This window comes from Salvelinus alpinus, chromosome 26 (genome assembly GCF_045679555.1).
Source record: "Salvelinus alpinus chromosome 26, SLU_Salpinus.1, whole genome shotgun sequence".
Lineage (NCBI taxonomy): Eukaryota > Metazoa > Chordata > Actinopteri > Salmoniformes > Salmonidae > Salvelinus > Salvelinus alpinus.
In genome coordinates, this window is record NC_092111.1 from 25042126 (window position 1) to 25114214 (window position 72089).

At 44.9% G+C, this 72089-nt stretch overlaps 4 protein-coding genes across 5 annotated transcripts in view; all 4 read left to right on the plus strand.

Annotated features, from left to right (window-relative positions):
• Window positions 1-5897: 5897 nt before the first annotated feature.
• On the plus strand, window positions 5898-44465 carry LOC139555026 (protein FAM83H-like). Its single transcript, XM_071368410.1, has 13 exons — window positions 5898-6032; window positions 28652-28822; window positions 28909-29043; window positions 33419-33616; window positions 38766-38930; window positions 39399-39523; window positions 39651-40052; window positions 40441-40578; window positions 40809-41057; window positions 41224-41848; window positions 41951-42920; window positions 43098-43606; window positions 44289-44465. Exons 2-13 carry the CDS (start codon window positions 28700-28702, stop codon window positions 44307-44309), a joined length of 3660 nt encoding a protein of 1219 aa, XP_071224511.1. The 5' UTR covers window positions 5898-6032; window positions 28652-28699; the 3' UTR covers window positions 44310-44465.
• A 9661-nt stretch (window positions 44466-54126) lies between these two features.
• LOC139554334 (streptococcal hemagglutinin-like) lies at window positions 54127-60242 on the plus strand. The gene is made up of 15 exons (XM_071367089.1): window positions 54127-54554; window positions 54674-54878; window positions 54970-55448; window positions 55568-55871; window positions 55924-56070; window positions 56162-56368; window positions 56460-56825; window positions 56878-57423; window positions 57476-57774; window positions 57894-58137; window positions 58250-58396; window positions 58488-58853; window positions 58906-59331; window positions 59384-59869; window positions 59922-60242. The coding sequence occupies exons 1-15, from the start codon at window positions 54127-54129 to the stop codon at window positions 60240-60242; spliced, it is 4971 nt and encodes a 1656-aa protein (XP_071223190.1).
• A 4376-nt stretch (window positions 60243-64618) lies between these two features.
• Window positions 64619-66813, plus strand: LOC139555028 (receptor-transporting protein 3-like). Of its 2 annotated transcripts, XM_071368414.1 has the most exons (3): window positions 64619-64797; window positions 65222-65384; window positions 66450-66813. In XM_071368414.1, the coding sequence occupies exons 1-3, from the start codon at window positions 64788-64790 to the stop codon at window positions 66802-66804; spliced, it is 528 nt and encodes a 175-aa protein (XP_071224515.1). In that variant the 5' UTR covers window positions 64619-64787; the 3' UTR covers window positions 66805-66813. The 2 variants fall into 2 exon arrangements, with proteins under 2 accessions (XP_071224515.1, XP_071224514.1); XM_071368413.1 differs by lacking the exon at window positions 64619-64797 and having other exon boundaries at window positions 64986-65384.
• Window positions 66814-67149: 336 nt separating this feature from the next.
• The window catches only part of LOC139555027 (ankyrin repeat and IBR domain-containing protein 1-like), a 28707-nt gene continuing 23767 nt past the window's right edge, over window positions 67150-72089 (plus strand). Inside the window, exons 1-3 of the mRNA XM_071368411.1 lie at window positions 67150-67284; window positions 68531-68624; window positions 71071-71282. Of these exons, the coding sequence (XP_071224512.1) occupies window positions 71095-71282 (188 nt within the window). The 5' untranslated portion in view covers window positions 67150-67284; window positions 68531-68624; window positions 71071-71094. The remainder of the gene's footprint in view (window positions 67285-68530; window positions 68625-71070; window positions 71283-72089) is intronic.

Sequence of the window (72089 nt, forward strand, 5' to 3'; positions counted from 1 at the left end):
CTGCCGAAATAGAGAGGATAGAAAACACCAAGTCTCAGGTGTTGAAGGCTGGTTTGAACCTCTACACATGATGACTGTAGTGTACTGTAGACTTTAACATGGGGCTAGTGCACCATCAGGTGTGCAACTATGATGTATCTGTGCTTGATATGAGTGTGTGCATGCGTGTGTTTATAGAACAGCTAAAGTTGTGTCAGCTCTGCTATCTAGAGGAGGTGCTGGATGAGGGCAAGAGACAGACTCAGACAGACAACAGACACACACAAAGACTAAATCCTGGAACTACACACTGTAATAGTGGCCACTGTGTATATCAAAGTTACAGATAGTCCCATGCTCAGCAAATTGGTGAACGTTTTGGGATCGTTCTTATTTTAACTTTATTTAAATTAAATTATTTAACTAGGCAATTGTTATTCTGCCCTTGATATTGTGTATTGTATTCCTCTGTTTGGAATTGTGGTTCTGGGTGATTTGTACATATTATTAGATTTTTTATTCAGGCTTTATTTAAAGGAAGCAAATATTCGACTGGCAGAAGAAAAATACAAGATTAGGCATAGGGGTCAAAATGAATGAAGGTTAGGTGTAGTTTCAGTGAGGTTAGGTGTAGTTTCAGTGAGGTTAGGTGTAGTTTCAGTGAGGTTAGGTGTAGTTTCAGTGAGGTTAGGTGTAGTTTCAGTGAGGTTAGGTGTAAATTCAGGGAGGTTAGGTGTAGTTTCAGTGAGGTTAGGTGTAGTTTCAGTGAGGTTAGGTGTAGTTTCAGTGAGGTTAGGTGTAGTTTCAGTGAGGTTAGGTGTAGTTTCAGTGAGGTTAGGTGTAGTTTCAGTGAGGTTAGGTGTAGTTTCAGTGAGGTTAGGTGTAGTTTCAGTGAGGTTAGTTGCAGTTTCAGTGAGGTTAGTTGCAGTTTTAGTGAGGTTAGGTGTAGTTTCAGTGAGGTTAGGTGTAGTTTCAGTGAGGTTAGGTGTAGTTTTAGTGAGGTTAGGTGTAGTTTTAGTGAGGTTAGGTGTAGTTTCAGTGAGGTTAGGTGTAGTTTCAGTGAGGTTAGGTGTAGTTTTAGTGAGGTTAGGTGTAGTTTCAGTGAGGTTAGGTGTAGTTTTAGTGAGGTTAGGGTTAGGGAAAGGCATAATAGCCTTTAAAATGGAGTTAGCATAGGCTTCTGTCGGTCAAATATACTGTATATACACTGCCAATGGCTGGGATGAGAACAACTACGTCCCTCATAAAGAGCTCAAGGATCTTTCCTGGTTAAAGATTAAATAAATACCACTGTGTGTGTATGTCCTCTGGCTTGTGAGCAACCTTTTCATGCATTACACTGTAACAATCTGTAATTATGTTAATGATAGCATCAGCACCATTCCACCTGACAAGTTGTATGTACTAATGCTGTAGAACCTGTTGACGGGTGGGAGGGAGCTGAGAGACACACACAGACAGAGCTGAGGCCATGGCTGCATGCTCCTCTCTGAGGTCTGTTGAACCTGAGAACTTGTTGTCAGTCTCTTTCTCAAGGTTCAGTTTTCATCCCTCTAGTATTCTGTCACATATTGGTGGAGTCATACCTACAGTAACTGATTTTTCTGGTTCCTTCATTCTGGTGTGTGTCACAATATATTATCATGAAGGTACACACCACAACTCTACAGGGACGGTAATCTAAGGCCAACACAGAGGTACCTAACACAGTGTGTCATGTGTTAGTTGTTTAACTAACACATATGTAATTTATGATTACAGGTACTCAAACAACCACAGACACACAGGGAAAACCACACACACACTGCTGACATGACATGTTACTGCGTACCTTTACTCACCACAGAGGGATGACCTTCCAGCATTTCAGCTCCACTGTGTGTGTGTGTTTGTGTAACCTCAGTGCGTTTTGGCTGCAGTGAGTCACCTGAAACGCAGGTGTGACATTATTTGAGGGTAGGTAGCAACACATCTGCCACGCTGATCCTCAACACTGGAGCCCCCCAGAGGTGCGTGCTCAGTCCCCTCCTGTACTCCCTGTTCACCCACAACTGCATGGCCAGGCATGACTCCAACACCATCATTAAGTTTGCAGACGACACAACAGTGGTAGGCCTGATCACCGACAACGACGAGACAGCCTATAGGGAGGAGGTCAGAGACCTGGCCGGGTGGTGCCAGAATAACAACCTATCCCTCAACGTAACCAAGACTAAGGAGATGATCGTGGACTACAGGAAAAGGAGGACCGAGTACGCCCCCATTCTCATCGACGGGGCTGTAGTGGAGCAGGTTGAGAGCTTCAAGTTCCTTGGTGTCCACATCACCAACAAACTAGAATGGTCCAAAGACACCAAGACAGTCGTGAAGAGGGCATGACAATGCCTATTCCCCCTCAGGAAACTAAAAAGATTTGTCATGGGTCCTGAGATCCTCAAAAGGTTCTACAGCTGCAACATCGAGAGCATCCTGACTGGTTGCATCACTGCCTGGTACGACAATTGCTCGGCCTCTGACCGCAAGGCATTACAGAGGGTAGTGCGTACGGCCCAGTACATCACTGGGGCTAAGCTGCCTGCCATCCAGGACCTCTACACCAGGCGATGTCAGAGGGAGGCCCAAAAAATTGTCAAAGACCCCAGCCACCCACCGTTCTCTCTACTACCGCATGGCAAGCGGTACCGGAGTGCCAAGTCTTGGACAAAAAGGCTTCTCAACAGTTTTTACCCCCAAGCCATGAGACTCCTGAACAGGTAATCAAATGGCTACCCAGACTATTTGCATTGTGTGCCCCCCCCAACCCCTCTTTTATGCTGCTGCTACTCTCTGTTTATCATATATGCACAGTCACTTTAACTATACATTCATGTACATATGTACATACTACCTCAATAGGCCCGACCAACCAGTGCTCCCGCACATTGGCTAACCGGGCTATCTGCATTGTGTCCCGACACCCACCACCCGCCAACCCCTCTTTACGCTACTGCTACTCTCTGTTCATCATATATGCATAGTCACTTTAACCATATCTACATGTACATACTACCTCAATAAGCCTGACTAACTGGTGTCTGTATGTAGCCTTTCTACTGGTTTTCAGTCTTTTTACTGTTGTTTTTTATTTCTTTACTTACCTATTGTTCACCTAATACCTTTTTTGCACTATTGGTTAGAGCCTGTAAGTAAGCATTTCACTGTAAGGTCTACTACACCTGTTGTATTCGGCGCACGTGACAAATAAACTTTGATTTGATTTACAGCATGGAAAAAGCATTCTGGAAAAGCTTTCTAGACATTTTCACGTGTGTCATTTTCTCAGTGTGTGTAGGTGGATGTGAGTGTACTCTGTGTCTGTGTTCATTGGAGGAGGATCTAAACCAACACCTAACCTCCCCTTCCAAACCCCAGTGTCTCTAGAGTTGAGTCTTGAGGTTGAGAGAGAAAGCAATAGGCTAATGCTGCTGCCGACAGGATTTCTCTCAGACTCCTGATCCATTCTCTCTGCTTCCCAGCTTACTGTCCAGTTCCAAGTGTTGGTCCATGCCAGGTTTTATCTGCTGTCCAGAGTCAGGCCCAGACCTGTGGTTCTGCTCTATGGCTAGGAGGTGAGTCAGAGAGAGGGGTGAAGATGGGGGAGAGAGAGCGAGAGAGAGGAGCTGGGTGTTGTCCTGAAGCCCGTGGCACATTCCTAGAAGAGACCACACCCTCAATCGCACCTCACACACACACTCACATTTCCAGCTGCTAACTTAGCTAAAAAATACTCAGGTGAACAGCATAGACACACTAAGTCTAAGACATTTTCACTCATACACACGTATGGTTATACACTTACACTGTATGCAAATTAACTTTCATGGAGTGTTGTTATCACAGCCAGGTCACCTGTGATACAAGTCAGTATTTGACTTCCACCTATGTCTGAGGACGTCGGGAGAATACGTGGAAACCGGCCACTAGGGGCAACAGTGAGCGCTGTTACCTTCAAGAAGGTTTTGGCATTGTGGATGTGGATGGCGGAGGGCATCTGCCTCTGATTCCAAAGGTTACCAGAATCCAGCGATAGAAAGTTGTTTTTGAGATTTTTGTTTTAAGCCTATCCCAAACCTTAACACTTACCTTAACCAATAGGAGTTAATGCCTAAACTTAACCTTAAACACACAAATTTGATGTTTGGAACAACTTTGAAATTTGACGTTTCAGAAACATAGATGAACGTGAGACTAGTTGTGTTATCATACGCACCAGGGAGAAGTAGATTTGCTTATCTCGGCCTAGATCAGGTGTGTGCATGTAGTGTGTGTGTAACACAGGGCAGGGTGCACCAAGGTACGTGGGCAGAGATCCACAACCGTGAGACACACCCTGCGCTGAACAAGCATGTGTGTGTGTGTGTGTGTGTGTGTGTGTGCTGCAGCATATCAGGAGAGCAGGGTGGAGCTGATCTGACAGAACAAAAGACAGCCCACGTCAAACACACACACACACACACACACACACACACACACACACACACACACACACACACACACACACACACACACACACACACACACACACACTCAGAGACACAGTAAGAAAACTCAGTGCCCCTTAGTGTAGATATGGGAAACATGAATTAACATTTGGTTGAGTTGTCAACTAACCTGAATTAAACCTGAAATCAACAAAACATGTCACCATGTCATTGGATTTAGGTAAAAAGTTGGGTGAAAAAAATACGAAATTCCCTTATGTTGATGACTTTAAAAAAAATCCAATCAGTTTTCCACTTTGATTAAACATCATCAGATTGCATTTTTGTTGTTGAAATGACGTGGAAACAACGTTGATTCAACCAGTTTTGCCCAGTGGGATTGTACTGTGCAGGACAAACAGAACAAGTGCAACTCAAAAATGTTTGATGGATTAGAGTGACCTACTGGTAGACATGGACAACTTTGCTATGTTATTAACACTATGCAGCTGAATCAGCATGAAGGATGGTAGTCATGAAGAAACAAGAGCTCTATCTCTCAGACTTCCCTGTCCGCAGTTAGAGAGAGAGAGAGGAGGGGGACATAAAGGAGAGAACGAGGGAGAGCGGAAAGAAGAAAGACAAAAAATAAGGCGAGAAGGAGAGGGGTGCACACTGGGTAGTAGCATACTCAACTGTCTGAAGCACAAACCATGCTACAGCTCACTGGTGAATGGAGAGAGAGAGAGAGACAGAACAAGAGCGAGCGAGCGAGCCGGGAGGTGGTAATAGCAAAGACAGTACAGTATTAAGATAGGCAGAAACTGCTTCTCCAATGGAAATTCCCGAAAACGCTTGTAGGCGATGTCATTGCGACGTTGGCTAGCTATGCTCATGCGCAGAAACACGTCATTGTGTGTCGCCTCACGCCGAACTGCGCACGTGCAGGACGTCAAATCAATATAAAGTTGTTTTTCACGAAAATGAAAACGTGTCAGTGTCACTTTAAGATCATGTTCAACGACATTGGCTCGAATATAGGTTGTGCCTTTAGATTTCGAGAAAATTAAGAACAAAGGAAGACATTTTCACTTCTCTCATTGACTTCTAAAAACCCAAACCCCTGCCTGGTCTGCTTGGTCTGTTCAGCACGCGTTCCCGGAAGTCTCGCGATGTTGTGGCTCTGGGTTTAGAAACTCTGTGGTAACAGTTTTTGAAATATGCCACTAGTCAACTTCCAATAGTTTTCAACTATGCCACTAGTCAACTTCCAATAGTTTTCAACTGTCAGCTTTAACAACAGTGAGAATAGGAGGAGTTAGGAGGGAGCAAAGAGAGTGAGTTACTCAACTTCTTCCCTGTTTTATCTCCCGGCGGTGTGGAAGAGCGCAGACGCAGACAGGTCAGGCCTGAGTAGTGTGGAGCTCCTGGGCGTTTTGATCAGATAGGGTGGAGTCCCAACGGGAGAAAGGAATGTAATACACAGACGAGCCGAGGAACACTAGTGGCAGTACCGCGGAAGGGATATACGGCCATACACAGCGGTTCAAGCAAAAAAGACAAGGTAGTCTACAGGTTGATGCCCACTTGAGGGTAAGAGACTGAATCATTATGTCCATAACAACTCTCTCTGAAACAGGTAAATCTATCCAGGTGATCTCTCCGTGCCTTCTATAAATTAGCCTATTGCAATAATCTCTATGTAACTCAGTGTATGTAGCCTTTACTATAACAAGAGAATGAAATAGCACTTTGAACCTTGAAGCAGTCAAATGTTACCAGTAGTTCTGTAGCCGACAGTATCTATCGCGATCACTGTTGGATTAGGCTTCTCTAGTAATAACTCTGCAATAACGTCTGGTTTCATTGAAAGCTGCCAACCAATAGAAACTCTGCAAGACTTGCTTGGCAGTTTCCAATTAATTTATATAAATTCACATACACACAAAGAAACTTCTACAGTAGCCCTCTATTATAGCCTATATATTACAGTAGCCCTCTATTATAGCCTATATATTGTTGTGCATAAACAGGACAATATGTTGTATGTCGTGTTATCTAATAATGTAGACTACATAGTTGGACTGTAAATTCTGTAAATTACCATACAGAAGGTGTTTGTGTGTGTATGCTGAGTACAGATGTTCTGCTTTGTATCTGACTGAGATTTTGGTCCATGTCAGATAATAGGCCTACTTTAGCCTTCCTGTATGTCAGCCTATTACTTTCTCTGTGTGTGTGTTTGTGTGCGTGTTTACTACTGCTTCGGCTTTTGCCCAGGGGGCCGACCTTTTAGGGTCCAGGTGGTAGTGTACAAGTTAACAAACAGATCACCGACCATTTCGAATCACATCGTACCTTCTCCGCTATGCAATCTGGGTTCCAAGCTGGCCATTGGTGCACCTTAGCCACGCTCAATGTCCTAAACGATATCATAACCGCCATCGATAAGAGACAATACTGTGCAGCTGTATTCATCGACCTGGCCAAGGCTTTCGACTCTGTCAATCACCACATTCTTATCGGCAGACTCAACAGCCTTGGTTTCTCAAATGACTGCCTCACCTGGTTCACCAACTACTTCTCAGACAGAGTTCGGTGTGTCAAATCGGAGGGCCTGTTGTCCGGACCTCTGGCAGTCTCTATGGGGGTGCCACAGGGTTCAATCCTCGGGCCGACTCTTTTCTCTGTATACATCAATGATGTCGCTCTTGCTGCTGGTGATTCTCTGATCCACCTCTACGCAGACGACACCATTCTGTATACTTCCGGCCCTTCTTTGGACACTGTGTTAACCAACCTCCAGACGAGCTTCAATGCCCTACAACTCTCCTTCCGTGGCCTCCAACTGCTCTTAAATGCAAGTAAAACTAAATGCATGCTCTTCAACCGATCGCAGCCCACACCTGCCCGCCCGCCCATTCAGCATCACTACACTGGACTGTTCTGACTTAGAATATGTGGACAACTACAAATAACTAGGTGTCTGATTAGACTGTAAACTCTCCTTCCAGACTCACATTAAGCATCTCCAATCCAAAATTAAATCTAGAATCGGCTTCATATTTCGCAACAAAGCATCCTTCACTCATGCTGCCAAACATACCCTCGTAAAACTGAATATTCTACCGATCCTTGACTTCGGCAATGTAATTTACAAAATAGCCTCCAACACTCTACTCAGCAAATTGGATGCAGTCTATCACAGTGCCATCCGTTTTGTCACCAAAGCCCCACATACTACCCACCACTGTGACCTGTATGCTCTCGTTGGCTGGCCCTCTCTTCATATTCATCGCCAAACCCACTGGCTCCAGGTCATCTATAAGTCTTTGCTAGGTAAATCCCCGCCTTATCTCAGCTCACTGATCACCATAGCAGCACCCACCAGTAGCACGCGCTCCAGCAGGTATATTTCACTGGACACCCCCAAAGCCAATTCCTCGTTTGGCCGCCTTTCCTTACAGTTCTCTGCTGCCAATGACTGGAACGAACTGCAAAAATCACTGAAGCTGGAGACTCATATCTCCCTCACTAGCTTTAAGCACCAGCTGTCAGAGCAGCTCACAGATCACTGCACCTGTACATAGCCCATCTGTAAATAGCCCATCCAACTACCTCATCCTCATACTGTTATTTTTAAATATTTTTTGCTCCTTTGCACCCCAGTATCTCTACTTGCATACTCATCTTCTGCACATCTATCACTCCAGTGTTTAATTGCTATATTGTAATTATTTCGCCACTATGGTCTATTTATTGCCTTACCTCCCTTATCCTACCTCATTTGCACACACTGTATATAGACTTTTTCTATTGTATTATTGACTGTATGTTTGTTTATTCCATGTGTAACTCTGTGTTGTTGTTTGTGTCGCACTGCTTTGCTTTATCTTGGCCAGGTCACAGTTGTAAATGAGAACTTGTTCTCAACTAGCCTACCTGGTTAAATAAAGGTGGGGGGAGAAAAAAAAACTTGCCCCACAAGCATAGAGTTGCTGGTTCAAACCTCGCTTCAGCAGACTGCTCCCCCTCAGTCGCTACAATATATGTATCTGTAACTTATTTAGTCTGCTTTGGCCTCTGAATCATAACGTCTATACCATACAACATTATTAACTCTAGAATATGTACAACCTACACACTTGTAAACTTAATGACCAACCTTCACATCTAAGTTTTCAGTCTTTATATTACAAAATAGTGGATTTGCAGATTGGAATAGCACATTTGTTTGTGCATGTGTGTGTTCATGTTTTCCTGTTAGACCATTATGCTGTCAAGGCTGCACCCTTTGTTTGCATTGTCTTAATAAGGGTCAATGTCTATCCGTGTGTGTTCTCGTGCTTACGAGAATTCATTCTATCCCTTTGTGTACTTGTAGTATCTGACCTTGAGTCATTGTACTGTATGTGGTGCTGTTGTCTTTTCAGTCAGACACTGATGATATCCTGATGATACAGGACAGGTAGATGTACTTCTGGCTGCGTCTCAAATTACACTCTAATTCCCTTTGAAGTGCACTACTTTTGGACAGAGCCCTATGTGAATTAGGATGGGAATAGGGTGTCATTTCAGATCTGCCCGTGTGAGTGCCAGTGATAATATAGAGAAGGACAGGTACCCCTCCCCCTTATCTCTCTCTCGCCCTGTACTATTCTCACTGACCTATTTAAACGACTAACTGTAGAATCCACCTGAATTGGTATGCAGGATCAATCTGTGTGTTTGTTTAGTGAGGCGTGTTCAGGTGTGTGTGTGTGTGTGTGTGTGTGTGTGTGTGTGTGTGTGTGTGTGTGTGTGTGTGTGTGTGTGTGTGTGTGTGTGTGTGTGTGTGTGTGTGTGTGTGTGTGTGTGTGTGTGTGTGTGTGTGTGTGTGTGTAATTGTACAGGTTCCGTCTCCTCACGCTGTGTTCACCCCTTTCAAATATTTTTTCTACTAATTTGTCTTTTGACCAATCACATCAGATCTGATCTCATAGATCTCATAGCGGATCTGATTGGTCTACCTCTGTTTGCACAGGCAGCCCAATTCATATATTTTCTGCACCAATTGGTCTTTTAACCGATCACATCAGATATTTTCACGTCAGATCTTTTGCAGAGGTGATCTGATTCGTCAAAAGAACAATTAGTGCAGAAAATATCAGAATTGGGCTGCCTGTGTAAACACAGCCTCAGTTACTTATTCACGTGTTGAGACAGAGACAAATGTTCCCTCTGCCTCTCTCTTTAATTCCCTCTCTATCCCTCGCTCCCTATCATGCTCCTTCCCTCTATCTCCATCAATACTCCTCTGTTTTTCTTTCTCCTGCTTTATCTCCCTTGCCCCCTCTATCATTCCCTCTCCCTTCCCCTCTTGCTCTCTCTATTTTCCTCTGTCCCACTCTCTCCCGATGTTCACACAGGAATGCAGAGAATGACTGGTCGGAACGTTGAATGAACAAGCATGGGTTCGGCAACTCTGAGTCAGACAGTGATGATAGATATAACTATATAGCCTGGGGTGGAGGTTTGGTTCTTAAATCCTCCTGAAGTGGTTTATGGCTTCAAACCCATTCTGTTTGCTGCCTTTAAAACAGTCCTGCCCTTTTCTGAGAAACACATAACAAACACACGCGCGCATGCACACGCAGACACACACAGTTCCTGTCATTAATCCTGTGTCACCACTTGAGGTAAAAAGTTGTTGTTGCCACAACAAACTAAACAAATAGATGTTCCGTGTGTGAATGTGTCTTGTTAGACAGGTACATCAGACACTGTCAGCACTGGATGTTGTCATTCATCTGTCTGTAAACCAATCAGTGTGCCCCTTGTTCCCTTGCAGTCAGTAAAACAGCATGTGATTGGCTTAACCCAATCTCAACCCAATGAGCACACACGTACGCACAAACACACACACACGCACAGCTTGTGGAAGATATCTCAGGTGTACAGTGTTTGTTGTGTAATTTCGACCTGCCTTCAGGTCAGGGTGAGTAACCCCACCTGTACAGTTACGCTCTCACTCTGACCTAACAACTTACCTCAGAGGATAGGTTAGTGCAGGTCTTAACCAAATATAACAAAGACATCCTGTGATTTGAGAGTAGGACTATTTAATGCCTTGAGGTAATGTTATCCTTGGAGCACAGACTCATGCAGGCTAGGCCTGTGGGTAGCGTTAGCCAACAGACAGTCACTGTGCAGGATGTAGCATGTTAGCTGTAGGCTAGCAGTCTTGACTAGCAGGCTGCAGGTGAGTCACAGTGCTGCTGCTGAGTAAACTACAGCCAGTCTTTGATCCAGTGGGCAGGGCTATAACGTAACTGGTTACTATGGTTACCTATAGCTCTAGGTGTGTGTGGAAGTTTACAAAACACATGCACACTCATCAGACAGCTAATCACCACACTATAGGCTACAAAACAACCCATCCACTCACACACCCACCCGGATGCACACCCACATTTTAATAGACGCTCTTATCCAGAGCGACTTACACCCACCCACTCGCATCTTCTTTGGAGGACAAAGGTTTTTTGTTACATAAACATTTTACACACATTTTACATACAGTACCAGTCAAAAGTTTGGACACACCTAATCATTCAAGGGTTTTTTTTTTTTTTTTTTTTACTATTTTCTACATTGTAGAATAATAGTGACGACATCTAAACTATGAAATAACACATATGGAATCATGTAGTAACCAAAAAAGTGTTCAACAAATCCAAATATATTTTAGATGTTAGATTATTCAAATAGCCTCCCGTTGCCTTGATGACAGCTTTGCACACTCTTGGCATTCTCTCAACCAGCTTCATGAGGAATGCTTTTCCAATAGTCTTGAAGGAGTTCCCACATATGCTGAGCACTTGTTGGCTGCTTTTCCTTCACTCTGGGTCCGACTCGTCTTAAAACATCTCAATTGGGTTGAGGACAAGTGATTGTGGAGGCCAGGTCATCTGATGCAGCACTCCATCACTCTCCTTCTTGGTCAAATAGCCCTTACACAGCCTGGAGGTGTGTTTTGGGTCATTGTCCTATTGAAAAACAAATGATAGTCCCACTAAGTGCAAACCAGATGGGATGGCGTATCGCTGCAGAATGCTGTGGTAGCGATGCTGGTTAAGTGTGCCTTTAATTCTAAATAAATCACAGACAAAAATACATATTTCCACCGGTCTAATGTCAATTTCTCTTGTTTCTTGGCACAAGCAAGTCTCTTCTTATTATTGGTGTCCATTAGTAGTGGTTTCTTTGCAGGTCAGGGCGTTGTGATGGCCACTCCAATACCTTGACTTTTTGTCCTTAAGCCATTTTGCCACAACTTTGGAAGTATGCTTGGGGTCATTGTCTATTTGGAAGACCCATTTGCGACCAAACTTTAACTTTCTGACTGATGTCTTGAGATGTTGCTTCAATATATCCACATAATTTTTCTTCCTCATGATCGCATCTATTTTGTGAAGGGCACCAGTCCCTCCATCAGCAAAGCACCCCCACAACATGATGCTGCCACCCCCGTGCTTCAAGGTTGGGATGGTGTTCTTCAGCTTGCAAGCCTCCCCCTTTTTCCTCCAAACATAACGATGGTCATTATGACCAAACAGTTCTATTTTTTTCAGCAGACCAGAGGACATTTCTCCAAAAAGTACGATCTTTGTCCCCATGTGCAGTTGCAAACCGTAGTCTGTCTTTTTTATGGCGGTTTTGGAGCAGTGGCTTCTTCCGTGCTGAGAGGCCTTTCAGGTTATGTCGATATAGGACTCGTTTTACTGTGGATATAGATACTTTTGCACCAGTTTCCTCCAGCATCTTCACAAGGTCCTTTGCTGTTGTTCTGGGATTGATTTGCACTTTTCGCACCAAAGTACATTCATGTCTAGGAGACGGAACATGTCTCCTTCCTGAGCAGTATGACAGCTGCGTGGTCCCATGGTGTTTATACTTGCGTACTGTTTTTTGTACAGATGAATGTGGTATCTTCAGGTGTTTTGAAATTGCTCCCAAGGATGAACCAGACTTGTGGAGGTCTACAATAAAAAAAAATTAGGTCTTGGCTGATTTCTTTTGATTTTTCCATGATGTCAAGCAAAGAGGCACTGAGTTTGAAGGTAGGCCTTGAAATACATCCACAGGTACACCTCCAATTGACTCAGGCTAATTGACATCATTTATCAGAAGCTTCTAAAGCCATGACATAATTTTCTGGAATTTCCCAAGCTGTTTAAAGGCACAGTCAACTTAGTCTATGTAAACTTCTGACCCACTGGAATTGTGATACAGTGAGTTATAAGTGAAATAATCTGTCTGTAAACAATTGTTTGAAAAATGACTTGTGTCATGCACAAAGTAGATGTCCTAACCAACTTGCCAAAACTATAGTTTTTTAACAAGAAATTTGTGGAGTGGTTGAAAAATTAGTTTTAATGACTCCAACCTAAGTGTATGTAAACTTCCGACTTCAACTGTATTTATATATTTAATATACATACACTATATATACAAAAGTATGTGGACCCTTTTAAATTAGTGGATTCAGCTATTTCAGCCACGCCCGTTGCTGACAGGTGTATATAATCGATCAAACTGCCATGCAATCTCCATAGACAAACATTGGCAGTAGAATGGCCTTACTGAAGTGTTCAGTGACTTTCAACGTAACACCGTCATAGGATGCCACCTTTCCAACAAGTCAGTTCTGACTAGCTTGAGCTGCCCCGGTCAAATGTAAGTGATGTTATTGTGAAATGGAAACGTCTAGGAGCAACAACGGCTCAGCCACAAAGTGGTATGCCGCACAAGCTTTTAGAACGGGACCGGCGAGTGCTGAAGAACGTAGCGTGTAAAAATCGTCTGTCCTGGGTTGTAACACTCACTACCTAGTTCCAAACTGGCTCTGGAAGGAATGTCAGCACAAGAACTGTTCATCGGGAGCGTCACGAAATGTGTTTCCATGGCCAAGCAGCTGCACACAAGCCTAAGATCACTATGCGCAATGCCAACTGTCGGCTGAAGTGGTGTAAGGCTTGCCACCATTGGAATCTGGAGCAGTGGAAAGGCATTATGTGGAGTGATGAATCACGCTTCACCATCTGGCAGTCCGAAGGACAAATCTGGGTTTGGCGGATGCCAGGAAAACGCTATTTGCCAACTGTAAAGTTTGGTGGAGGGGGAATAATGGTCTGGGGCTGTTATTCATGGTTCGGGCTAGGCCCCTTAGTTCCAGTGAAGGGAAATCTTAACACTACAGCATACAATGCCATTCTAGATGATTCTGTGCTTCCAACTTTGTGGCAACAGTTTTGGTAAGGCCCTTTCCTATTTCAACATGACAATGCCCTCGTGCACAAAGCGAGGTCCATAAAGAAATGTTTTTTGAAGAACTTGACTGGCCTGCACAGAGCTGACCTCAACCCCATCAAACACTTTTGGGATGAATTTGAACATCGACTGTGAGCCAGGCCTAATCACCCAACATCAGTGCCTGACTTCACTAATGCTCTTGTGGCTGAATGGAAGCAAGTCCCTACAGGAATGTTCCAACATCTAGTGGAAAGCCTTCCCAGAAGTATAGAGTTGTTACAGCAACAAAGGGGGGACCAACTTCATATTATTGCCCTTGATTTTGGAATGAGATGTGCGACGAGCAGGTGTCCACATACTTTTGGTCATGTAGTGTATATACAGTATATACACACACAACCTTTTGGATAGTTAGTACTTGGACATCTATATATTGTTTTCAATAATATCTATTACCGATAATAAGCATTTTAAACCCAGCCCTCTGCTTCCCTCAGCCCATCCCACCTATCTCTGTAGACCACCCCCTTTTGATTTCCACGCACCATATATTTTTCAACTGTGCTGTCTCACATGAACTTTGAACTTCTCTAGTTGCATAGTATCCACAGATTGTACGTTAAAGATAAATATTTTTCCTAAGAGTATTATTATAATGTTGATTGACTATGGCTTTCCAAATCACCCAACACTGCTATTTGTAGGGTTAACACACATTCATCATACCCACATATTTTACACTCTTATCCAGAGCAACTTACAGTAGTGAGTTCACACATTTTTTGTATTGGTTCCCCGTGGGAATCGAACCCACAACCCTGGCGTTGCAAGCGCCATGTTCTACCAATTGAGCAACAGGCTGCAGGTTTTCATGGTGATGTGAGCAAACAGGTAAAAACACTTCCTGTCTAGTTGACATGTTCAGAATCATGTTCAGAGCATGCCCAGTAAATGCCACCCTATATAGTGTGCAGTGTAAGGAATATGGTGTAAATTCAGATATTCCCAGTCTTCATATAGCATGTAGTGTGCCAGCATGTGGAACACTCGTAGCAGTGTTTTCAGTTGGTTGATGTGAACAAATAAAGTTATTCTGACATGCAATTGCACTGTAATATGTAACAGCACATGTATTTACTCCAGACAGGCACTGTAATATGTAACAGCACATGTATTTACCCCAGACAGGCACTGTAATATGTAACAGCACATGTATTTACCCCAGACAGGCACTGTAATATGTAACAGCACATGTATTTACCCCAGACGGGCACTGTAATATGTAACAGCACATGTATTTACCCCAGACGGGCACTGTAATATGTAACAGCACATGTATTTATCCCAGACGGGCACTGTAATATGTAACAGCACATGTATTTACCCCAGCCGGGCACTGTAATATGTAACAGCACATGTATTTACCCCAGACAGGCACTGTAATATGTAACAGCACATGTATTTACCCCAGACAGGCACAGTAATATGTAACAGCACATGTATTTACCCCAGACGGGCACTGTAATATGTAATAGCACATGTATTTACCCCAGACGGGAACTGTAATATGTAACAGCACATGTATTTACCCCAGACAGGCACTGTAATATGTAACAGCACATGTATTTACCCCAGACGGGCACTGTAATATGTAACAGCACATGTATTTACCCCAGACAGGCACTGTAATATGTAACAGCACATGTATTTACCCCAGACAGGCACAGTAATATGTAACAGCACATGTATTTACCCCAGACGGGCACTGTAATATGTAACAGCACATGTATTTACCCCAGACAGGCACTGTAATATGTAACAGCACATGTATTTACCCCAGACAGGCACTGTAATATGTAACAGCACATGTATTTACCCCAGACGGGCACAGTAATATGTAACAGCACATGTATTTACCCCAGACAGGCACTGTAATATGTAACAGCACATGTATTTACCCCAGACAGGCACTGTAATATGTAACAGCACATGTATTTACCCCAGACGGGCACTGTAATATGTAACAGCACATGTATTTACCCCAGACAGGCACTGTAATATGTAACAGCACATGTATTTACCCCAGACGGGCACTGTAATATGTAACAGCACATGTATTTACCCCAGACGGGCACTGTAATATGTAACAGCACATGTATTTACCCCAGACGGGCACAGTAATATGTAACAGCACATGTATTTACCCCAGACGGGCACTGTAATATGTAACAGCACATGTATTTACCCCAGACAGGCACTCTAATATGTAACAGCACATGTATTTACTCCAGACAGGCACAGTAATATGTAACAGCACATGTATTTACCCCAGACAGGCACAGTAATATGTAACAGCACATGTATTTACCCCAGACAGGCACTGTAATATGTAACAGCACATGAATTTACCCCAGACAGGCACTGTAATATGTAACAGCACATGTATTTACCCCAGACGGGCACTGTAATATGTAACAGCACATGTATTTACCCCAGACAGGCACAGTAATATGTAACAGCACATGTATTTACCCCAGACAGGCACTGTAATATGTAACAGCACATGTATTTACTCCAGACAGGCACAGTAATATGTAACAGCACATGTATTTACCCCAGACAGGCACAGTAATATGTAACAGCACATGTATTTACCCCAGACAGGCACTGTAATATGTAACAGCACATGTATTTACCCCAGACGGGCACTGTAATATGTAACAGCACATGTATTTACCCCAGACAGGCACTGTAATATGTAACAGCACATGTATTTACCCCAGACAGGCACTGTAATATGTAACAGCACATGTATTTACCCCAGACAGGCACAGTAATATGTAACAGCACATGTATTTACCCCAGACGGGCACTGTAATATGTAACAGCACATGTATTTACCCCAGACAGGCACTGTAATATGTAACAGCACATGTATTTACCCCAGACAGGCACTGTAATATGTAACAGCACATGTATTTACCCCAGACGGGCACAGTAATATGTAACAGCACATGTATTTACCCCAGACAGGCACTGTAATATGTAACAGCACATGTATTTACCCCAGACAGGCACTGTAATATGTAACAGCACATGTATTTACCCCAGACGGGCACTGTAATATGTAACAGCACATGTATTTACCCCAGACGGGCACTGTAATATGTAACAGCACATGTATTTACCCCAGACGGGCACTGTAATATGTAACAGCACATGTATTTACCCCAGACGGGCACAGTAATATGTAACAGCACATGTATTTACCCCAGACGGGCACTGTAATATGTAACAGCACATGTATTTACCCCAGACAGGCACTCTAATATGTAACAGCACATGTATTTACTCCAGACAGGCACAGTAATATGTAACAGCACATGTATTTACCCCAGACAGGCACAGTAATATGTAACAGCACATGTATTTACCCCAGACAGGCACTGTAATATGTAACAGCACATGAATTTACCCCAGACAGGCACTGTAATATGTAACAGCACATGTATTTACCCCAGACGGGCACTGTAATATGTAACAGCACATGTATTTACCCCAGACAGGCACAGTAATATGTAACAGCACATGTATTTACCCCAGACAGGCACTGTAATATGTAACAGCACATGTATTTACTCCAGACAGGCACAGTAATATGTAACAGCACATGTATTTACCCCAGACAGGCACAGTAATATGTAACAGCACATGTATTTACCCCAGACAGGCACTGTAATATGTAACAGCACATGTATTTACCCCAGACGGGCACTGTAATATGTAACAGCACATGTATTTACCCCAGACGGGCACTGTAATATGTAACAGCACATGTATTTACCCCAGACAGGCACAGTAATATGTAACAGCACATGTATTTACCCCAGACGGGCACTGTAATATGTAATAGCACATGTATTTACCCCAGACGGGAACTGTAATATGTAACAGCACATGTATTTACCCCAGACAGGCACTGTAATATGTAACAGCACATGTATTTACCCCAGACGGGCACTGTAATATGTAACAGCACATGTATTTACCCCAGACAGGCACTGTAATATGTAACAGCACATGTATTTACCCCAGACAGGCACAGTAATATGTAACAGCACATGTATTTACCCCAGACGGGCACTGTAATATGTAACAGCACATGTATTTACCCCAGACAGGCACTGTAATATGTAACAGCACATGTATTTACCCCAGACAGGCACTGTAATATGTAACAGCACATGTATTTACCCCAGACGGGCACAGTAATATGTAACAGCACATGTATTTACCCCAGACAGGCACTGTAATATGTAACAGCACATGTATTTACCCCAGACAGGCACTGTAATATGTAACAGCACATGTATTTACCCCAGACGGGCACTGTAATATGTAACAGCACATGTATTTACCCCAGACAGGCACTGTAATATGTAACAGCACATGTATTTACCCCAGACGGGCACTGTAATATGTAACAGCACATGTATTTACCCCAGACGGGCACTGTAATATGTAACAGCACATGTATTTACCCCAGACGGGCACAGTAATATGTAACAGCACATGTATTTACCCCAGACGGGCACTGTAATATGTAACAGCACATGTATTTACCCCAGACAGGCACTCTAATATGTAACAGCACATGTATTTACTCCAGACAGGCACAGTAATATGTAACAGCACATGTATTTACCCCAGACAGGCACAGTAATATGTAACAGCACATGTATTTACCCCAGACAGGCACTGTAATATGTAACAGCACATGAATTTACCCCAGACAGGCACTGTAATATGTAACAGCACATGTATTTACCCCAGACGGGCACTGTAATATGTAACAGCACATGTATTTACCCCAGACAGGCACAGTAATATGTAACAGCACATGTATTTACCCCAGACAGGCACTGTAATATGTAACAGCACATGTATTTACTCCAGACAGGCACAGTAATATGTAACAGCACATGTATTTACCCCAGACAGGCACAGTAATATGTAACAGCACATGTATTTACCCCAGACAGGCACTGTAATATGTAACAGCACATGTATTTACCCCAGACGGGCACTGTAATATGTAACAGCACATGTATTTACCCCAGACGGGCACTGTAATATGTAACAGCACATGTATTTACCCCAGACAGGCACTGTAATATGTAATATGTAACAGCACATGTATTTACCCCAGACAGGCACTGTAATATGTAACAGCACATGTATTTACCCCAGACGGGCACTGTAATATGTAACAGCACATGTATTTACCCCAGACGGGCACTGTAATATGTAACAGCACATGTATTTACCCCAGACAGGCACAGTAATATGTAACAGCACATGTATTTACCCCAGACGGGCACTGTAATATGTAACAGCACATGTATTTACCCCAGACGGGCACTGTAATATGTAACAGCACATGTATTTACCCCAGACAGGCACTGTAATATGTAACAGCACATGTATTTACCCCAGACAGGCACTGTAATATGTAACAGCACATGTATTTACCCCAGACAGGCACAGTAATATGTAACAGCACATGTATTTACCCCAGACAGGCACTGTAATATGTAACAGCACATGTATTTACCCCAGACGGGCACTGTAATATGTAACAGCACATGTATTTACCCCAGACGGGCACTGTAATATGTAACAGCACATGTATTTACCCCAGACAGGCACTGTAATATGTAACAGCACATGTATTTACCCCAGACAGGCACTGTAATATGTAACAGCACATGTATTTACCCCAGACGGGCACTGTAATATGTAACAGCACATGTATTTACCCCAGACAGGCACAGTAATATGTAACAGCACATGTATTTACCCCAGACAGGCACTGTAATATGTAACAGCACATGTATTTATCCCAGACGGGCACTGTAATATGTAACAGCACATGTATTTACCCCAGACAGGCACAGTAATATGTAACAGCACATGTATTTACCCCAGACGGGCACTGTAATATGTAATAGCACATGTATTTACCCCAGACGGGAACTGTAATATGTAACAGCACATGTATTTACCCCAGACAGGCACTGTAATATGTAACAGCACATGTATTTACCCCAGACGGGCACTGTAATATGTAACAGCACATGTATTTACCCCAGACAGGCACTGTAATATGTAACAGCACATGTATTTACCCCAGACAGGCACAGTAATATGTAACAGCACATGTATTTACCCCAGACGGGCACTGTAATATGTAACAGCACATGTATTTACCCCAGACAGGCACTGTAATATGTAACAGCACATGTATTTACCCCAGACAGGCACTGTAATATGTAACAGCACATGTATTTACCCCAGACAGGCACAGTAATATGTAACAGCACATGTATTTACCCCAGACGGGCACTGTAATATGTAACAGCACATGTATTTACCCCAGACAGGCACTGTAATATGTAACAGCACATGAATTTACCCCAGACAGGCACTGTAATATGTAACAGCACATGTATTTACCCCAGACGGGCACTGTAATATGTAACAGCACATGTATTTACCCCAGACAGGCACAGTAATATGTAACAGCACATGTATTTACCCCAGACAGGCACTGTAATATGTAACAGCACATGTATTTACTCCAGACAGGCACAGTAATATGTAACAGCACATGTATTTACCCCAGACAGGCACAGTAATATGTAACAGCACATGTATTTACCCCAGACAGGCACTGTAATATGTAAGAGCACATGTATTTACCCCAGACGGGCACTGTAATATGTAACAGCACATGTATTTACCCCAGACGGGCACTGTAATATGTAACAGCACATGTATTTACCCCAGACAGGCACTGTAATATGTAATATGTAACAGCACATGTATTTACCCCAGACAGGCACTGTAATATGTAACAGCACATGTATTTACCCCAGACGGGCACTGTAATATGTAACAGCACATGTATTTACCCCAGACGGGCACTGTAATATGTAACAGCACATGTATTTACCCCAGACAGGCACAGTAATATGTAACAGCACATGTATTTACCCCAGACGGGCACTGTAATATGTAACAGCACATGTATTTATCCCAGACGGGCACTGTAATATGTAACAGCACATGTATTTACCCCAGACAGGCACTGTAATATGTAACAGCACATGTATTTACTCCAGACAGGCACAGTAATATGTAACAGCACATGTATTTACCCCAGACAGGCACAGTAATATGTAACAGCACATGTATTTACCCCAGACAGGCACAGTAATATGTAACAGCACATGTATTTACCCCAGACGGGCACTGTCATATGTAACAGCACATGTATTTACCCCAGACGGGCACTGTAATATGTAACAGCACATGTATTTACCCCAGACAGGCACTGTAATATGTAACAGCACATGTATTTACTCCAGACAGGCACAGTAATATGTAACAGCACATGTATTTACCCCAGACAGGCACAGTAATATGTAACAGCACATGTATTTACCCCAGACAGGCACTGTAATATGTAACAGCACATGTATTTACCCCAGACGGGCACTGTAATATGTAACAGCACATGTATTTACCCCAGACAGGCACTGTAATATGTAACAGCACATGTATTTACCCCAGACAGGCACTGTAATATGTAACAGCACATGTATTTACCCCAGACGGGCACTGTAATATGTAACAGCACATGTATTTACCCCAGACAGGCACAGTAATATGTAACAGCACATGTATTTACCCCAGACGGGCACTGTAATATGTAATATGTAACAGCACATGTATTTACCCCAGACAGGCACTGTAATATGTAACAGCACATGTATTTACCCCAGACGGGCACTGTAATATGTAACAGCACATGTATTTACCCCAGACGGGCACTGTAATATGTAACAGCACATGTATTTACCCCAGACAGGCACTGTAATATGTAACAGCACATGTATTTACTCCAGACAGGCACAGTAATATGTAACAGCACATGTATTTACCCCAGACAGGCACAGTAATATGTAACAGCACATGTATTTACCCCAGACAGGCACTGTAATATGTAACAGCACATGTATTTACCCCAGACGGGCACTGTAATATGTAACAGCACATGTATTTACCCCAGACAGGCACTGTAATATGTAACAGCACATGTATTTACCCCAGACAGGCACTGTAATATGTAACAGCACATGTATTTACCCCAGACAGGCACTGTAATATGTAACAGCACATGTATTTACCCCAGACGGGCACTGTAATATGTAACAGCACATGTATTTACCCCAGACGGGCACTGTAATATGTAACAGCACATGTATTTACCCCAGACAGGCACAGTAATATGTAACAGCACATGTATTTACCCCAGACGGGCACTGTAATATGTAACAGCACATGTATTTACCCCAGACGGGCACTGTAATATGTAACAGCACATGTATTTACCCCAGACGGGCACTGTAATATGTAACAGCACATGTATTTACCCCAGACAGGAACTGTAATATGTAACAGCACATGTATTTACCCCAGACAGGCACTGTAATATGTAACAGCACATGTATTTACCCCAGACAGGCACTGTAATATGTAACAGCACATGTATTTACCCCAGACAGGCACTGTAATATGTAACAGCACATGTATTTACCCCAGACGGGCACTGTAATATGTAACAGCACATGTATTTACCCCAGACAGGAACTGTAATATGTAACAGCACATGTATTTACCCCAGACGGGCACTGTAATATGTAACAGCACATGTATTTACCCCAGACGGGCACTGTAATATGTAACAGCACATGTATTTACCCCAGACGGGCACTGTAATATGTAACAGCACATGTATTTACCCCAGACGGGCACAGTAATATGTAACAGCACATGTATTTACCCCAGACGGGCACTGTAATATGTAACAGCACATGTATTTACCCCAGACGGGCACTGTAATATGTAACAGCACATGTATTTACCCCAGACAGGCACTGTAATATGTAACAGCACATGTATTTACTCCAGACAGGCACAGTAATATGTAACAGCACATGTATTTACCCCAGACAGGCACAGTAATATGTAACAGCACATGTATTTACCCCAGACGGGCACTGTAATATGTAACAGCACATGTATTTACCCCAGACAGGCACTGTAATATGTAACAGCACATGTATTTACCCCAGACAGGCACTGTAATATGTAACAGCACATGTATTTACCCCAGACAGGCACTGTAAAAAAAAAAAAAAACATTTAGTTGATTCAACAAATTATTATTTAGTAACTGGTTCCACAGCCTTTTTTAGTTTACTTAACTTTTCGGTCAAGTGTTAATCGAACTTTCTAGTTGGCCCAAACTTGAGAGAACTTAGGTTAGGGACACCCACAAATTCAAGTAGCGCTTTGAACATACAATGTTTTCTGCCATTACGAAAACGGGCTCAAATTAAGATCCTACATCTGTACCTACAGCCTGACACACCTGTAAGACATGTTTACTCAACACAACTATGGATGAACCTGTCTACACAGATCTCTCTCTCTCTCTCTCTCCCTCTCTCTCTCTCTCTCTTTCCTTCTTTCTCTCTTAATCTCTCTCTGTATCTCTTTCTGTCTGTCTCTCTTTTTTAATCCCAACCTGATTTAATATTCGATGAATCATCTGTATCATAATGGCACTGGCATTGCCATGCTAAATATGAGTATTTACTGTCATATTAATAACTAAATCCTGTTGTCTGTAATTTCTGTTCAATCTTGTGCAGATGTGTTACAGTAAACAGGTGTGTGTTTGTTAATGTAAAGTATGTACTCGTTACACCAGTTGTCAATGACTCAACAACAATACCTTAATTATGTAGATCGTCTTGATCTAGTCAGCATGTCTACCTGAGTGCACTGTCACTAAGAGCTCTCTCTCTCTCTCTCTCTCTCTCTCTCTCTCTCGCTCTCTCTCTCTCTCTCTCTCTCTCTCTCTCTCTCTCTCTCTCTCTCTCTCTCTCTCGCTCTCTCTCTCTCTCTCGCCTTCTCTCTCTCTCTCTTGCCCTCACTCTATCCTATGACGCATTTCTCTCTTTATAATCTCTCTCTCGCCCTCTATCTCTTTCTCTCGCCCTCTCTCTCGCCCTCTCTCTCTCTCTCTCTCTCTCTCTCGCCCTCTCTCTCTCTCGCCCTCTTTCGTATTTCGTATCGGCCTAATTCTGCTCTGCATGCATTATTTGGTGTTTTACGTTGTACCCAAAGGATATTTTTGCAGTAATCTGCATGCAGTCTCAATTTGGTGTTTGTCCAATTTTGTGAATTCTTGGTCGGTGAGCGGACCCCAGACCTCACAACTATCAAGGGCAATGGGGTCTATAACTGATTCAAGTATTTTTAGCCAGATCCTAATTGGTATGTCAAATTTTATGTTCCTTTTGATAGCATAGAAGGCCCTTCTTGCCTAGTCTCTCAGCTCATTCACAGCTTTGTGGAAGTTACCTGTGGCACTGATGTTTAGGCCGAGCTATGTATAGTTTTTTGTGTGCTATAAGGCAACGGTATCTAGATGGAATTTCTATTTGTGGTCCTGGCGACTGGACGTTTTTTGGAACACCATTGTTTTGGTCTTACTGAGATTTAATGTCAGGGCCCAGGTCTGACAGAATCTGTGCAGAAGATCTAAGTGCTGCTGTAGGCCCTCCTTGGTTGGTGACAGAAGCACCAGATCATCAGTCAACAGTAGACTTCAGATTCTTGACTTCAGATTCTAGTAGGGTGAGGCCAAGTGCTGCAGATTGTTCTAGTGCCCTCGCAAATTCATTGATATATACAGTTGAAGTCGAAGTTTACATACACCGTAGCCAAATACATTTAAACTCAGTTTTTCACAATTCCTGACATTTAATCCTAGTAAAAAATTCCCTGTCTTAGGTCAGTTAGGATCACCACTTTATTTTAAGAATGTGAAATGTCAGAATAATAGTAGAGAGAATGATTTATTTCAGCTTTTATTTCTTTCATCACATTCCCAGTGGGTCAGAAGTTTACAGACACTCAATTAGTATTTGGTAGCATTGCCTTTAAATTGTTTAACTTAGGTCAAATGTTTTGGGTAGCCTTCCACAAGCTTCCCACAATAAGTTGGTGAATTTTGGCCCATTCCTCCTGACAGAGCTGATGTAACTTAGTCGGGTTTATAGGCCTCCTTGCTCACACACGCTTTTTCAGTTCTGCCCACACATTTTCTATGGGATTGAGGTCAGGGCTTTGTGATGGCCACTCCAATACCTTGACTTTGTTGTCCTTAAGCCATTTTGCAGCAACTTTGGAAGTATGCTTGGGGTCATTGTCCATTTGGAAGACCCATTTGCGACCAAGCTTTAACTTCCTGACTGATGTCTTGAGATGTTGCTTCAATATATGCACACAATTTTCCTTTCCTCATGATGCCATCTATTTTGTGAAGTGCACCAGTCCCTCCTGCAGCAAAGCACCCCCACAACATGATGCTGCCACCCCCGTGCTTCACGGTTGGGATGGTGTTCTTTAGCTTGCAAGCTTCCCCCTTTTTACTTCAAACATAACGATGGTCATTATGGCCAAAAAGTTATATATTTTTTTCATCAGACCAGAGGACATTTCTCCAAAAAGTAAGATCTTTGTCCCCATGTGCAGTTGCAAACCGTAGTCTGTCTTTTTTATGGTGGTTTTGGAGCAGTGGCTTCTTCCTTGCTGAGAGGCCTTTCAGGTTATGTTGATATAGGACTCGTTTTACTGTGGATATAGATACTTTTGTACCTGTTTCCTCCAGCATCTTCACAAGGTCCTTTGATGTTGTTCTGGGATTATTTGCACAAAGTACATTCATCTCTAGGAGACAGAACGCATCTCCTTCCTGAGCGATATGACGGCTGCGTGGTCCCATGGTGTTTATACTTGCATACTATTGTTTGTACAGATGAACGTGGTACCTTCAGGCATTTGGAAATTGCTCCCAAGGATGAACCAGGCTTGTGGAGGTCTGCACATTTTTTCCTGGGCTCTTGGCTGATTTTTTTTGATTTTCCCATGATGTCAAGCAAAGAGGCTCTGATTTTGAAGGTAGGCCTTGAAATACATCCACAGGTACACTTCCAATTGACTCATATGATGTCAATTAGCCTATCAGAAGCTTCTAAAGCCATGACATAATTTTCTGGAATTGTCTATGCTATTTAAAGGCACAGTCAACTTAGTGTATGTAAACTTCTGACCCACTGGAATTGTGATACACTGAATTATTAGTGAAATAATCTGTCTGTAAACAATTGTTTGAAAAATTACTTGTGTCATGCACAAAGTAGATGTCCTAACCAACTTGCCAAAACTATAGTTTGTTAACAAGAATTTTGTGGAGTGGTTGAATAACTATTTTTAATGACTCCAACCTAAGTGTATGTAAACTTCCGAATTGAACTGCATGTTGAAAAGGGTGGGGGCTAAATCTGCATCCCTGTCTCACCCCACGGCCCTTTGGAAATAAATGTGTGTTTTCTTGCCAATTTGAACCACACACTTGTTGTTTGTGTACATGGATTTTATAATGTTGTGTGTTTTTCCCCCAACACCACTTTCCATCAATTTGTATAGCAGACCCTCATGCCAAATTGAGTCAAAGGCTTTTTTGAAATCAACAAAGCATGAGAAGACTTTGCCTTTGTTTTGGTTTGTTTGTTTGTTTGTCAATTAGGGTTTGCAGGGTGAATACTTGGTCTGTCATACGGTCATTTGGTAAAAAGCCAATTTAACATTTGCTCAGTACATTGTTGTCACTGAGGAAATGTACGAGTCTACTGTTGATGATAATGAAGAGGATTTCCCCAAGGTTGCTGTTGATGATAATGAAGAGGATTTCCCCAAGGTTGCTGTTGATGATAATGAAGAGGATTTCCCCAAGGTTGCTGTTGATGATAATGAAGAGGATTTCCCCAAGGTTGCTGTTGATGATAATGAAGAGGATTTCCCCAAGGTTGCTGTTGATGCGTAGTTATCGGGGTCAAGTTTGTCTCCACTTTTGTAGATTGGGGTGATCAGTTCTTGGTTCCAAATATTGAGGTTAGATGCCAGAGCTAAGGATGATGTTAAAGAGTTTAAGTATAGCCAATTGGAGTTTGTTGTCTGTATATTTTATCATTTCATTGAGAATACCATCAATCAACACCACAGGTGTTTTTGGGTTGGAGGGTTTGTATTTTGTCCTGTAGTTCATTCAATATAATTGGAGAATCCAGTGGGTTCTGGTAGTCTTTAATAGTTGATTCTAAGATTTGTATTTGATCATGTATATGTTTTTACTGTTTGTTTTTTGTTATAGGACCAAAACAATTGGAGAAATGGTTTACTCATACATCTCCATTTTGGCTAGATAACTCTTCATGTTGTTTTTTTGTTTAGTGTTTTCCAATTTTCCCAGAAGTGGTGAGAGTCTATGGATTCTTCATTTACATTGAGCTGATTTCTGATGTGCTGTTCCTTCTTTTTCCGTAGTGTATTTCTGTATTGTTTTTGTGATTCACCATAGTGAAGGCGTAGACTCAGGTTTTCTGGGTCTCTATGTTTTTGGTTGGATAGGTTTCTCAATTTCTTTCTTAGGTTTTTGCATTCTTCATCAAACCATTTGTCATTGTTGTTCATTTTCTTCTGTGTTCTGTTTGAAATTATTAGATTTGATAGGGAGAGAGGTCAAATATAGAGAGGTCAAATATACTGTTTAGGTTTTCTACTGCCACATTCTAACCAGGAAGTTGTCTAAAAGGGATTGAATTTGTTGTTTCCTCATAGTTTTTTGTTAGGTTTCCACTCTACATTCCTTCCATCTATAGCATTTTTTTATATTATTCAGTTCCTTTGGCTTTGATGCCTCATGATTGAGTATTGCTCTGTTCAAGTAGACTGTGATTTTGCTGTGATCTGATAGGGGTGTCAGTGGGTTGACTGTGAACGCTCTGAGAGACTCTGGGTTGAGGTCAGTGATAAAAAGAGATGAGCTATAGGTGTACCTACCATAGGAGTCCCCTCGAAGCCTACCAATGACTAAGTACATACCCAGTGTGTGACAGAGCTGCAGGAGTTGTGACATGTTTTTGTTGGTTATGTTGTAGTTGTGCCTAGGGGGGCATATGGGGGAATGCTCTCGCCCTCTCTCTCTATCTCGCCCTGTGTCTCTCTCGCCCTATCTCTATCCAACGACCCATTGCTCTCTTTATAATCTATGTCTCTCTACCTGCCCCTCTCTGGGTACAGCATGGGTTTTGTGTGGTGCTTTTTGATAGAGAGTGTTATCATAGAGTTTTTCCCAGAGGCGCAGCCATTGACACTTCCGGGAACTCGTCGTGAAGCAGACTCGACAGACCAGACCGGAGTTTGGCAGGTCAATGGGAGAAGTGAAAAATGTGTCCGTAGTTGTTAATTTTGTCGAATTCTAATGGCAGTAGATTGGAGCCAATGTCTTAAGTAACTAAACCAGTCATTACTACAACATCATGAAAGTGACAAACTGGCATGTACATTTTTTTTCTCCAAAACAACAGAATGCCTTTCATTTGACAGCTTGCTCATGCGCAGTTCAGCGCAACTTGACCATTTGACCTAATGATGTGTTTCTGCACATTCTAGCCAATGTCACCATGACATCACCTACAAGTGTGATCAGGGATTTCTATTGGAGAAGCAGTTTTTGCATATCTTCATACTGTACTATCTTTGGTGTTATGTTGGTATAGTAAGGGTGTTTGCTCTGCCACATGAATACACAACATCTTTGTTTATGGTACTCTATCACTATAAGAGGAACCTTACTAAATCAAGTAAAAAATGATGGAAGCTACAATCTATCTGCAATAAAAATAAAAAATAAATGTATACATATTTTTCTCCTAAAGGTTTGAGTCCCTTCCTCCTAACCCTTGACCCCTAACCCCGACCCCATCATGGCCCACCGGTCCCAGAGTTCGGACATCGGGGACAACCCCCTGGACCCTAACTTCCTGCCCCCCCACTACAGAGAAGAATACCGTCTCGCCATTGATGCTCTGGTGGAGACAGACCTACAGGTACAGAAGGAATGTGTGTGTATATGTGTGTGTGGCGTGCGTGCGTGCGTGTGTGTGATAACTCAGTGTGTTTACTCTCTCTCCAGGGCTACTATGAATTTCTTCAGACAGCAGATGTGGTCAACTTTCTCTGTCAACCGGAAATCGAACACATCAAGACCACGATCCAGACACCCAACCAGGCCCCGACCTCGAACGTACCAGAGCTGCCCTATCATGAGGTAGCGTTAATAATGATAATGATATTATTGAAGTGAGAAGATAAGTATTTATGACAGTCTGAGCTACATGAAGGCATCATAGTAAAAATGTGTGTTTTCAGGTGACAGGAGTCGTCTGCAAATGATTGATTGATTGATTAATTATTTATTTAATGTCACTAAAATACAGGTGGAGACATTGTATACTATTGTATATATACACTACCAGTCAAAAGTTTTAGAACACTTACTCATTCAAGGGTTTTTATTTATTTTTACTATTTTCTACATAATAGTGAAGACATCAAAACTATGAAATTACACATATGGAATCATCTAGTAACCAAAAAAGTGTTAAACAAATCAAAATAAATGTTATATTTGAGATTCTTCAAATAGCCACTGTTTGCCTAGGTGACAGCTTTGCACACTCTTGGCATTCTCTCAACCAGCTTCATAAGGTAGTAGGGTTGCAAAGGGTCGGAAACTTTCCGGTAAATTTCGGGAATTAATCCGGACATTTTCCATTGGAAGTTAAGCCCTGGAATTTGGGGAATTTTGCTTAAATTCGTCAAAAAAGTTAGCTTATAAGAGTGAACTTTTTTTGTGGGATACACATAAGGCAATTCTAGGTCTTGTGGCATATTTTGGTTAAACTATCCCCAATTCAATGAAATTTCAACCCTCTGCATGCACAGTGCATTCTTCCATCACATGTACAGCTGATTCTCAAGATCTTGCACACTAATGAGATGCTATTGAGCCCACACTACTACACTGTCTGAGCCAAGGACTACATGAGTTCTGGTAAGTTTGGATTACAATACTGGTTGGGGTGAATATATTTTATATGACATACATGATTTTTTGTTAGCTAGTAAATAGTAGCCTACAGCAAAGTGTTTTTAAATCATTTCTAACTTGTTCTGCTAGTTAGTGTTTGCTACCACGTGGGTTTTAGCTTGCTTGAGCCTGCTAACTGAGGAGTGTTAGTTCACCTGTTTCCAAAAAAGATTTGGCATGGGTCCTCAGATCCTCAAAAAGTTCTACAGCTGCACCATCGAGAGCATCCTGACCAGTTGCATCACCGCCTGGTATGGCAACTGCTCGGCATCTGACCGTAAGGCGCTACAGAGGGTAGTGCGTACGGCCCAGTACATCACTTCCAGCAATCCAGGACCTATTTAATAGGCGATGTCAGAGGAATGTTTTGTTGTACCCTCTTCACGACTGTCTTGGTGTGTTTGGACCATGATAGATCGTTGGTGATGCGGACACCAAGGAACTTGAAACTCTTGACCCGCTCCACTACAGCCCCATTGATGTTAATGGGGGCCTGTTCGGCCCGCCTTTTCCTGTAGTCCACGATAAGCTCCTTTGTCTTGCTCACATTGAGAGAGAGGTTGTTGTCCTGGCACCACACAAAGGAACACCTATGTGAGAATGGTATTCATTGACTAGAGCTCAGCGTTCAACGCCACAGTGACCTCAAAGCTCAAAGCTACCCTCACTTAGCTAACGATCCTGGAACTAAACACATCCCTCTGCAACTGGATCCTGGATTTCCTGACGGGCCGCCCCCAGGTGGTGAGGGTAGGTAGCAACACATCTGCTACGCTGATCCTCAACACTGGAGCCCCCCAGGGGTGCGTGCTCAGTCCTCTCCTGTACTCCATGTTCACCCACGACTGCATGGCCAGGAACGACTCCAACACCAGCATTAAGTTTGCAGACGACACAACGACGAGACAGCCTATAGGGAGGAGGTCAGAGACCTGGCCGGGTGGTGCCAGAATAACAACCTATCCCTCAACGTAATCAAGACAAAGGAAATTATTGTGGACTACATGAAAAGGAGGACCGAGCATGCCCCCATTCTCATCGACAGGGCTGTAGTGGAACAGGTTGAGAGCTTCAAGTTCATTGGTTTGCACATCACCAACAAACCTGAACGGTCCAAACACACCAAGACAGTCGTGAAGAGGCCACGACAAAACCTATTCCCCCTCAGGAGACTGAAAAGATTTGGCATGGTTCTCAGATCCTCAAAAAGTTTCTACAGCTGCAACATCGAGAGCAGAGGAAGGCCCTAAAAATTGTCAAAGACCCCAGCCACCCCAGTCATAGACTGTTCTCTCTGCTACCACATGGCAAGCGGCACCGGAGCGCCAAGTCTAGGACCAAAAGGCTTCTCAACAGCTTTTATCCCCTAGCCATAAGGCATTTCACTCTAAGGTCTACCTACACCTGTTGTATTCGGAGCACGTGACAAATAAATAAACTTTGATTTGATATGTATGTACGGTCACTGTGGGGACGACGTCGTCGATGCACTCATTGATGAAGCTGATGACTGAGGTGGTATACTCCTCAATGCCATTGGATGAATCCTGGAACATATTCCAGTCTGTGCTAGCAAAACAGTCCTGTAGTGTAGCATCCGCACCATCTGACCACTTCCGTATTGAGCGAGTCACTGGTACTTCCTGCTTTAGTTTTTGCTTGTAAGCAGGAATCAGGAGGATAGAATTATGGGTTGGATTTGCCAAATGGAGGACAGGGGAGAGCTTTGTATGCATCTCTGTCTGTGGAGTAAAGGTGGTCTAGAGTTTTTTTTCCTTTGGTTGCACATGTGACATGCTGGTAAAAATGTGGTAAAACTGATATAAGTTTGCCTGCATTATAGTCCCCGGCCACTAGGAGCGCCACTTCTGGGAGAGAATTTTCATGTTTGCTTATGGCCTTATACAGTTGGTTGAGTGAGGTCTTGGTGCCAGCATTGGTCTGTGGTGGTAAATAGACAGCTACGAATAATATAGATGAGAACTCTTGGTAGATAGTGTGGTCTATAGCTTATCATAAGGTACTCTACCTCAGGCGAGCAATACCTTGAGACTTCTTTAATATTATACATTGCGCACCAGCTGTTATTGACAAAAAAGACACACATCCACACCACTCATCTTACCAGATGTAGCTTCTCTGTTCTGCCGGTGCATTGAAAATCCCTCCAGCTCTATATTGTCCGTGTCGTCGTTCAGCCACGACTTGGTGAAACATATGATATTACAGTTCTTAATGTCCCGTTGGTAGGGTAATCGTAAGCCATCCATTTTATTTTCCAATGTTGCATGTTAGCAAGTAGAATTGATAGCAATGGGAGTTTACTCGCTCGCCTACGGATTCTCAAAAGACAGCCTGATCTGCATCCTCTTTTCCTCTGTCTTTTCTTCACGCAAATGATGTGGATCTGGGCCTGTTCCCGGGAGAGCAGTCTCTCTTTCTCATCAGACTCGTTAAAAAAATAGCTTCTTCCAGTTCGTGGTGAGTAATTCCAGTTCTGATGTCCAGAAGTTATTTTCGGTCATATGAGACAGTAGCAGCAACATTATGCACAAAATAAGTTAAATATAAGTTACAAACATCGCAAAAAAACTAACAAAATAGCACAATTGATTACGGGTATGTAAAACGTCAGCCATCCTCTTCGGCGCCACATTTAAATGGTATTAATAATATTTTGCATATATTTCCTTTAATTCCCACCTCTGAATATTCCCCAGAATGTGCAACCCTATGAGGTAGTCAACTCGAATGCATTTCAATTCATTTGGGCTCCCAAATGGCGCAGCGGTTTCAGTGCTAGAGGCGTCACTACAGATCCTAGTTTGATCCCGGGCTGTATCACAACCGGCTGTGATCGGGAGTCCCATAGGGTGACGCACAGGTTAGGGGAGGGTTTGGCCGGGGTAGGCCATCATTGTAAATAAGAATTTGTTCTTAACTGACTTGCCTAGTTAAAAATAGGTTAAAAAAATGTGCAAAAATAAACAGATGTGCCTTCTTTAAAGTTCATTTGTGGAATTTATTTCCTTCTTAATGCGTTTGAGCCAATCAGTTGTGTTGTGACAAGGTAGGGGAGTATACAGAAGCCAGCCCTATTTGGTAAAAGACCAAGTCCATATTATGGCAAGAACACCTCAAATAAGCAAAGAGAAAATGACAGTCCATCATTACTTGAAGACATGAAGGTCAGTCAATACGGAACATTTCAAGAGGTTTGAAAGTTTCTTCAAGTGCAGTCGCAAAAACCATCAAGCGCTATGATGAAACTGGTTCTCATAAGGACCGCCACAGGAATGGAAGACCCAGAGTTACCTCTACTGCAGAGGATAAGTTCATTAGAGTTACCAGCCTCAGAAATTGCAGAGTTCCATATGTGTTATTTCATAGTTTTGATGTCTTCACTATTCTACAATGTAGAAAATAGTAAAAATAAAGAAAAACACTTGGATGAGTAGGTGTTCTAAAACTTTTGACCGGTAGTGTATATTCATATTTTCCTGTTGTCATAGTGTAAATATAGTTAACTAACAGCCTGCTCGGTTTCCCCCAGGCAGACGCAGACGGCTCGTCTGACACCTACTGGCCGATGCACTCTGACACAGCGGCCCCGGGGTTGGACCTGGGCTGGCCCCTCCAGGCGCACAGCTTTATCGGCCCCACCGAGGTCACGACCCTGGTCAACCCCAGCGAGCCCGACATGCCAAGCATCAAGGAGCAGGCCAGACGACTCATCAAGAACGCACAGCACGTAAGTGGAGTGGCGGGGAGAAGGGATGTACATTCACACAGACTCACACACAGCACTTACAGAGGCACATACACACACCTGTTCAGGTCTAAGTGGTGTAAATGGGAAGTGTACCGTATGTCAAATCACATTATATTGGTCACATGCGCCGAATACAACAGGTGTAGACATTACTGTGAAAGGCGAGCCTATTCCAAACAATTCAGAGTTAAAAAGTACAAAAAATATTTGCTGAATAAAAAAAGAAATAGTAACACAATAAAAACAATAGCGATGCTATATACAAGGAGTACCAGTACCAAGTCAATGTGCAGGGGTACGAGGTAGTTGAGGTAAATTAGGTAATACATTATGTACATGTGGGTAGGGGTAAAAGTGACTATCAGTATTGATAATTAACAGAGTAGCAGGAGCATATGTGAAGAGTGTGAAAATATGTCTGTGGGAGTGTGTGTGCCGTCAATATGTGTGCGTGTGTGTGTGAGTGTTAGAGTGTCAGTGTAGTATGTGTGTGTGTGTGAGTGTCAGTGTAGTATGTGTGTGTGTGTGTGTGTGTGTGAGTGTAGTATGTGTGAGTATGTGTGTGTGAGTGTTAGAGTGTCAGTGTAGTATGTGTGAGTGTGTGTGAGCATGTGTGTGTGAGTGTTAGAGTGTCAGTATAGTATGTGTGTGTGTGTGAGCATGTGAGTGTTAGAGTGTCAGTGTAGTATGTGTGTGTGTGTGTGTGTGAGTGTCAGTGTAGTATGTGTGTGTGTGAGTGTTAGAGTGTCAGTGTAGTATGTGTGTGTGTGAGTGTTAGAGTGTCAGTGTAGTATGTGTGTGTGTGTGAGTGTAGTATGTGTGAGTGTGTGAGTGTAGTATGTGTGTGTGTGAGTGTCAGTGTAGTATGTGTGTGTGTGAGTGTTAGTGTAGTATGTGTGTGTGTGAGTGTTAGAGTGTCAGTGTAGTATGTGTGTGTGTGTGAGTGTCAGTGTAGTATGTGTGTGTGTGAGTGTTAGAGTGTCAGTGTAGTATGTGTGTGTGTGTGAGTGTCAGTGTAGTATGTGTGTGTGTGTGAGTGTTAGAGTGTCAGTGTAGTATGTGTGTGTGTGAGTGAGTGTTAGAGTGTCAGTGTAGTATGTGTGTGTGTGTGTGTGAGTGTTAGAGTGTCATTGTAGTATGTGTGTGTGTGAGTGTTAGAGTGTCAGTGTAGTATGTGTGTGTGTGAGTGTGAGTGTTAGAGTGTCAGTGTAGTATGTGTGTGTGTGAGTGTTAGTGTCATTGTAGTATGTGTGTGTGTGTGAGTGTTAGAGTGTCAGTGTAGTATGTGTGTGTGTGAGTGTGAGTGTTAGAGTGTCAGTGTAGTATGTGTGTGTGTGTGAGTGTCAGTGTAGTATGTGTGTGTGTGAGTGTTAGAGTGTCAGTGTAGTATGTGTGTGTGTGTGAGTGTCAGTGTAGTATGTGTGTGTGTGAGTGTTAGAGTGTCAGTGTAGTATGTGTGTGTGTGAGTGAGTGTTAGAGTGTCAGTGTAGTATGTGTGTGTCTGTGAGTGTTAGAGTGTCATTGTAGTATGTGTGTGTGTGAGTGTTAGAGTGTCAGTGTAGTATGTGTGTGTGTGAGTGTGAGTGTTAGAGTGTCAGTGTAGTATGTGTGTGTGTGAGTGTTAGTGTCAGTGTAGTATGTGTGTGTGTGAGTGTGAGTGTTAGAGTGTCAGTGTAGTATGTGTGTGTGTGAGTGTGAGTGTTAGAGTGTCAGTGTAGTATGTGTGTGTGTGAGTGTTAGTGTCAGTGTAGTATGTGTGTGTGTGAGTGTGAGTGTTAGAGTGTCAGTGTAGTATGTGTGTGTGAGTGTTAGAGTGTCAGTGTAGTATGTGTGTGTGTGCAAGAGAGTAAGTGCAAAACAATTCAGATAAGACAAATAAATAATAAGGTCAATGTAAATAGTCTGGTGGCCATTTGATTAACTGTTCATCAGTCTTATGGCTTGGGGGTAGAAGCTATTCAGGAGCCTTTTGGTCCTAGATTTGGCGCTCTGGTACGGCTTGCAGTGTGGTAGCAGAGAGAAGAGTCTATGATTTGGGTTGCTGGAGTCTGGTATAGAGGTCCTGGATGGCAGGGAGTTTGGCCGCGGTGATATACTGGGCCGTACACACTCCCCTCTGTCGGATGCCGAGCAGTTGCAATACCAAGTGGTGATGCAGCTAGTCAAGCTGCTCTCAATGAGGATCTGAGGGCCCATGCCAAATATTTTCAGCCTCCTGAGGGGGAAGAGGCGCTGTCGTGCCCTCTTCACGACTGTGTTAGGGTGTTTGAACCATGATGATAGGTCCTAAGTGATGTCGACACCGAGGAACTTGAAGCTCTCCACTCGCTCCACTACAGCCCCGTCGATGTTAATGTCGGCGTGCTCGGCCCTCTGTTTCCTTTAGTCCACAATAAGCTCCTTTGTCTTGCCCACATACACTACCGGTCAAAAGTTTTAGAACACCTACTAATTAGCCGTAGGCTAGCAGTCTTGACTAGCAGGCTGCAGGTCAGTCACAGTGCTGCTGCTGAGTAAACTACAGCCAGTCTTTGATCCAGTGGGCAGGGCTATAACGTAACTGGTTACTATGGTTACCTATAGCTCTAGGTGTGTGTGGAAGTTTACAAAACACATGCACACTCATCAGACAGCTAATCACCACACTATAGGCTACAAAACAACCCATCCACTCACCCACCCACCCGGATGCACACCCACATTTTAATAGACGCTCTTATCCAGAGGGACTTACACCCACCCACTCGCATCTTCTTTGGAGGACAAAGGTTTTTTGTTACATAAACATTTTACACACATTTTACATACAGTACGAGTCAAAAGTTTGGACACACCAACTCATTCAAGGGTTTTTCTTTATTTTTTTACTATTTTCTACATTGTAGAATAATAGTGAAGACATCTAAACTATGAAATAACACATATGGAATCATGAAGTAACCAACATTTCTTTAAACAAATAGCCACCCGTTGCCTTGATGACAGCTTTGCACAATCTTGGCATTTTCTCAACCAGCTGGAATGCTTTTCCAACAGTCTTGAAGGAGTTCCCACATATGCTGAGCACTTGTTGGCTGCTTTTCCTTCACTCTGCGGTCTGACTCATCCCAAACCATCTCAATTTGGTTGAGGTCAGGGGATTGTGGAGGCCAGGTCATCTGATGCAGCACTCCATCACTCTCCTTCTTGGTAAAATAGTACTTACACAGCCTGGAGCTGTGTTTGGTCATTGTCCTATTGAAAAACAAATGATAGTCCCACTAAGCCCAAACCAGATGGGATGGCGTATCACTGCAGAATGTTGTGGTAGCCATGCTGGTTAAGTGTGCCTTGAATTCTAAATAAATCATAGACAGTGTCACCAGCAAAGCACTCCCACACCATAACACCTCCTCCTCCATGCTTTATGGTGGGAATTACACATGCAGAGTTTACCCACACCGCGTCTCACAAAAACACGGCGGTTGGAACCAAAAATCTCAAATTTGGACTCCAGACCAAAGGACAGATTTCCACTGGTCTAATGTCCATCGCTCGTGTTTCTTGGCCCAACCAAGTCTCTTTTTCTTATTGGTGTCCTTTAGTAGTGGTTTCTTTGCAGCAATTCGACCATGAAGGCCTGATTCACACAGTCTCCTCTGAACAGTTGATGTTGAGATGTGTCTGTTACTTGAACTCTGTGAAGCATTTATTTGGGCTGCAATTTCTGAGGCCGGTAACTCTAATGAACTTATCCTCTGCAGCAGAGGTGACTCTGGGTCTTCCATTCCTCATGAGAGCCAGTTTCATCATAGCGCTTGGTGGTTTTTGCGACTGCACTCGAAGAAACTTTCAAACCTCTTGAGATGTTCCGTATTGACTGACCTTCATGTCTTAAAGTAATGATGGACTGTCGTTTCTCTTTGCTTATTTGAGTTGTTCTTGCCATAATATGGACTTTTTTACCAAATAGGGCTATCTTCTGTATACCACCCCTACCTTGTCACAACACAACTGATTGGCTCAAACGCAATAAGAAGGAAAGAAATTCCATAAATCAACTTTTAAGAAGTTATACCTGTTAATTGAAATGCATTCCAGGTGGCTACCTCATGAAGCTGGTTGAGAGAATGCCAAGAGTGTGCAAAGCTGTCATCAAGGCAAAGGGTGGCTATTTGAAGAATATCAAATATCAAATATATTTTGATTTGTTTAACACTTTTTTGCATACTACATGATTCCATATGTGTTATTTCATAGTTTTGATGTCTTCACTATTCTACAATGTAGAAAATAGTAAAAATATAGAAAAACCCTTGAATGAGTTGGTGTTCTAAAACTTTTGACCGGTAGTGTATGTTCCAGCAGTGAGGGCAGGAGTGGAGTTCAACTGGCAGTTACAGATTCCCAGACCCAGGCCTTCTCACCCCAGTCCACCCAACAACACACCGTTAACGCGATAGCATTCCCATCCTGTTGAATACCTATTATGTTATTTTTTACTCAGTCACTATCCCTCAGACAGGGATCCAGTGTTGCAGATAGAGTCATGTTAATGATTATTTGTCAGTTTTGGACGCTGTTGTCTTAAACTCTGCCAGTCAGTCTGCCCCCACTCTGCTCTGCCCTGCTTATCCACCACACCCTGTCTCTGAAGATGAATGACTTGCACTCAGCTCAACCTCCTAAATAATACAATTACTTTTCTGTGTGTGTGTGTGTGTGTGTGTGTGTGTGTGTGTGTGTGTGTGTGTGTGTGTGTGTGTGTGTGTGTGTGTGTGTGTGTGTGTGTGTGTGTGTGTGTGTGTGTGTGTGTGTGTGTGTGTGTGTGTGTGTGTGTGTGTGTGTGTCTAAATGTCAACAGGGTCGACAAACCTGTTAATCTGACCTGCCATGTATCTGTTACTGTCCTCCCTCTCTTTCTGTGTTGTGTGTGTGTGTGTGTGTGTGTGTGTGTGTGTGTGTGTGTGTGTGTGTGTGTGTGTGTGTGTGTGTGTGTGTGTGTGTGTGTGTGTGTGTGTGTGTGTGTGTGTGTGTGTGTGTGTGTGTCATGTCCAACTAAACGAAATAATCCTAAACCTGATGTGATATTTTCTAGTTTCTAATTGGCTAATGTGATATTTCCCCGTCTCTCATTGGGCGTTGTTAGGTCATCGCTGTGGTGATGGACATGTTTACAGACGTGGATCTGTTTTCTGACTTGCTGGATGCCGCGGCACGTCAAGTCCCCGTCTACATTCTATTGGACGAACAGAATGCCCATCACTTCGTCTCCATGGTGATCAACTGTAAGGTCAACTTGGATCTTGTCCACGTGAGTCTCTATGTTTTTGGCCTAGATTGAGCTATTTTAGGCGGGGTGACTCTCCACGCCTTAACTCAGTTTTCCCCATAACTCAGGTTAATCCTGTTCCTGAAAACCTACTGGGTGTGCAGGGGTTTGATCCATCCCAGCACTAGCACAAACAGCACAGGGCTAAAAAATAACAGTAGTTATTAATAGTTTGAAAAACACATGGTTTGAGCCGACAGTCTTACAGATAGTATCCCAGTGTTTCTGTGTTGACTGGCAGGAGGCCACTGTCTCATAGCAGTAAGGTCATTTATTTACCTACATATTTACATGATGTCTAACTGACTAGACCTGAGCTTGGTTACATACATCTCAACAGAGCGGACAAACTGGTTTGATTCACCCTTAGAACTCACTAAAGACTAACATCATTCATTAACCCCTTGTGATTCTGAATAACTATTTTGTGTGTGCGTGTGTGTGTTGCAGATGATGCGTGTGCGGACGGTGGCGGGAGTGACCTATTTCTGTCGGACAGGGAAGTCATTTAAAGGACAGGTGAAAAACCGCTTTCTATTGGCTGACTGCAGGGCCGTGCTCAGCGGAAACTACAGGTGAACATAGAAATATAACAGATTTCAACACTCAACTATAGTTGAGCATAGAAACACAGCAGATACAACAGATATCAGATACTTCTTTAGTCGCAGAAGTTAACGTGTCATATCCTGTTTCCTGTAGTTTCATGTGGTCCTATGAGAAGCTGCATCGCTGCATCGCTCATCTCTTCCTGGGAGAACTAGTCACCACCTTTGACGAGGAGTTCCGCATCCTGTTCGCTCAATCACAGCCCCTCACTGTTGACCACGCCCTAGTGCCTTTCTCCTCTGACAGCAGCAGCAGCAGTTACTATGGTAACCAGTTTGGCTTGAAGCGGACCCAGTCCCTGCGAAACCCTCTGGGTTTCCAACGACACACCCCCGAACTTCCGGCCTACCCTTTCGGAGGAGGAGATTCCGAGCGCTCTGCGTTCCGAAGAGATGACATGTTCCGACATACCATAGAACCAGGAGGACTGAATCTTGGGAAGTTTGCAGTGTCACAGCAGTTCAGGATGCAGCAGAGCCGCTCCATGGTCTCCAGGTGGGATGGTGCACGTATATTTATGTCAAACTAGATTTTATGTAGAACCCTATAATTCACTATACTCTTAGAAAAAAGGGTTCCAAGGGGGTTCTTTGGCTGTTCCCATAGGAGAACCCTTTTTGGTTCTACGTAGAACCTTTTTTGGTTCCAGGTAGAACCCTTTTTGGTTCCATGTAGCAATCACTGTGGAAAGGGTTCTACATGGAACCCAAAGAGGTTATTCAAAGGGTTCTCCTATGGGGACAGCCAAAGAACCCTTTTTTTTCCCTAAGAGTGTATACTTGGAATAGAGTACCAAAGTCAATCATGAGTATTCAACCGATTTTTGGGGAACTTCCTCTGTTACCATTTGAAATGGTTTTGTTTGTGTTTCCTGTGTTCCCAGGCAGATGGAGATAAGCGCCAGTGACTATAAGAGGCACAGCTATGCAGAGGGAACCCAGGAGAGCTACGCCTCTTCCAGACAGTACATGAAGCACAGAGTCATGAACAACCTGGATGAGACAGAGCAGCACTACCACAGGTACTAGTTAGTTAGTTCATTTGTTAGTTAGTTAGTTTATGTTGTCTTTGTCAGCTTGACTTAATATTGTGATCAGGTCAGGCAAAACTCTTGGCCCTAGTTATAATCTTTTAAAAAATGATCTGTGATATGTAAAGCATGTTGGGTTTTTATGATCGTTATTCTGATGATGTTGATGAGGATGATGATTCTGCTGCTGATGATGATTTATGAACATGTTTGTATTCCAGGGAGCAGAGCCAGTCCAGCCACTACTACCAGGGTGGTGAGGGACCTGGGTTAGGGCTGGGGTCAGGGCTAGAAGGACCTGGCTCAGGCCATGGACACTACGACAGGCTGAGGAACAGACCAGCACTGGACCAGTACTCTGACTCAGGCTACCCCTATGAGGAACCTCCTGGTCCAGAGGGCTACGGCAGAGACTACTTCTCCTCTGAGGACCTGAAACATGACCCGGGACATCCACCAGCAGGGGGAAGGTACGTGGTAGGGACAGTCCACTGGACTGGAGAATAATCAGTAATGTCTGTTCACTGTTGACTGCTCCCACTAGAGTTCTTAAATTAAAGTGAAGAAAATGTGTAAGTATCAACCACGACACTCAAAATGTGTCTATAATAATGTAACACCTTCTCCTTTGTCTAGGTACGGAGGTGGCAGTGGCCACAAGAGGCCGACGGTGGGCCAGCCCTACGCCTGCCTGTCATCCCCCACCCATCCGCACCCCCCAGAGAAGCAGGTATTCCCTGTTCCAGCGGAGGCAGACCACGACCAGGACCCCAACGTCAGACAGGGCCTCCGCAGCTGGAGGATCAACTCCTACCTCAGCGCCTACGGGGACACAGGAGAGGAGGGGCTGCCCCAACCTCTGGGCCCTGATGCTTTCCAAGACCCTGAGTCTGATGGGAAATCGTACGCCCATGAGGCAAGAGAGCCTCCGAATGTCCCCTCCAAGCCTAGACCGGATATCCGACCGCTGCACTACAGCAAGCCATTCATGCCTGAGAGCATGGGGAAGGACAGGGCTGACCGATGGACCACAGAGTGGGAGAGAGAGAGAGAGAAAGAGCGGGCGGTGGGGGGGAGGGAGGTGGGTGCAGACGTGGAGATGCCGTCGTCGAGGGAGGCTCCGGGGGAGGTCTCGATCTCCAAACACGAGACGGTCCGGATGCGGGTCAACCCGATGCTCCAGAGGAGTTCCCGGCTGCGCTCCTCCCTCATCTTCTCCTCCTCCAAGACGGAGACCCACATGGGAGGCCTGGGCATGAAGGTCTTTATTACCTTTCATATCATCTCTGATTTGTTTTACATTGTATTGCAACCTTACTTTGAAATGTGCCATACGAATAAAGTTTAATTTGATTTGACGCAGGTGGCCAACGAGGAGGACGAGAATTCCGACTCGCTCCGCACCACCTCCATCGTCCAACAGATCCTGGACAAGAGACGCTCCTTGACCCGGGAACCCTTTGAGTGGAGGAAGAAGGCAGAGGAGAACGAGAGAGAGAAGGAGAAAGAAGAGAAGGAGAAAGAAAAGAAAGAGGCTTGGTTGAAAGAGGAGGCTGAGCCAAAGAAAGAGCCCCCCAAAGTAACCCCAGCCAACAGAGAGGTGCCTAAGAACCCCCTGGCCGAGGTGGAGACCACGAAAGTCACCCCAGCATCTGCAGATCCCCCTAAATCCCAGGCATTGAACATGAACAACCCTTCCAATAGACTGCAGTACTTCATGGAGCTGGCTGCTAAGAGGAACGCATCTAAAGAGGCTGTGATAAAAGAACCTCCTCAGAAGACACCAGACCTTCCAGACACTCCTTCTTCCAGCACGACCGCCACCACCTCGGTCCCCAAAGTCCCCTCATTTTTCGTGACTGCTCCAGAGCCTGCCCCAAAGAAACCACAAGTCGCAGCCACACCAGAGCTAAAATGTAAACTGTCCATCACCCCAAGTTTCAAAATCTCAGAGCCTGCCGCTTCTACCACAGCCCAGAGAAAAGACAGCAGCTCGGAGTCGCAGAGGAAAGAGAAAGAGCCCGGTAAGATTCTAAAGCCATTCCCTTCTCCGAAGATCTTCAAGAGGGACACTCTGAAGCCGTTCAAGAGCTCCAACCCACGCCACGTCTCCTGCGATGAGGAAATGCTAACAACGGACGCCACAGACGCAGAGAAAAGCGAGCTGAAGAAGTCTCGCTCCAAAAGCTCGTCCAGTATGTCACAGACCGAGTCTAAGGAGGGGCTCCACAAGAACCTGGGCTCCAACACCTCCCTCAACACCCTGGGAGGGGAGGGAAAGGCCGACACCAAGCCCCTAGACTTCCTCAAGAAGCAGACCCAAAGACTCAAAGGTATGTTGTACTGTCTGTGTGTCTATCACGGATTGTTACGTCCATGTTTACTGGGTTTTCATTTAAAAAATGTAATTGCTGTGCTCATGCTGTATACAGCAAATTCCCTTCGGAGCAATAAAGGTTTTAATTGATTAATTTGTTCAATTATTCATTAAAACATTCATTCATTCAAAGGTTTCCTGGGACCCAAGGACAAGAAGAGCTCCGGTGGTGCGACATCGGCATCCAACGGAGACGAAAAGACCATGAAAACTGTGCCGGAAAGCTCAGAGGAGCCTGTGATCGCCGCTAAACACCTGAGCTCCACCGCTGACGCTAAAGCCACAGACTATGCCACCTCCTCAGCCAATCACAAAGCTGCGTCCAAAACGACAGGTCTGTCTCGGTACCAGAGCTCCAGTGGCTCAGTTCTGTTCAGTAGCAACCTGAGAGACGACACCAAGGTCATCCTGGAACAGATCTCTGCCAACAGCCAGAAGAACCGTCTGGAGCGAGGAGGAGGAGAGGAGGCCGGAGGGGAGAAGGGCGTAGACGTAGTGGGGGAGAAAGGAGGGCTGGAGAGGGAGCCGACGCTCAAAAAGAACCGCTTCCAGAGGCCCCAGGTCAACCCTCAGGAGAGAGATAGCCTCCTGAAGAGGATCGAGAGCATGAGGAAGGACAAGAAGGTCTACAGCCGCTTTGAGGTACTCTACCGTAGCAAACAGGAGGTCTGCAGGGAGGAGGAGGGCTTCAGGAGAGGGGAAAGAGAGGAGGAGTTAGAGGGAGAGGAGGAGGATAGGGGGAGTGTATAGAGGAGTAAATACACACCTTTACTGGTTATGTCCAGGAGATAAAATAATATATTAACAATAATAATATATGACATTTAGCAGACCCTTGACTAAATAGAAGAGACATTTACATTTGATGAATTATAGCTCTTAATGTGAAACATATATTTGATGCTACTATTTAAAGATGTGACACAAAAAAAAAAAAAATTGTTTCCCGATACGTTGATAAGGATTTGCAACAACAAAAATGTTTAGGATATTTTTACATAGTGCACAGACTCAGTGAGTTTTAATTTTGTGGATATGATGTCATAGGGGCATTAGTTTGGCTCTTAATTAAGTTACCACTGAAGTTACCATTAAAACCATGTGAACCATGGAGCACATTAGTACCTAAAGAGATCTTCCACACTGAAAGCTGATACCAAGGGGGAGAAGGGGTGATGAGTGGAGAGGAGAGGTATGGATGACAGGAGAGAAGGGAGGATGAGGGAGAGGGGAGGAGGGGAGCATGAGGGAGGGAAAGGGGGAGTATGAGAGAGAGAATCAGATCGTATTCCACTCACTGTCATTCCTGATGTTCTGTTAACAGATGGGGAATAACCTGGGATAACTAAAGATGGCTGAAGAACATATTGACTGGAGTGTGTGTGTGTGGAGGACGTGCAAACACACACCAACATGCACACACACATCGTTCACATTCAGCAACATATGTGCCAAACACATCATCAGAAGACCAGAGAGAGAGGGAGAACACTGAACACAAGAACAGCAGATACCTCCTGTGACTTCAGACTGCAATCTTCGTGGATAATCAGACAATACTGTACTAAACCTTTAAATGACTGACTATGAAACTTGAGATGAAACTGTACCCATATAAGGCAAGCGTTGTCTGGTTGGTTTTTGCCTTATATGGACTTCATGGGACAACTTTTCACCGATTCACCACAACCCTTCATCCACGCCTAGAGTGAGAGAGAAAGTGTGTTGTGTGTGCATGTTTTACTGCAAGAAAGCAACTGAACACATGCCCAGCCATCAAACATGCCTGTACAGAACAGCACACTCCCAGTGCCAGTCGTGTGTATGTATGTGTGTGTATGTATGTGTGCGTGTGTGTGTGTGTGTGTGTGTGTGTGTGTGTGTGTGTGTGTGTGTGTGTGTGTGTGTGTGTGTGTGTGTGTGTGTGTGTGTGTGTGTGTGTGTGTGTGTGTGTGTGTGTGTGTGTGTGTGTGTGTGTGTGTGTGTGTGTGTGTTTGTGTGGAAACTGGTAATGCTGAAAGTATGTCTGGGTTTACACTGTGCCAACGGAGCGCCACGTCTCGACAAACCCAGAGAACTATTATTAACCAGTCTCCAAACTAAAGACAGCAGAGAGGGAGAGAGGAAAAATACAGATTAACCCAGCTAGCACATTTGGTTCCTTGGAAGTTGTGGGAATGTAAGTTTTTTGTTTTCCATTGGTTCTCGGAACAAAGACATACGTTTCCTGACTGGTAAAACTGAACGTCTTTTAAACATTCTGAGAACGGAAGTGAACATTTTGCCTGTTCTGAGAACATTTTTAAGTTGCAGGGAGGTTCTGAGACCATTTTACTGTGGTTCCTTGAAGGTTTTTAAGTTGCAGGGAGCTTCTGAGAACGTTTTACTGTGCTTCCCTGAAGGTTTTTAAGTTGCAGGGAGCTTCTGAGAACGTTTTACTGTGCTTCCCTGAAGGTTTTTAAGTTGCAGGGAGGTTCTGAGACCATTTTACTGTGGTTCCTTTAAGGTTTTTAAGTTGCAGGGAGCTTCTGAGAACGTTTCACTGTGCTTCCCTGAAGGTTTTTAAGTTGCAGGGAGCTTCTGAGAACGTTTTACTGTGCTTCCCTGAAGGTTTTTAAGTTGCAGGGAGGTTCTGAGAACGTTTTACTGTGGTTCCCTGAAGGTTTTCTTGGGAGGTTTTATTCATGTTCTGAGAACGGAAATTATTAATTATTTGAAGGTAATTAAATAACGTTCTGAGAACATGTTTCAATCATGGAAACACATGTATTTTTTATTGTGGTATGTGAGATTCAAACCTATGATCTTATGTTCTCTAGCCATGAGGATTAAAATACTTTTGTTGATGCTGAATGTATACGTTTTTAAATAACATTCTTAGAATGATCTTTGAAAGCTATTCATGTTTTCTTGTGGTTTTTATGGAAAGTTTTCTTAATGTTCTTAGAACATGATTTTAAATATAACAATGAGGAGACCTGCAGAAAACTTTATGCTGAGGTACTGAAATTCCCACAGAAGATTGGTGTTTCTTAATGTTCTCTGAACGTTCTGAAAACATTACTTTAAATAGAACCATGAGGAAACCTGCAGAAAACGTTACGCTTAAGCACTGAAATTCCACCTAAGAAACATATGATTCTCAGAACCTTATGTGCTAGCTGGGTATCCTGCACCATTCCCAGAACTTTGTTTGAAGGTTGAATGTAAAATAACCCTAGGACAACCACACTCTCACCAAGCTCTAAGAAGCATATGGTTCTCAGAATTGTATGTGCTAGCTGGGAAAGGAGATGGAACGAGATGGACCAACAGGGTAAGAGAATTAGATACTGTGCATATGGCTTGCAGGTCTTTACAATTTAGTATTTATTAATTAAATCACCAGTACCTTAGAAGACAAGTTGAGATTGAGACTGCTTTGTTGCAGCCCTGTGTGGATGCAGGTACCTTGAAAACGTAGTGAGTTGGATAGGGTTTGAGTGATATTTCCACCACAAAACCGTCACCTATCCGGTCAAGTCAGGTCAGACATCTTTGATGAAGAAACGTAGGGAAGAAGGAAGGAAGCATTTCTAAAATGTTGTATTTTATACAAGAGTATAAAAACTTCCACGCCTTGAGTCTGTCAGTTTGTCTCTGTCCACTACACCAGAAGTGGAAAGAACATTTCCAAGTACATGAACACACTCTGTAAAAATACTTAGTGAGGGAATAGAGTTATGAATAATTAATTAATGCCAGTGTTGTGTTCGAGACCACCTAAAGCGTGGCCGATTCAAGATTAAGACCGTAGCAAATCGAGTCCATCTCAAGACCGAGACATTTATTTAACTAGGCAAGTCAGTTAAGAAAAAAATCTTATTTACAATGGCGGCCCACCCCGGCCAAACCCGGACGACGCTGGGCCAATTGTGCGCCGCACTATGGGACAACCAATCACGGCCGGATGTGATACAGCCTGGATTCATACCAGGGACTGTAGTGACGCCTCTTGCACTGAGATGCAGTGCCTTAGACCGCTGCTCCACTCGGGAGCCAATACCGAGACCAGGAGGGAGACAAGGGGTTCCGAGACCAAGTCAAGACCATGATTGTAATTTTGTCAAATCATCTCTAGCTGTGTATAGTCACAGAAAAAACGATATGAGGGGGAAAAGTCTGTCACTCACCCACTCCATGACATCCTCCTAGCAGCTAGCTAACGTTAGGCTCCGGATTTTTAGCTTGCTACATAAATAGATACGCTAGCCTATAGCCACGTTATGACTGACTAGTTAGATTCTATTGACATTCTCAGTCTTAGTTACGTTTGTCCGTTTTTCTCCAGAATATTGAGTCATTGAAACTGAAACGGTGCCTCCCGAATGGAGGCAGCAAACAATGTACCAGGCCAGCTGTGATTTACAACCTGAAATGTTTTGGTGAATTACATTAATCATGCAATGAACTGCATCCATCTATTCTGCCAACAATGCCTTCGTGTACGTCATGGAACGTTGAGTCAAATTGAACCTATTTTTAAAACCTCTTATAAAGTTGGTTTTGTAGCATCAGGTGGGAATTTGATATTTTTTACTGATATTATGATTGTCTGTTTGTAGTTAAAACTAGTGATGCACCGGTATGACATTTTTGGCCGATACCAATATCCGATATTTTTCTTGCCAAAAAACTTGATACCGATAACTGATATTTAAAATTTTAGCCGCCTTTTAAGCATTCTAGTACAGTTAAATAGTTAACACACACACACATGGACGCAGCGGTCTAAGGCACTGCATCTCAGTGCAAGAGGCGTCACTACAGTCCCTGGTTCGAGTCCAGGCTGTATTACATCCGGCCGTGATTGGGAGTCCCATAGGGCGGCGCACAATTGGCCCAGCGTCGTCCGGGCCGTCATTGTAAAAAATTATTTGTTCTTAACTGACTTGCCTAGTTAAATAAAGGTTACAGACGCACACACACACACACGACACTGACCAAAAAGTTATTCTGTTGGCATTTACGTATGTCCCCATTACCAGTAAAACATCATCAAAAACGATTTATTTAATTTACTTTGCTGTGCTGTTTCGTTGTTCATTTGTTCAGTCATTTCATTCTCAACCAGGATTTCTATGGAACACGTTTGGGTCTTTGCATGTTAAAAAAGATACACGTCAAATAAGCATGTTGACCAATCAGGACCTGAATGTAATAATTTAACGCGTTCATAATGTTTTTACGTAGTTATTACACATTGATTACACTATCACTTGTATTTCATATGTCACAATGATTAATCGATACGTATGCTATGATGCTGGTAAAGTTGTCTCGCGCACCAACAGTGCTGGTCATAAAAAAAGCTAGCTAGCTCATGGATGCAAACAATGTTCTTCCTCAAAAACATAGCTAAACGACAATCAATTTCAGTAGCTATAATTTGCTAACTAACTATATAGCTAGGTGTCATCATCTCAAATAACCCTAATTTATGAGACAGTTCTTATAGCTAAAGCTAGCTACTGTAACAGTATAACTTTAAACCGTCCCCTCGCCCCGACACGGGCGCGAACCAGGGACCCTCTGCACACATCAACAACAGTCACCCACGAAGCGTCGTTACCCATCGCTCCACAAAAGCCGCGGCCCTTGCAGAGCAAGGAGCAACACTACTTCTAGGTTTCAGAGCAAGTGATGTAACTGATTGAAACGCTACTAGCGCGTACCCGCTAACTAGCTAGCCATTTCACATCCGTTACACTCACCCCCCTTCCCCCCTTTCAACCTCCTCCTTTTCCCGCAGCAACCAGTGATCCGGGTCAAAAGCATCAATGTAACAGTATAACTTTAAACCGTCCCCTCGCCCCGACACGGGCGCGAACCAGGGACCTTCTGCACACATCAACAACGGTCGCCCACGAAGCATCGTTACCCATCGCGCCACAAAGGCCGCGGCCCTTGCAGAGCAAGGAGCAACACTACTTCTAGGTTTCAGAGCAAGTGATGTAACTGATTGAAACGCTACTAGCGCGTACCCGCTAACTAGCTAGCCATTTCACATCCGTTACACTACCCCAGAAGGTCGAACAAATTAACGTTATGCTTTATTACCAACGCGGTATTGTAAAAACATCGTTCATGGCCGGTGTACTTTTTTGTACAGCTTTGACAGTGCTACTGTTGTCACGCCCTGACCATAGAGGGCCTTTTATTCTCTATGTTGGTTAGGTCGGGGTGTGACTAGGGTGGGTCATCTAGGTAGTTATATTTCTATGTTGGCCTGGTATGGTTCCCAATCGGAGGCAGCTATTTATCGTTGTCTCTGATTGGGGATCATATTTAGGCAGCTATTTCCCCTTTGTGCTTTGTGGGATCTTGTCTAGGTATAGTTGCCTGCGTGCACTATTGTTAGCTTCACGTTTCGTTTTGAGATTTATTGTTTTTGTTTTGTTGTGAGTTTCACCTAGTAATAAAAGGATGTGGAACCCAGATCGCACTGCGCTTTGGTCCACTCCTTATAACGATCGTGACAACTGTATCTTTTTTGACACGCAAAGACCCAAATGGTGTTCCATAGTATGTATGTTGTGAAGCTAATAGCAGTGACGCTATTACTGTGTAACTCCGGTAGGGCAACATCTGAAAAATAGCGCAGTTGGTAGTGTGTACAGGTGCTCGACCAGTCGGCAAATTGTCAAGGGCAATGAATTCCATTATCTTGGCTTTAATGCATTTCGCCTTTGAGTTGTCTCGCTAAAATGTTCTTACTCTTTCAAATGACTGCTCGACTTGTTGACTGCTCAATTCACACAGCAGACATTGTGGGCTAGGTTAGGAATGCAGTGTTGCACGTATAGCGCAAAATTTTACGTGGCGTCATTACGTCACCTACGTTATATAAGTATGCACGGTAGCTTTGACACCGGTTTTTAACATCACCATTGAACTAGACATCGGGCGATACCGATGTTGGCATTTTTTGCTAATATCGTCCGATTCCGATATGTTCACCGATATATTGTGCATCCCTAGTTAAAACACTGTCATTTTCACTTTAAACTTTAGGTCACCGGTTACTTTGTGTGCTAAACGTGAAATGTTTTTTGCAATGGGAAGTAATAGTTGTACATTTTTATTGGCAAATGCCTTATGGTTGTGTTTTGTGTTCTTATGATTGGGACCAACTGGCTTATTATGTCTGAGTTTATGGACTGCTTATCCTTTAACATCATGCTGTGTGTGACTGCTGTCTTTCCATCGGAGTGACTGCTGTCTTTCCATCGGCGTGACTGCTGTCTTTCCATGCAGTGGTGCCTGGAGAAGTGGGTATGCTCTAATTCTGCCCAAAAGTTCCCAAACGGCCCACCCAGCGAAGGAAAGGCACCCTGTGTGAAAGTACTATATTTTCCTATACATTTTTCAGATGTTCACTCTCAAAATCATACCTTTTTTTTATAGAAAAAAGACAAAATTGTGATGGTCTAAGGCCACAACAATGCTTAAACCACATCAATCTGATTAAGTGGGCCTGTCAGGGCCTGGCTCCACAGTGGGTGGGCCTCTATCCACCCAGGCCCATCCATGTCTACGCCCCGGATGCAAACAGCACATGATGACAAATAGCCTTCTAACCAACACCAAGGACTTAACTTTTTCAATACCTGGTTTGCTTACCCATTGTTGCCTTAGTTATCATTTACTGGTCGATATCATAAGTTAAAACGTCTCCTACCCTGCCGGCTACGGATGTCAAAACCAGTTGAGAGCGGCACGCTCTTGCTGCCTGCAGATGATATTCCGCTGAAACTAGGCTATGTGTGTGGAGCGCATGTGACTATATTTCATGCGCTTTGCGATTGTGTAGGCTACTTTGTGCATGATTTCTCTATTGTGCTACATAATTGATAAGTCGTATACCTCCACTAAACTACTTTGATATATGCATCAGTAGGGATTAAGGAGTATAAACTGGGTGGTTCGAGCCCTGAAAGTTGATTGGCTGACCGCCGTGGTATATCAGACCGTATACCACTGGTATGTTATATGGGACAAAACATAAATTTTTACTGCTCTAATTACGTTGTTTACCAGTTTATAATAGCAATAAGGCATCTCAGGGGTTTGTGGTATATGGCCAATATACCACGGCTTAGGGTTGTATCCAGGCACTCTGCATTGCGTCGTGCATAAGAACAGCCCTTAGCCGTGGTATATTGGCCACATACCACACCCCCTCGTGCCTTATTGATTAAGTATAAGCAATGCCCACTGAAACAAAAGTGGGTGTACGGCTTATACCTGCGAATACCCTCCACTAGACCACTGGCCCTTTGTGTTTTACAAAAAGTGCACTCTTCTATATAAGTGCGCTGGTATTACAATTGAGCTAGCTATAGGTTCACCACTGTACTAACCTGTCACATACTGAAGGCCTATAGGTTCACCACTGTACTAACCTGTCACATACTGAAGGCCTTTAGGTTCAGCACTGTACTAACCTGTCACACACTGAAGGCCTATAGGTTCACCACTGTACTAACCTGTCACATACTGAAGGCCTATAGGTTCACCACTGTACTAACCTGTCACACACTGAAGGCCTACAGGTTCACCACTGTACTAACCTGTCACACACTGAAGACCTATAGGTTCACCACTGTACTAACCTGTCACACACTGAAGACCTATAGGTTCACCACTGTACTAACCTGTCACATACTGAAGGCCTATAGGTTCACCACTGTACTAACCTGTCACATACTGAAGGCCTACAGGTTCACCACTGTACTAACCTGTCACACACTGAAGGCCTATAGGTTAGCCACTGTACTAACCTGTCACACACTGAAGGCCTATAGGTTCACCACTGTACTAACCTGTCACACACTGAAGGCCTACAGGTTCACCACTGTACTAACCTGTCACATACTGAAGGCCTATAGGTTCACCACTGTACTAACCTGTCACATACTGAAGGCCTACAGGTTCACCGCTGTACTAACCTGTCACACACTGAAGGCCTACAGGTTCACCACTGTACTAACCTGTCACATACTGAAGGCCTATAGGTTCACCACTGTACTAACCTGTCACATACTGAAGGCCTATAGGTTCACCACTGTACTAACCTGTCACATACTGAAGGCCTACAGGTTCACCGCTGTACTAACCTGTCACACACTGAAGGCCTACAGGTTCACCACTGTACTAACCTGTCACATACTGAAGGCCTATAGGTTCACCACTGTACTAACCTGTCACATACTGAAGGCCTACAGGTTCACCACTGCGCAACATGTCTATAATAGGTATAAAGGCTGTTAAGATACTGTATTAATGTTTCAAGAAAGGAGTGTATATATATATTTCATCTGGCTAAGTGGTTTTATGCCCTGACTGAATGGAAGCTGATAATTATTAGTTTTTTTACTCTGCTGGTCTCGGGAAGACATTTTGATACCTCACTGTCTGAGACCGAGTCAAGACTGAGTACAAGACAAGACCTAGACACTCAATATGTGGTCTCGAGAATGGACTCAAGGAACATTCACTGTCTTCTTGGTAAGCAACTCCAGTGTAAATTTGACCTTCGGTTTTAGGTTATTGTCCTGCTGAAAGGTGGTCTCGAGTACTACAACACCGATAAGGGATATATTAGTGTAAATATTGGTATAGATAAAAAGGGTTTGTTGTTGATACTGTAACAAGTGACAAATGATAGCCTATCACCAGGCTTTTAAATAACTTGTGTAATTTTTTATTAACATGATTAATAACTGTAGTAAGACAATCAGAATATCAGAATTAAAGGGATTTTGCACAGTAGGGAAATAATGTTTTCTTTTACAACTGTATTGTATTTTATGTTTAACAAAAAAAACGTATTGTAATAAAATCTTAATGTGTCTAAAGCTGACACTGACTGGTATGTGTGTGTGTGTGTGTGTGTGTGTGTGTGTGTGTGTGTGTGTGTGTGTGTGTGTGTGTGTGTGTGTGTGTGTGTGTGTGTGTGTGTGTGTGTGTGTGTGTGTGTGTGTGTGTGTGTGTGTGTGTGTGTGTGTGTGTGTGTGTGTGTGTGTGTGTGTGTGTGTGTGTGCGTGCGTGCGTGCGTGCGTGCGTGCGTGCGTGCGTGTGCGTGCGAGCGTGCACACACGTGTGTGTTGTCTTAGGGAGCGCTGATTTAGATTCACTGACTGAATGGTATGGTATAGTGTATTAGGATGTAAAACACACCAGCCACAGCAGCCAAGCTGTCCTGGGCCCCAGAGAATAAAGGCTAACAAACTCAACAAACCAAACAATGATACTGTATACACACAAAACATTTCAGAGCAACATCCAGCTAGCATTAAATATGAAAAGTACTGCCATCTACTGGTAGTAGTAGTAGTGTGTGTGTTCTACTTCATACCTTTCAGACTGTCAATACAGTTGAAAGTATGGATTATATCCCTCGCACTCCGCGCAGGTTAAGTAATAATAACTAAGTCACGCAGTCGACGTGTCAGCGTGGGAGGACATATAAAACGTCAGACCACGCACTGTCTCTAATATTCTTCTTGCAGAGTTAGTTTAGCTGTGTCGCGCATGTTGACTACTGCGCTGCTCCCGTAAACTAAACTGTGTGAGTTGTGTGTACTGTCAGTCTGTCACCAACAGCCTGTGACCTGTGGGTCAGAGTGCGAAATTCGCCCTACAAGGCAGCTCTCCCCTACCTATCCCTTTTATATAAGGATATCAGGCTTCCTTGTCTTGTACTCATTTAGCCCACCAGCTAGTGTGTGTGTGTTGGCCACCGTATTCCGGTGTTAACCTTGTCAATATATCCCTGCTGTGGTTGTTATCAAGGCCACCGGCCACTACTTGTCCATCAACTATTTAAAACTCAAACGGGTCTCTTCCATAGATAAACACATCTAGGAAGGTTGTTAGCCTAACCAGCTATAAAACGTGAGATTCGGATTGCCTCCTCTAGGCATTCCTCTCCCCTGGTATCACTAGCATGCTACACTAGCTAGCTAGTTTATTAACTCAATTTAGCTGCCACTGTGTGTTGTCAGCTTGGCTTACCAAACAACGGCCATTCGTGCATGTTTCGCATAAATAAGCCTACATTTAAACATGATATATTTTCTGCTCCAACCCTGTGGTCATAGCTATGCTCACTCGAAATTATGTTGCGAAATTATTGTAGCTCTGCTACAGCCCCTGTGAAGACCACCACTACCTCTGCTGTCTCTCAGGGCACTGCCAGCTCTGCTACAGCCTCTGTGAAGACCACCACTGCCTCTGCTGTCTCTCAGGGCACAGCCAGCTCTGCTACAGCCTCTGTGAAGACCACCATTGCCTCTGCTGTCTCTCAGGGCAGCTCTAGCTCTGCTACAGCCCCTGTGAAGACCACCACTGCCTCTGTTGTCTCTCCTGGCACCGCCAGCTCTGCTACAGCCCCTGTGAAGACCACCACTGCCTCTACTGTCTCTCAGGGCAGCTCTAGCTCTGCTACAGCCTCTGTGAAGACCACCACTACCTCTGCTGTCTCTCAGGGCACCGACAGCTCTGCTACAGCCTCCGAAGACCACCACTGCCTCTGCTGTCTCTCAGGGCACAGCCAGCTCTGCTTCAGCCTCTGTGAAGACCACCACTGCCTCTGCTGTCTCTCCTGGCACCGCCAGCTCTGCTACAGCCCCTGTGAAGACCACCACTTCCTCTGCTGTCTCTCAGGGCACCGTCAGCTCTGCTACAGCCTCTGAAGACCACCACTGCCTCTGCTGTCTCTCAGGGCACCGCCTGCTCTGCTACAGCCTCTGTGAAGACCACCACTGCATCTGCTGTCTCTCAGGGCACCGTCAGCTCTGCTACAGCCTCTGTGAAGACCACCACTGCCTCTGCTGTCTCTCAGGGCACCGCCATCTCTGCTACAGCCTCTGTGAAGACCACCACTACCTCTGCTGTCTCTCAGGGCACCGCCAGCGCTGCTACAGCCTCTGAAGACCACCACTGCCTCTGCTGTCTCTCAGGGCACCGCCAGCTCTGCTACAGCCTCTGTGAAGACCACCACTGCCACTGCTGTCTCTCAGGGCACCGCCAGCTCTGCTACAGCCTCTGTGAAGACCACCACTGCCTCTGCTGTCTCTCAGGGCACCGCCAGCTCTGCTACAGCCTCTGTGAAGACCACCACTGCCTCTGCTGTCTCTCAGGGCACCGCCAGCTCTGCTACAGCCCCTGTGAAGACCACCACTGCCTCTGCTGTCTCTCCTGGCACCGCCAGCTCTGCTACAGCCCCTGTGAAGACCACCACTGCCTCTACTGTCTCTCAGGGCAGCTCTAGCTCTGCTACAGCCTCTGTGAAGACCACCACTACCTCTGCTGTCTCTCAGGGCACCGCCAGCTCTGCTACAGCCTCCGAAGACCACCACTGCCTCTGCTGTCTCTCAGGGCACCGCCAGCTCTGCTACAGCCCCTGTGAAGACCACCACTGCCTCTGCTGTCTCTCAGGGCACAGCCAGCTCTGCTTCAGCCTCTGTGAAGACCACCACTGCCTCTGCTGTCTCTCAGGGCACCGCCAGCTCTGCTACAGCCCCTGTGAAGACCACCACTTCCTCTGCTGTCTCTCAGGGCACCGCCAGCTCTGCTACAGCCTCTGAAGACCACCACTGCCTCTGCTGTCTCTCAGGGCACAGCCAGCTCTGCTACAGCCTCTGTGAAGACCACCACTGCCTCTGCTGTCTCTCAGGGCACCGCCAGGTCTGCTAGAGCCCCTGTGAAGACCACCACTTCCTCTGCTGTCTCTCAGGGCACCGCCAGGTCTGCTACAGCCCCTGTGAAGACCACCACTTCCTCTGCTGTCTCTCCTGGCACCGCCAGCTCTGCTACAGCCCCTGTGAAGACCACCACTTCCTCTGCTGTCTCTCAGGGCACCGTCAGTTCTGCTACAGCCTCTGAAGACCACCACTGCCTCTGCTGTCTCTCAGGGCACCGCCTGCTCTGCTACAGCCTCTGTGAAGACCACCACTGCATCTGCTGTCTCTCAGGGCACCGTCAGCTCTGCTACAGCCTCTGTGAAGACCACCACTGCCTCTGCTGTCTCTCAGGGCACCGCCATCTCTGCTACATCCTCTGTGAAGACCACCACTACCTCTGCTGTCTCTCAGGGCACCGCCAGCGCTGCTACAGCCTCTGAAGACCACCACTGCCTCTGCTGTCTCTCAGGGCACCGCCAGCTCTGCTACAGCCTCTGTGAAGACCACCACTGCCACTGCTGTCTCTCAGGGCACCGCCAGCTCTGCTACAGCCTCTGTGAAGACCACCACTGCCTCTGCTGTCTCTCAGGGCACCGCCAGCTCTGCTACAGCCTCTGTGAAGACCACCACTGCCTCTGCTGTCTCTCAGGGCACCGCCAGCTCTGCTACAGCCTCTGTGAAGACCACCACTGCCTCTGCTGTCTCTCAGGGCACAGCCAGCTCTGCTAAAGCCTCTGTGAAGACCACCATTGCCTCTGCTCTCTCAGGGCAGCTCTAGCTCTACTACAGCCTCTGTGAAGACCAACACTGCCTCTGTTGTCTCTCCTGGCACCTCCAGCTCTGCTACAGCCCCTGTGAAGACCACCACTGCCTCTACTGTCTCTCAGGGCAGCTCTAGCTCTGCTACAGCCCCTGTGAAGACCACCACTGCCTCTGCTTTCTCTCAGGGCACCGCCAGCTCTGCTACAGCCTCTGTGAAGACCACCACTGCCTCTGCTGTCTCTCAGGGCACCGCCAGGTCTGCTACAGCCCCTGTGAAGACCACCACTTCCTCTGCTGTCTCTCCTGGCACCGCCAGCTCTGCTACAGCCCCTGTGAAGACCACCACTTCCTCTGCTGTCTCTCAGGGCACCGTCAGCTCTGCTACAGCCTCTGAAGACAACCACTGCCTCTGCTGTCTCTCAGGGCAGCTCCAACTCTACTACAGCCTCTGTGAAGACCACCACTGCCTCTGTTGTCTCTCCTAGGACCGCCAGCTCTGCTACAGCCCCTGTGAAGACCACCACTGCCTCTGCTGTCTCTCAGGGCACCGCCAGCTCTGCTACAGCCTCTGTGAAGACCACCACTGCTTCTGCTGTCTCTCAGGGCACCGTCAGCTCTGCTACAGCCTCTGTGAAGACCACCACTGCCTCTGTTGTCTCTCCTGGCACCTCCAGCTCTGCTACAGCCCCTGTGAAGACCACCACTGCCCCTACTGTCTCTCAGGGCAGCTCTAGCTCTGCTACAGCCCCTGTGAAGACCACCACTGCCTCTGCTATCTCTCAGGGCACCGCCAGCTCTGCTACAGCCTCTTTGAAGACCACCACTGCCTCTGCTGTCTCTCAGGGCATCGCCAGGTCTGCTACAGCCCCTGTGAAGACCACCACTTCCTCTGTTGTCTCTCCTGGCACCGCCAGCTCTGCTACAGCCCCTGTGAAGACCACCACTTCCTCTGCTGTCTCTCAGGGCACCGTCAGCTCTGCTACAGCCTCTGAAGACAACCACTGCCTCTGCTGTCTCTCAGGGCACAGCCAGCTCTGCTACAGCCCCTGTGAAGACCACCACTGCCTCTGCTGTCTCTCCTGGCACCGCCAGCTCTGCTACAGCCCCTGTGAAGACCACCACTGCCTCTACTGTCTCTCAGGGCAGCTCTAGCTCTGCTACAGCCTCTGTGAAGACCACCACTACCTCTGCTGTCTCTCAGGGCACCGCCAGCTCTGCTACAGCCTCCGAAGACCACCACTGCCTCTGCTGTCTCTCAGGGCACCGCCAGCTCTGCTACAGCCCCTGTGAAGACCACCACTGCCTCTGCTGTCTCTCAGGGCACAGCCAGCTCTGCTTCAGCCTCTGTGAAGACCACCACTGCCTCTGCTGTCTCTCAGGGCACCGCCAGCTCTGCTACAGCCCCTGTGAAGACCACCACTTCCTCTGCTGTCTCTCAGGGCACCGCCAGCTCTGCTACAGCCTCTGAAGACCACCACTGCCTCTGCTGTCTCTCAGGGCACAGCCAGCTCTGCTACAGCCTCTGTGAAGACCACCACTGCCTCTGCTGTCTCTCAGGGCACCGCCAGGTCTGCTAGAGCCCCTGTGAAGACCACCACTTCCTCTGCTGTCTCTCCTGGCACCGCCAGCTCTGCTACAGCCCCTGTGAAGACCACCACTTCCTCTGCTGTCTCTCAGGGCACCGTCAGCTCTGCTACAGCCTCTGTGAAGACCACCACTACCTCTGCTGTCTCTCAGGGCACCGCCAGCGCTGCTACAGCCTCTGAAGACCACCACTGCCTCTGCTGTCTCTCAGGGCACCGCCAGCTCTGCTACAGCCTCTGTGAAGACCACCACTGCCTCTGCTGTCTCTCAGGGCACCGCCAGCTCTGCTACAGCCTCTGTGAAGACCACCACTGCCTCTGCTGTCTCTCAGGGCACCGCCAGCTCTGCTACAGCCTCTGTGAAGACCACCACTGCCTCTGCTGTCTCTCAGGGCACAGCCAGCTCTGCTAAAGCCTCTGTGAAGACCACCATTGCCTCTGCTCTCTCAGGGCAGCTCTAGCTCTACTACAGCCTCTGTGAAGACCACCACTGCCTCTGTTGTCTCTCCTGGCACCTCCAGCTCTGCTACAGCCCCTGTGAAGACCACCACTGCCTCTACTGTCTCTCAGGGCAGCTCTAGCTCTGCTACAGCCCCTGTGAAGACCACCACTGCCTCTGCTATCTCTCAGGGCACCGCCAGCTCTGCTACAGCCTCTGTGAAGACCACCACTGCCTCTGCTGTCTCTCAGGGCACCGCCAGGTCTGCTACAGCCCCTGTGAAGACCACCACTTCCTCTGCTGTCTCTCCTGGCACCGCCAGCTCTGCTACAGCCCCTGTGAAGACCACCACTTCCTCTGCTGTCTCTCAGGGCACCGTCAGCTCTGCTACAGCCTCTGAAGACAACCACTGCCTCTGCTGTCTCTCAGGGCACAGCCAGCTCTGCTACAGCCTCTGTGAAGACCACCATTGCCTCTGCTGTCTCTCAGGGCAGCTCCAACTCTACTACAGCCTCTGTGAAGACCACCACTGCCTCTGTTGTCTCTCCTAGCACCGCCAGCTCTGCTACAGCCCCTGTGAAGACCACCACTGCCTCTGCTGTCTCTCAGGGCACCGCCAGCTCTGCTACAGCCTCTGTGAAGACCACCACTGCTTCTGCTGTCTCTCAGGGCACCGTCAGCTCTGCTACAGCCTCTGTGAAGACCACCACTGCCTCTGTTGTCTCTCCTGGCACCTCCAGCTCTGCTACAGCCCCTGTGAAGACCACCACTGCCCCTACTGTCTCTCAGGGCAGCTCTAGCTCTGCTACAGCCCCTGTGAAGACCACCACTTCCTCTGCTGTCTCTCAGGGCACCGTCAGCTCTGCTACAGCCTCTGAAGACAACCACTGCCTCTGCTGTCTCTCAGGGCACAGCCAGCTCTGCTACAGCCTCTGTGAAGACCACCATTGCCTCTGCTGTCTCTCAGGGCAGCTCCAACTCTACTACAGCCTCTTTGAAGACCACCACTGCCTCTGGTGTCTCTCAGGGCACCGCCTGCTTTGCTTCAGCCTCTGTGAAGACCACCACTGCCTCTGCCGTCTCTCAGGGCACCGCCAGCTCTGCTACAGCCCCTGTGAAGACCACCACTGCCCCTACTGTCTCTCAGGGCAGCTCTAGCTCTGCTACAGCCCCTGTGAAGACCACCACTGCCTCTGCTATCTCTCAGGGCACCGCCAGCTCTGCTACAGCCTCTTTGAAGACCACCACTGCCTCTGCTGTCTCTCAGGGCATCGCCAGGTCTGCTACAGCCCCTGTGAAGACCACCACTTCCTTTGCTGTCTCTCCTGGCACCGCCAGCTCTGCTACAGCCCCTGTGAAGACCACCACTTCCTCTGCTGTCTCTCAGGGCACCGTCAGCTCTGCTACAGCCTCTGAAGACAACCACTGCCTCTGCTGTCTCTCAGGGCACAGCCAGCTCTGCTACAGCCTCTGTGAAGACCACCATTGCCTCTGCTGTCTCTCAGGGCAGCTCCAACTCTACTACAGCCTCTTTGAAGACCACCACTGCCTCTGGTGTCTCTCCTGGCACCGCCAGCTCTGCTACAGCCTCTGTGAAGACCACCACTGCCTCTGCTGTCTCTCAGGACAGCTCTAGCTATGCTACAGCCTCTGTGAAGACCACCACTGCCTCTGCTTTCTCTCAGGGCACCGCCAGCTCTGCTACAGCCCCTGTGAAGACCACCACTGCCTCTGCTGTCTCTCAGGACAGCTCTAGCTATGCTTGAGCCTCTGTAAGTGCTCCCCTCCTTCTATAGCCTTTATGAGGAACCTCAGTACATAACACACTGTTGTTTCTTAATTAACTAATATTACTACATCCATTAAAACATGGCAGAAACAAAATTGTGTCCGTGTTTTGATTTGATTAAGATATTGTGAGTAATCATATTAATTTATTTTTGTCTTGTTTTTCATTCTGTTCTGTTTTTCATTTTCAGGAGAGCTGATTGGTGTGTGGACTACCTGCTCAGGCCAACTGGGAAGACCATGCAGGAGGAAATGGACCCAGACTAGGAGGTGACTGATTTTGAGCACTATGCAATGGACCCCACAGTTGGTAGTCGTCTGGTTGACTATACCACCACCTCCAGTGCCAAATCTGCTGCCACCAGTACCTGGCCTACTTCACCCACAGCCCAGTCTGCTGCCAGCCAACTCCACCCATGCATAAAACTTGATTTGTATGATAAATGGCAACGCGTCACTAGTTTCCATATAGACTCTCCTGTACTCCAGACCTTTTTTAATCTTCTTTCTAAAATCAGATCGAGCAAAAACCCACAGTTGCTCTTGTGTGTCACAAACCACTCCCTTCCTTCCCACTGCGCGCACACTTGTTGAATCAACCAGCGATAGAAAGTGTATGCTATTGGATAATTCTCTGTTTAATTTGGATGGAGGGGATTTAAAGCCTATCAGTAGGGCCTATAATAGAACATCACGCATTTATGTGTTTGATCTTGTAACACGGCTGTAGGAACTTCTAACGCGGCTGCATGGGATTTGTCTGATGTAAAGTCAGGTGGTTTCGTTGCATCCAATGGCAGTATAGGCGATAAGGTTACACCAGAGTCGCTTGTAGATTTGACAGCTATAATGCAGTTCCACCTCTGGAAACCTCCAAAACAACCGCTATGCGGGTGTCGACCAACGCTAGTCTGATTGAATCAAGCCCTAGAACATGTTTGCATGGATGTTGTCATATGTTTGGATCCTGTTGTGTTATTCACTCAGAATCAGTCAGTTGCCATACCCACTCATTACCTTGGGCTCATAGGGGCTGTGTGTGTGTGTGTGTGTGTGTGTGTGTGTGTGTGTGTGTGTGTGTGTGTGTGTGTGTGTGTGTGTGTGTGTGTGTGTGTGTGTGTGTGTGTGTGTGTGTGTGTGTGTGTGTGTGTGTGTGTGTGTGTGTGTGTGTGTGTGTGTGTGGTTTCACATTTGTCATTAATAAACGTTTCTAGATTTCAACCAATTCTTTGAAAGACTTTCGATTGTGGGTCAATCATTCTTCACTTTTTAGTTACTAAAATATGTGGCTCTGATTGTCATATGTCCCACTGGACACACACTGGTTGAATAACTGTTGTTTCCACGTCATTTCAATAAAATTGTCACGGGGTGCGTAACTGGTGGCATGGAAGTCAAACGCAGTAGAGCAGAACTTGGTAAATGACTGGAGCTGTTTAATGCACATAACTCCCGCCTTACAAAAATAACAAAAAACACATGGGCACAAAACCCGTCTCGCACCAGTCACAAAATGCACACGTACTTACAATGAACAATGCCCGATAAGGACATGGGGGAAACACAGGGAACATATACAACATGTAATTAGGGAATTGAAACCAGGTGAGTGTGACAATCAGACAAAACAAATGGAACATGAAAAATGGATCGGCGATGGCTAGAAGACCGGTGGCCGGCGATGGCTAGAAGACCGCCGAACACCGCCCGAACAAGGAGAGGAACCGACTTCGGGGAGAAGTCATGACAAAAATGACTTGGAACCAACGTGGAATAGACGTTGAATTAATGTCTGTGCCCAGTGGGATGTGATGTATTTATAATTGTATCAGGTAATATGCAGTCCACAAGAAACTGCAACAGTTAACTGATCATTTAAGATACTAATTGCATAAACAAGGTAACGGGAGTATAGTACAGTAATAAACCAACCAATGAAAAACTAAATTTTCATTGTTTTTCAGCTTACCATAATTAATAATGAACACTTATATTATGTAGAAGAACCCTCAATTGTTCCCCTCCTTTACATGCTATTGTTCCACAGCTTTGGTGCAGAGCAACTTAGTGCATACATTTTTGTATTTTTTCATACTGGTTCCCCGTTGGTATTGAACCCACAACCCTGCCATTGCAAGTGCTCTACCTACTGCGTCACATGGATAAACATGTATGACAAATGCCATTTTGACTCACTGAATCCTTTTGCTTATTACTGCAGTGGTTTTCAACATGGGGTTGGTGTTCCCACATACCATATCAGTGTTCCCCTGTGGGTACTTGGCCCAGGCCTATCCACCTGCGATACTTGGTAAGACTCATAGGAACATAGGCCAACTGGTAAACTGGACATGAGGAGGTACTTCAGGAAGTATACTCTGAGGCAGAGCAAAATTTTATTAGGGGTACAGAAAAACTAAAAAGGTTAAGAACCACTATTTACAGAACAAAATCTTAACTGTCATTCCTATCTTACCTCAGAAATCAAAGAAAAGGGCAACTACTACTGCGCCTGCTATTACTATCTGCCTGCTTCTTGTTTTGGTCCTTGTTTTCCTGAATAAAATGTACGTAAATACTATGTTGTATAGTAGTCCAATCTACACTGAACTAAAATAGTAATGCATCATGTAAAGTGTTTTCAGGAGCTGAAATAAAACATCTCAGAAATTGACCAAACGCACAAAAAGCTTATTTCTCTCAAATTTGGTGCACAAATGTATTTACATATTTGTTAGTGAGCATTTCTTCTTTGCCAAGATAATCCATCCACCTAACAGGTGTGGCACATCAAGAAGCTGATTAAACATTGTGCTGGGGACAATAAAAACATTGTGCTGGGGACAATAAAAGGCCACCGTAAAATGTGCAGTTTTGTCACAACACTATACCACAGATGCAATTGGTATGCTGACTGCAGGGATTTCCACCAGAGCTGTTGCCAGAGAATTTCATGTTAATTTCTCTACCATAAGCCTCCTCCAAAGCCGTTTTAGACAATTTGGCAGTACGTCCAATCGACCTCACAACTGCTACATGTGTGCCCCATGGTGGCGGTGGGGTTATGATATGGGCAGGCATAAGCTACGAACAACGAACACAATTGTATTTTATCAATGGCAATTGGAATGCACAGAGATACTTTGACGAGAGCCTTAGGCACACTGTTGTGCCATTCATCCGCCACCATCACCTCATGTTTCAGCATGATAATGCACGGCCCCATGTCGCAAGGATCTGGACACAATTCTTGGAAGCTGAAAATATCCCAGTTCTTCCATGGCCTGCATACTCACCAGACATGTCACCCATTGAGCATGTTTGGGATGCTCTGGATCGACGTGTACGACAGCTTGCTCCAGTTCCCGCCAAGTCTGGTGATCAGACCAGATACTGACTGGTTTTCTGAATCCACCCCCCCTTTTTTTAAGGTATCTATGACCAACAAATGCATATCTGTATTCCCAGTCATGTGAAATCCATAGATTAGGCCATAATGAATTTAATTGACTGATTTCCTTATATGAACTGTAACTCAGTAAAGTCTTTGAAATTGTTGCATGTTGCATTTATTTGTTAGTTCAGTGTATATAAAAGCACACCATGGTTCACAGAAAAGTTACAGTTGTTTCTTGACCATTGTAACTGAAACATTATAGTAACTTTATTGTTACCCAGAAATTATTTGAGTAACACACTAAACCAACAGTTACGTCTACTTAGAGATTACTTTATCATCTAGGAGCCTTGTTTTATTATAATAATTTTATGTTGGGACTACAATTATCTGTATCCAGCAAATGTTCAATTGATAAAAAATGGCAGTGGTCAGGATCATGCTTGTCTTTATGGCCTAACTGTCAGTGAACATGACAGAATGGGACAGAGCCTTTGCATGTATTTGTATTTATTATGGATCACCATCTTCCTGGGGTCCAGCAAAATTAAGGCAGTTTATACCATTTTAAAAACAGTACTAAATCCATGTGTATATGTGTGTATAGTGCGTATGTTATCGTGTGTGTATGCATGTGTCTGCGCCTATGTTTGTGTTGTGGGCAGCATGCCTGTTTCACAGTCCCTGCTGATCCATAAGGTGTTTTTTTATCTGTTTTTTAAAATCTAAATTTACTGCTTGCATCAGTTACTTGATGTGGAATAGTGTTCCATACAGTCATGGCTCTATTTATGTAACAGTTCAGTTTCTGGGGTTTGTAAAAAATATTGTCTCTAGAGTGCTGGTCTTCAGTTGCGCTCAGTGACAATCGGAGACAGGGTACAGTGGGCAGCATGCCAAGAACTTTCCAAATCGCAACGTCAGGGCAATAGTACCCTGGACCGCATACACATCCTCAGCGAAAGTAGACGTTACATTTCAGTTTCCAAATCCCAACGTCAAGGCCATAGCACCCGGGACCATATAAATATTCCCAGCTCATACCGAGCAATATAACAACACCAACAGCATTTTGTTAATTTGTTCTTCAACATTCTTTAGCATTTGTTCTCCAAAATTGAGGACCATGAATACAGGTACTGTAGGCAATGAATACTTTTAAGTTATTTTGTTTATTTTATCCGGTATAGTTTTCGTTATAGTTTTTGTTTGTTTATTTACATAATGGCAGTAGGCCTAGGCAAATGTATGTGCATTCATCTGGAAAGTTCTTTAATAGGCCCCATCTGCACTTTCTGACCAGTCCTGATCTGTGTGTGTGTGTGTGTGTGTGTAACGGATGTGAAATGGCTAGCTAGTTAGCGGGTACGCGCAATAGCGTTTCAATCAGTTACGTCACTTGCTCTGAAACCTAGAAGTAGGCCTTTGTGGAGCGATGGGTAACGATGCTTCGTGGGCGACCGTTGTTGATGTGTGCAGAGGGTCCCTGGTTCGCGCCCGAGATCGGGGCGAGGCGACGTACTAAAGTTATACTGTTACGTTTGTGTGTGTGTTGTGCAGACTGGATGCCCACCCTATGGTCAGAGTGTTTTGAGGAGATGTTGGATGATGAGCTGGGCAGCAGTGACCAGTGGGCCTTCCACTTCAACTACGGCCTGACAGAAACACTCACCGAGGAGAGGAGGAGAAGATGGCGGGTGTACAGCCACTGTGCCTACGGACAGTACGTTTTTCCCTTACTATAATTGTATTTATGCTTTTTATGTATAGGCCTGTGATTTGCCCATAGAGAATGATAGAGGCCTCTAGTGGCCAAAAGGCCCTATTTGCATGGGCAGCGCCATTGAGGGCTTCCCTAATTTTAATCTAGTCAACTGGGTGGGACTTCCAACTTCATTGGCTGATCCCTTCTGGTGACCCTGTTGTAGAGCCCTGCACGTGCATGAATTTTAAGCCCAATCCCTACCCGTGCCTGTGACATTCAGGCCCTGCCCTACCCAGTTCCGATTGCTTTTGCCAAATTTAAAGCCCGGCCCTGCCCGAAACACAGAGATAACTTCCTCCATTAGTCATTCCATTAGCTGCTCCTCTATGTCTGTCACTCGCTCCCTCCGCGCAGGCAGCTAGCTCTGCATGCACTCTGCTCATGGCGGCTCTGGTGCGTTTGTAAATTCACACTGGCTATCTACTCCGGTTTCAGAGCACTCTGGTCTGAATGTACCAGAGCGCAGAATAATTGATGAATTTAGGAAGCGCAACACCTGAATATGACCGGTGTCATTAAACATCAGCAAAAAAACATAATTAAATTGTTGCCAGCAGCACAGTTACAGTCACTAATGCTCTAGATAACATGAAAGCTTAACCAGCTCTGCTAGGGCGAGTGTGGCCAGTGTGAGTGTTCTCTCATTTGTGTCTGGAAGTAGCTAGCAAGGTAGCCACATTTTGCTAGTTAGCTTGGGGGTTTGACTGCGGTTGTGAGGTCAGAACGCTTGGTTGAACCCTACTCCTCGTCCAGAGCATCCAGTGTGTGCTCTGAACGCTGAGAGCGAAAAGTTCAGAATTGACTAACAGACAATCCGACAACTCTAGCACAGGTACAAAGATGATCCCTCTATCAATCTCTATGGATTTCCCCGACTTGGCTCCACAAAGAGCTCAGCACCACAATGTGAAAACAAACCACTTGTCTTCAACTCCTTCTGTTAACTTGGACATGATGGAGATATGCTCTCATTGTAATGCTCCCTCCTTCTCTTGTCTCTCCCCCTCTAACTCTCTCCCTCAGGTTCCAGTGTGGTGAGTGTTCTAAGACATGGCCGTCGGCACGGGTGGTGGTAGTGTTCCGTTATCGGCTGTGGGATGAGACAGGCCGGGGAACCGTCCTGATGCGGCCTTTCGGCCAGGCATGCAGACGCTGCCGTGAAGTGTTTGAACTTCCAGGCTTTTCAAAGAATGAGGTGGAAGAGGCACTGCTCCGGCTGTTTGGAAAGATTAGGAAGAACTGCTACGGAGAGGAGGGGGTAGAGGAGGAGGAGGAGGAAGAGGAAGGGTCAGAAGGATCAGAGAAAGTGTGGAAGAGGCCCCATGAGAAAGCCCTGTGTGAAGCCTGCAGACTGGGCATCTGCCGTCAAGAAGAGTAGAGGAGAGAGAGATAGGGGGGGGGGGGGGGGGGGCGGCACATAGTCTAATGTTGTCTAGAATTCGTTGTAAAAATATTAAAAACAGCACTATCTATAATGTTGTGCTATGGACTTTAGAGTTGTGTAATAAACATGTATCATGTGTAATAAACAAAATCAGAAGACTTTCATGTGCTTTGAGTGTTTTTTACTTCTACAGTTTGCAAATTTGAATGATTTGGACAAATTTGAGGCATTTTTTAAAACAACTTTTCTGACCATCTCTGATAAAGGAAGACAAGGAGACAGAGACATTTATTGAACAATCAGGTGTAAATGGCCAGTGACAGCTTGTGCTGCTCATGCGTATGATGCCTTTTCCTGCCAGCAACAACAGAAACAGCAGCATCTCGCATCATCACTGAGAAGAACTGAGATTGGAGAGAGAAAGAAAGAAGGAGATGATGGTGGGGAGTCGAGAAGGAAAATTATGAAATAACGGTATTATGAATGTTTGTATGTCGAACTGATGACCAAGTGAATCGATGTTGTAAGTAGCTTGATAGCTAAGTAGCTAATGATGGGTGTTAGCTATCAGCTAGATGCTGCCACTGCTGTCATTAGCTAGCTAGCTGTTAGCCAGTTGTAGGTAAGTAGCTATAATTATAATGATTTGACAAGGCTGAATTGAGGCCCACCAAGACAGACACTAGCTGTTAAAATTAACCACAGCCCTAGCATCAGTTTGAACCAGCATAACTTGGCATCGCGTTTAACTACACTACAGACATTCACGTCAGCCAGATGTAGCTAGCTAGCAGAACGGTGGCGGCTAGCCATGTAGCTATGACTAGCTATTATTGTTAGCTAGTCATGAATGGCTAGGTCATAGCTAGCGAACAAGTGAGCAAGTCTGTCCATACTGACCTGGTGAAAGAGCCAGACAGCACCAAATAAAGCAACCAGCCAAAGTTAATGGTATAGCCTTAGGCTACCTGACAGGTGGCCGCATGGACAGATGACGATATAGCTAGCTACAGTACGTTAGAGAAGTCAGGGTGACAGACTCTGTGCACTAGCCAGCTAACTTCTCTTTGTCTTGAGTCTGACACTTTTACACTGTGTATTGTTCTTGGTACTTCTCCCTGGTGTGAAAATGTAAGTAGCTGGCTGGCAACTTATTGTGTTTAGCCAACTTCATTATAATACGCTTATAAACACTTTGTGTGTGATACATTTTGTATTATGAAGCTATGTGTTATAAACACAAGCTGTTTGTTATAAACACAACATGCCACCAAAAGCCAGTGGTTGTTAAGGTTAATCATTTTTTGTCAATGGAAAACTGTGATTATTGGTTTGAGGATGCTGCAATGATGTGAGGGGAGAGAGGGAGGTGAAGTGTGCTGGAAGCAACTGAAGCTGTGTGGAGTTGAGAGTAGAACAGACAGCGTGACCTATAAACTATCAGTAGCCCCCCACCTACACACACATACACACCCTCCCTGTCTACAGCAGACTTACTGGAGCAGAAAATGGTGGAACACAGAGACTGTTTATAAATGATGGGGTCTGTGGATCCAGATACTGTAGCTTATATAGTTGACGTGGCAATTAATATTAGCCCTATTCAGTTAATCAGTACCTTAGTCATGTTGGATGTTTCATAGATGGATAGATTAGTTGATTGATTAATTGACCCCCCCACCCTCTCTCTCTCTTTCTCTCTCTCCCCCTCTCTCTGCAGGGTGAGGGTATGGGCCATGTCTGAGCTGTGAGTGGAGGAGGAGAGGAAGAGGAGGAGTAGGAGAGGAAGAGGAGGTGAGGACTGAATAGCGGAGGTAAGTGCTTATTATTATCAAAGATTCAAATTAATGATGATTTATTACATGCATGTATTGTATTATTACATATACAGTACTAGTCAAAAGTTTGAACACACCTACTCATTCCAGGGTTTTTCTTTATTTTTACAATTTTCTTGTAGAATAATAGTGACAACATCAAAAATATGAAATAACACATATGGAATCATGTAGTAACCAAAAAGGTGTTAAACAAATCTAAATATATTTTATATTTGAGATTCTTCAAAGTAGCCACCCTTTGCCTTGATGACAGCTTTGCACACTCTTGGCATTCTCTCAACCAGCTTCATGAGGTAGTCACCTGGAATGCATTTCAATTAACAGGTGTGCCTTGTTAAAAGTTAATTTGTGGAATTGTTTTCCTTAATGCGTTTCGGCCAATCAGTTGTGTTGTGACAAGGTAGGGGTGGTATATAGAAGCCAGCCCTATTTGGTAAAATAGCAAGTCCATATTATGGCAAGAACAGCTCAAATAAGCAAAGAGAAGCGACAGTCCATCATTACTTTAAGACATGAAGGTCAGTCAATCTGTAACATTTCAATAACTTTGAAAGTTTCTTCAAGTGCAGTTGCAAAAACCATCAAGTGCTATGATGAAACTGGCTCTCATTAGTACCACCACAGGAAAGGAAGACCCAGAGTTACCTCTGCTGCAGAGGATAAGTTCATTAGAGTTACCAGCCTCAGAAATTGCAGCCCAAATAAATGCTTCAGAGTTCAAGTAACAGACACATTTCAACAGCAACTGTTCAGAGGAGACTGCATGAATCATGCCTTCATGGTCGAATTGCTGCAAAGACACCACTACTAAAGGACACCAATAAGAAGAAGAGACTTGCTTTGGCCAAGAAACACGAGCAATGGACATTAGACCAGTGGAAATCTGTCCTTTGGTCTGATGAGTCCAAATTTGAGATTTTTGGTTCCAACCGCCATGTCTTTGTAAGACGCATAGTAGGTGAACGGATGATCTCCGCATGTGTGGTTCCCACCGTGAAGCATGGAGGAGGAGGTATGATGGTGTGGGGTTGCTTTGCTAGTGATACTGTCTGTGATTTATTTAGAATTCAAGGCACACTTAATCAGCATGGCTACCACAGCATTCTGCAGCAATACGCCATTCCATCTGGTTTGCGCTTAGTGGGACTATAATTTGTTTTTTAACAGGACAATGACCCAACACACCTCTAGGCTGTGTAAGGGTTATTTGACCAAGAAGGAGAGTGAAGGAGTGCTGCCTCAGATGACCTGGCCTCCACAATCACCCGACCTCAACCCAAATTAGATGGTTTGGGATGAGTTGGATTGCAGAGTGAAGGAAAAGCAGATAACAAGTGCTCAGCATATGTGGGAACTCCTTCAAGACTGTTGGAATAGCATTCCAGGTGAAGCTGGTTGAGAGAATGCCAAGAGTGTGCAAAGCTGTCATCAAGGCTACTTTGAAGAATCTAAAATATATTTAGATTTGTTTAACACTTTTTTGGTTACTACATCATTTCATATGTGTTATTTTATAGTTTTGATGTATTCACTATTATTCCACAATGTAGAAAATAGTAAAAAATAAAGACAAACCTTTGAATGAGTAGGTGTGTCCAAACTTTTGACTGGTACTGCATTTATGTGATATTTTTTGTTTTCGCTTTGTCATTATGTGGTATTGTGATGTCATTATGGGTTATTGTGATGTCACGTAAAGCAGAGTACTTCTTTTACTTTGAGGTGCTATGTTTTTAGGGCTTTTAAGCTGCAACTAATGTACCAAAAGTCTGTGAATTATGTCATTGTACATGTATTGGAGACAGACTGTCACTTAAGTATTGTGGTCAGTTTTTATTACCTTATTTAATTAAATTAAATTAAAATATAGTGGCTGGTGGTGGTCTACTTGGGCAGAGTGGGTCCACGAGAGACTGAAGTGAGATGAGTGGAATCCCCACACACACCTCAGAGAAGTGTCTGATGCCCTCCCAGTCACCCATTCCCAATCCCATCTCTACTCTTACCAATAACCACCGTTGAATCTTAGCTATAATAACAAACAAGGAATAATAATGACTACAAAATTGTAGGAAATCGAAAGGCACCATGATAGGGACAACTTATAATATGGTTATTATGTGCTAAAGGAACAAGGATTTCCTTGTTCTAAAGTAGAGTTTCACCAGGTCCTCTTAACTCAGGCATATCAATTGTGGCGCACACCTTTTTGGTTACTACATAATTCCATATGTGTTATTTCATAGTTTTTATGTCTTCACAATTATTCTACAATGTAGAAAATAGTACAAATAAAGAAAGACCCTTGAATGAGTAGGTGTGTCCAAACTTTTGACCGGTACTGTATGTTATTAACACACACATATATATATATAAATTCTGAATGATGAAGATGATTAATTGTGCTGAATGATTCCAGTGCGACGCCCCCTGTAGGGCAGTGATGGGGAACACAGCCACTAAGTTCCGGAAGGCTCTAGTCAGCGGGGACGAGGCGTTGGCATGGCAACTGTACGAGGGCAACAGCCAGTTCAGAGAGGGGCTGGACCCCAACGCGTCTTACGGAGAGACCTACCAACACAACACACCCCTCCACTACACCTGCAGGCACGCCATGACACGCCTGCTCAGGTAACACCCCTTAGATATGTTCCAGGGATACAGGGAGCGATGGAGTGAGAAAGGGAGAGAGAAGAAGAGAGAGTTCCAGTGTGTTAGCAGTCTGACCCCTGGGAGGAGATGACAGGTTGTCGATGAGCCTATTTTTTAAAAATCTTCCTTTCACTCATCCTCCCCTCCTTCTTTTCTCTCTCTGGGTGATTACAGGGGTCAGAGGAAGCGGGTTGAAAAGGCCAGCTAATTGTGTGTGTGTGTGTGTGTGTGTTAAAGGCCAGTTAGCTAACTGCAGGTCTATTTCGGTACCTTCCTGCCTACCAAATTACTCTTCCATTCAGCCATCTGTTTGAGTGCACTTGACCGAAGTGTGCGCTTATCTGATGTGTACTTAGCAGAATGTATTTCAGTCTGTCTTTCTGCCTGTGTGTCAGATTATGCGATTATTGCTACAGTGGTATTGCTGTGTGATAAATGCTGTTTCTCACAGATTCAGCAGAGGAGAGGGAGAGTAGAGAGCCGTGAGGTGGAGGAAGAGGAGAGGGGGATGGGGATGGGGAGGGAGAGTAGAGAGCCGTGAGGTGGAGGAAGAGGAGAGGGGGATGGGGATGGGGAGGGAGAGTAGAGAGCCGTGAGGTGGAGGAAGAGGAGAGGGGGATGGGGAGGGAGAGTAGAGAGCCGTGAGGTGGAGGAAGAGGAGAGGGGGATGGGGAGGGAGAGTAGAGAGCCGTGAGGTGGAGGAAGAGGAGAGGGGGATGGGGAGGGAGAGTAGAGAGCCGTGAGGTGGTGGAAGAGGAGAGGGGGGTGGGGAGGGAGAGTAGAGAG

Excerpts from the sequence above, each read along its gene's own strand:
- LOC139554334 (XM_071367089.1), top strand. The coding sequence starts at position 54,127 with ATGTTGCGAAATTATTGTAGCTCTGCTACAGCCCCTGTGAAGACCACC. Across the intron at positions 55,449-55,567 it reads TGCCTCTGCTGTCTCTCAGG|GGCACCGCCAGCTCTGCTAC; the intron begins GCACAGCCAGCT and ends GCTGTCTCTCAG. Across the intron at positions 57,424-57,475 it reads CTGCTGTCTCTCAGGGCACC|GGCACAGCCAGCTCTGCTAC; the intron begins GTCAGCTCTGCT and ends GCTGTCTCTCAG.
- LOC139555028 (XM_071368413.1), top strand. The coding sequence starts at position 65,107 with ATGCTTCGTGGGCGACCGTTGTTGATGTGTGCAGAGGGTCCCTGGTTC. Across the intron at positions 65,385-66,449 it reads AGCCACTGTGCCTACGGACA|GTTCCAGTGTGGTGAGTGTT; the intron begins GTACGTTTTTCC and ends TCTCTCCCTCAG.
- LOC139555026 (XM_071368410.1), top strand. The coding sequence starts at position 28,700 with ATGGCCCACCGGTCCCAGAGTTCGGACATCGGGGACAACCCCCTGGAC. Across the intron at positions 33,617-38,765 it reads TCATCAAGAACGCACAGCAC|GTCATCGCTGTGGTGATGGA; the intron begins GTAAGTGGAGTG and ends GGGCGTTGTTAG. Across the intron at positions 39,524-39,650 it reads GTGCTCAGCGGAAACTACAG|TTTCATGTGGTCCTATGAGA; the intron begins GTGAACATAGAA and ends TGTTTCCTGTAG.